The following is a 72,089-nucleotide window of genomic DNA, read 5'->3' on the forward strand; positions in this document are numbered from 1 at the left end:
CAGGTGTGTGTATGTGTCTGTGTGTACAGGTGACAGACTCTAGGTGCCAGTACAACCGGGGTAGCTGTTTTTCGTTCGCCGAGAGCACGCTTACGTGGATGACGTCGAAGAAAGCCTCACGGCGCTCGCTCGCCGCTTCCTTGTTATCGTCGCCTTCTTTAGTTGGTCTCACAAATGCAGAAAAAATAAAATTAAAATATAAACCCATGACGTTGGTTGGAATAAAATAAAACAGGATTAGTAAGTTATGAAAAGGCGGGATTGATTAAGTATTTACTCAAGTAATGAATTATTTACCTACTCTTTATTACTAATTAGCTTATTCACTTATTAATTAATTACTAAATAGTGCCAGTTGCGTAGCAGGATGCGGCACTCAGGCTTTCGCCTTTCACTATTTTAGTCGCTTAAGTCCCTCGTAATTTTGTTTTCATGTTTTTTTACTGCTTATTATGAAAAAAAATCTTTTTTTTTGTCTCCAAAGGCTAGCGTTTTCTGGCGGCCAAAGAGGCGAGCGAAGCCGGTAGGCAATCACTGCGCGCCACACTCCGCGAACAGCTCAGCCAACGAGGTGAAATAAGCATTGCTATTTTGACTAATACAACAAACAAGTGTGTCTTTCCAACTATCATATAACGGTATGAATGATTACACAAGCGAAAAAGTGAACGCGTTCTGGTAGTTAAGCTAAAACCTTTCCTGAAGATTGAGGATATATAACAACCCTGGTCATGTTTTGAGCCACCGCGTGTTATCGGGTAAAATGTCCTGTCGACGCCCGCTATCGTGGCGTCGGCGGCACAAACAATGCCTGATTGGTCGTCGACAGAGTTGCGTGCACCGGATTTACAGGCGGCCCCACTTCGGACGTCACTTCCGGTTGGGGCGCGTGTGTGCGCCTTGGCACTCGTGCAGAGGAGAGATGAGGAGGGTCGGGAACCGAGTCACCTGTGCAGACGACACGCGAGTAGAGACGAGATTCACAAGTGGGCGAGGCAGCAACGAACGAAAGTAGCGGTGATTGGTCGGGCAGGAGGAGACCGGGATGGGCGGGGCGAGTGACGAATAAGCTACGTAGATGAGATACGCCGGTGACGAGCGCCGTCGCGTGGTGATGGTGTCTCTCTCACATCCAAAAGCACACGTCGAAGGAAAAAAAAATCACACGCACAGACACACGTAAGAGTCCGTAGGGCGTCGAACGAGGCTCCAGCGCTGCTCTTGAACGAAGCCCTCGCGCTTCGCGGTGATATGATCGTGGGGCAGCATCGCATGGCTGGGCCGATGACACGCCTTGCCGATTGCGTCACTTCCGCGGTTTTGGCTGCGTCACTTCCACCCCGACGGGATAGAGAGCAGTGCACCAAACTGCCGGAAGAGGGCGCTTGATGGCAGACTCCATCGTTTTGTCGAGCCGCTCTCTCGTATAACAAGCCCGTACGCGATTTGCATTATATAAAGTCTCCACTTGAACAATTCGATGATGCTTGTGAAAGGAGTCTCTTTTGAAAGATACAAAGATTCCGACGACCGATCGTCGGGTGCCGCGCCGACTGTCCACCACTGTCTCGGCGCCGACAAAATGGCGCCACGCTAAGCCTTGTTTTTTTTTTTTTTTTTTTTTTTGTTGAGCCCAGGCGCTTTGTCAACGCGCGCGTCACTGTGGCCTCCCGCTCCTCCACTTGGGGCAGTTGAAAAGCCTACGCGATAGCTATTCTGAATACATTCTCTCGCACACACGGAACAGTTTGTTGTTCTCGATCGACTAAAGCTAAGTGAAGTGCAGTAGTGTCCCGTCGACGACACTATAAATCGCTGTGCTTTGTTGCTGGGCTGTGGATACATTCCACAGACGAATAAATAAAGGGCACCGGCTAGCATTAGCGTAGTTGCACAGAAAACATTTTTCTCAATCAAGTATTGAGGGATGAATTATCTGACCGTATTTCCGAACATTGTATTGCCACAAGCATAACTATCGACATACTATGTTGCGAATACCAAGACGCTCAGACATCATTATTTATATAAAAACAATTGACAAGTTTAACTATGTAATAAACATCGCAAAATAATGTAAATAGAGGGATGTTGACTACGTGACATTATAGTAAGTACTAAAGAGTAGGAAGAATATTTAAATAAAAAATGAAAATAAAAAGCACGTTCATTTATATAACAGTGCCCAGAACTGATATTTGTGCTTCAGCATCAATACTTGCAGAAAACGACACGATTTCCTCTCATTCAGCCGAACGTAAGAAGGGAGCGACACCGCTGCTGAGAACAAGGTGAAAAATGTTTTTGCTAATGGCAGCTTGGCGAGTGTGGGAACGGTGAAGATAGTAGATCGAACCAAGTACCGAAGCGCCATCTATGAACCTATGGGCGCCGTGAAAAACAACTCTGTCTCTCGCCTGACGGAAAGGCATGGACCACAAGGTCCTATTCCGTTCTGGCCGAAATTCGCGGAGCTTCACTAGACTAGGCGCAGATTTCTTCCAGCACAGTCGGTACATATCTACAACCGATCCAAGGAGCTCTCCCATAAGTAGTCAAGCATTTAAAAAGTGGTTACTTGGAATGCAGTCATCTAGAACACATCGTACACATTGTTTTGTGACGGTGACGCAAAGGAGTGCCGAAAAAGTTTCAAAGTCTTGAGTGGCACTGTGCTGTGGCGTCACGCCAGTCAATTTTCATAGCGCTTATGAAAAAAACAGTACGGTACTCATTAGTGCCTACAGTCAGTAGTGGATAGGAATTGTTTGCGGTTAAGGAAGCCAAAGGTGCATCTTTTATGATTTACCATTTTCAACAAAAGCTTCTGTATAGCATCTGATCTCAACTTCCATATTGATCGGATCAAAAACAACCAGAGCTTTAATAAAGAGGTCTCCTTTTGAGCAGAACTCCTGAATGTTCATTGTATTTAATGGCTGCGCCAATTAAAGCTGTGAGATAATTAGTAGCAAGGAGGGCTCTTGAACTAAAGAGCATTTCTTTCGATTTCTTTCCTGATAGTGATGAATGCACGTTAATATCCAGAAGTGACTTCGATCTCTTGATACGTATGTATGTAAATTTGGTCTAAGTAAGCGTCACTACATGGCGGAGTTTGTTGACGCACCATCTGTCAGCGATACAAACTGCGCACAAGTTCCACAAGCTAAAATTTCAAACCTGCAATGGCGGACGAATAGGGATTGTCCAAAGTGGGTCCCGGTTCAGGGCAGTGTCTGACGTCACGGGATACTATGGCGCATTTTCGAACGAATATAATATCATAAGTAATGCGGGTGAGGCCTCCTTTGTAGTTTTGAACCGAAATAAAATAGGTAAAATCCAGAAATTCGAGTTGTTCAAAAAAGCGTAAGTACACCATTGTTAACCTGAGAGGCATGGTCGAAGGAAGCCCAATGTTGGTACCGAAATTAATTTCAAGCCACATCTTCGTGCAATTTTCCCTTGCGTCACCGGTGTTAAGTAAATACTTGACAACGGGGCATTGTTAGTAGTTGCCCAGTTTTAGTTAAGAATAAAGAGGGTCCGTAATCTGTGCTCTAATATGACCTCAAACCAACGTATCATCTGAGCTGGGAGGATTTTTGGCTGCGAGTCCAAGAAAAAGAAATGCCGCTCAAGCTCTCACACAAACTCGGTGCTGCGACGAGGTCTCCGCACAGCCTCTTCTTCGGCGCTCGAAAGTGAGTCTTGACGCGTGAGCGTCCTTATCTGCAAGTGCACAGCAGAGGCTACAGGAGACTGATTGCTGGTCAGTGGTGAGGGAATAGCGCGTCCTCAGACCGGCGTGGTTCTGCGCAGCGTCTCGAAAGAGAACTCCCGCGAGTACTCTCTCGTCAGGTTGTCCGCCGTGGTGGAGACCGTGTTACAGGTGGTGTCCCGCGAGAAGGGCGGGAAGTTGTAGTACGACAGGTCCCTCATCGACTCGGAGGCGGGCAGCCGCGGCCTGCCGCCGTGTTGGTGGTGCTGGTGGTGGTGCAGCCTTGCAGGTGGCGACGGCGGCTCGAACGCCAGCGATCCGGGCTCAGACCCCGTGTGCTGCCTCCGCGAGGAAGAGCTCCGGCCCAGCAGGCCAGGCGGAGAAGAGGAAGACGTGTGGTGGTGGCGCTGGCTGCCCCCCGTGGAGGCGTGTCGCTGCAGCGGCTGCTGGTACCGCCGGCATCCCGGCAGGTGGTCTACGGGCTTGAGGCGGTCCAGCTTCTTCTTGAGTTGCTGCTGGTAGCGCTGGATGCAGAGGAAGATGGAGAAGGTTCCGGCCAGCTCGCAGGACATGAGCCCCGTGACGGCCAGCAGGAAGGAGTAGCCGTAGCTGTAGGTGAACAGAGGCTCTTGGAAGGAAGACTTTGGCCGCAGTTTGGAGCCCACCTCGGCCTTGAACGTCGAGATGTAGATCACCATGCCCACGAGGATCATAAGACCTGCGACAAGGAAAGAAAGATAAGTAAGCTACAGACTGACACCACACTGTGCTTTTGACATTGAGCAGCGGAAATCCAGACGCGCAGAGTATTGTGAAGGATCTTTCCCAAAATTGTTTGCCACTGTGTCTCGGAGGGGAGTGGAGTTGAAGCGTGGAATGTTATAAGTGAGCCGCAAGTCTATTATTTCCCGTCTTATGAACTTTCTGGCTTTCCGTAGAATGAAGAAGTTTGTCAATGCCGCTGATACAGCAAGGTGAATTTGATACTTAATCACAAGTGAACGTGTGACTACTTCATAGTAAAATGATCCGGTACAAGAATCACCCGGAGCCAAAAAATTGGAGGACGCTTACGCTTCGCCTTTAAGAGTTAAATTCGATGGCGTTATCGGGCCTTGTTCACTGTACTTAAACTTCAATGCTCTGAAGTCAATGAATGGATGCATAAGGCTTTGAATCGGGCGGCGGCGCGCGCCATCTGTTGCGGAAGCGCCGTACGATCGAAGGAATTTTCCAGTGAGCGCAAAATCGCAGGTAAGCAAAGCGGAGAGGTTCTTTCCTGCTTGCTTAACTATTACTTTCGTAATTAGTTTCTTTCCAATGACACACTTAAATAACAGGTGACAGTCATAAAGCAATGCGTACATTAGGTCCACCTTTATTCGGAGAGAAGCAATGCGGACCTGTGGCGGAGTGGTTGCGTGCTCACCTCGCACTGCGAAGGAATTGTGTTTGATTCCGCGAGTTTCCGCGGAACATTTATTGATTCTTTACTTTCGTCAGATTTTCGCATTGCAACCACAACGCCGACACCGGCTTTTCTGCAATACAGGACCCTTTTACGCTATTACATAAAATTGGGGCCAACAGAGAGGAGTCCAAATTAATGCTCACCGGAGAGTATAAAGGCGATGCCACCGGCGAAGGTGAGCACACGTCCGCGCCGAAACAGGTGGCCCAGGAAGCAGAGAAGCTCCCCCACCACCAGCACCAGGGCGCTGATCAGGATGAAGGCCGAGGCGCGCTTCACCGCGTCTGCAATGGGGAAAACGGTGACGTTTCCAACTGAGTTGCGTGAAAAGAGCAAGACAGATAAACGAAGAGCCGATGGTGGATATTAACCAGGCACATGCCCGGTGGGCCGCTGTACACGAGGAGAGACAGATGTTGGGAGTGGAACAAATTGTAAAAGAAAAAGATGTCACCCTGTAAATGGAATTGACCGTACGTCTTTTTACAATCTTTTTACAATCTTTTTACAATCTTTTTACAGTCTTTTACATTATTTTACAGTTTTCTTTTACAATTTGTAGCACACCCACGGTATGCCTGTATAGACGGGCGCTGAAACCAGTAGAATTTTGATACATAAACGACATGACGTCGTTCGATGGTCACGAATGCAAGTGCCCTGATCGTATAGCTGTTGACGAGTTGTGGAAATGGCAGTTAGAACTGCCCACTGCTGGTTCTGGGGACACTCGCTCACCGCCGAAGCTGGAGCAGTGGCAGAATAGGTGTCCAGTCACTTCCTCATACCTGCAGCGGATGATTTGTGTTTTAGCCCTATGAAAAAGAAAGGAGTTAGATGCTTGTGCCTGTCACAAATGGGAGAACAAAACGTAGTTCTTTGCAATATGCCGGAAGCCTTCACATAACAGCCCTGAGCAAATAAATGACCTAAGCACCAGTTGCTGTAACACTAGCATGAAAAGAGCGGTGCTAGAGCTAAAAGTGGTTAGTGTTGGGATACGCCTTCCTGTGTACTAAAATGTATTCCGTGTTCGCACCTTTACGCAGCTTCTTGCTGAAACATAAGTGCGAAGTGTTTTACATGGTTGAAGAAAAACCAGAATGATTACACGAAGAAAAAGGTGTAAAGGTATAAAAAGCGGCGATTTCATTTTACGATATACGGGTCTGAAAATCAGATGATTCGAAACATGCACGGACGCGGAGTTCACGGCGGAGTGCAAGAAATGAATTTCAGTGCTTCCAAATCGTTAGCTTCGGCGGCCATTTCCTTAAAGCCAACCACTGATTTTGCTTCGGACTGTAGATTTGTTTGGGATGTCATTCCAGCTCCTAACTTGCCTGAACAAAATTTATTCCCATAGCCTATTTAATTTTTATGGTAATAAAAATAAAACTTCTCTCATCAAAACTGAGGGAAACAGGTGTTGATTGATGCATATGTCTAATTTTGGCATGAACACAAGATTCTCATAGCTCCTTAATATCACAAAAGATGATAATCATACACACAAAAATTAGGTCATATAAAAGGGGTTGGACATCTGTGCTATAAAGGCCGTAGAATACAGCTTCAGCTTATAGACAGGTTAACTGGATGAGTCTAATGTAAAATAGATGCTGGAATAATAAGGTGAATGTTACAAGACTTCTAATAAATATTTTATGTATTTATTCCCATATATCGCACGAACAGGTAACTTCTATAAAGAGAAATTATTCTTGGTAACGAGTATCCATTAGTTCTAAATAACCATGACGGCACAATGCCAGGTACCTTCATTCTACACTCTTCAAAAGAAACCTGGTTGTGGCATGAAGCAGGCTACTTCGTGTGTTCTAGATTTTATCTATTTATTTAAATATGCCACATGTACTTCTCAGACCAATGCAGGAGACGTTAGACAATATTAGTGTACATAAACTACACAGATTTCAGAAAGCAAAATAGATTTTTACCTTTCTAATACATAACCAAAGGGTAAAGATAAAATTACACAACTAAGTTTATGTAATGAATATAAATGAGAAATATCTCTAGTGCCGCGCACAGTACAACATTATCGGGAAATCTATTATAAAAAGAAATGAAAGCTGGAGACTGAGTGCCAATGGACATTTCTGTGTGTCCTAAAGAAGCGTCCTGCGGGCTTTGCAGACAACGTTTGCAAGCACGTGTGCTATAATTAGAAGCTGCGCTCCAGTATCAGTATCCAAAAGTTTGAGCTATTAAGAAAGCATAATAGAAATGACCTTAATCCTGATGCCCTCGGAACCAAACCCGTTGCCTTTGTAAAACGATTTTTTTTTTTTTCACAAGCGCACATTCTACGACAAGACGTTGCTTTCTAGACCTGGTACGCGTGCGTTTCACCAACAATTAAAGCACAATGTAAACCATATCTAAACCATGCGTGCCTCAAAAGCAAACTAAATAAGGTTGCAAACCGTGAATTCTGAAAGCGCACACTCTTGAGAGGCTGCCCACGAAAGTGAACATGAGTGAATTCAGCTTGCCACGAAGGCGCAGTGTTTAGCACCCCGAGCTGCGTCAGTAAAAAAAGAAATATAGAGTCAAGGTTGGCGCTACAGAGCATTAGTCAGCGAAAACTGTGAAACAGTTTGCAGATGTCGTGAGTTCTTGCTCTGATGGTCCTACAAGATCCAGAATGATATCGCGCCCTTAAGGCCCCCCCCCCCCCCCCCCCCCTTTCGTTTTCTGCAAACCTCAATGTATTGCCCAAGGTATTTGTAAAACATTATTTTCTGCAAACTTAGCCATTATAAGAAGAAGCTTCTCTCAGGTATGAGCATGACTTAGCTCTACTCACCATGTCAAGTACCTCAGCAGTGCTAACCGTAAAATTATCTTTCCACCTTTGTAAATCAAGCTTGTTCGCTGGCATAAACTCGTAAAGAGAAGAAATAGCTTTCGTGAAAAGCTATGAATGAGTTCACACGCCATGACGAAATGTGCCAAGTACCTCGTCATCGCTCACCCGTAAATTGTTTTTTGTTAACTTTAAAAAGATTTTAACTGGCAAGTTGCTCATCTGACAAGCTGCTCCCGAGAAGCACGCATGAGTTTGCCTATCATGAAGGCGCGAATTCTGTTACGTCTTGCGCACTCAAAATATTCTCCAAGATATTTTTAAAGCCTAAGTATTACTGAATTTAGCCATTGTAAGAAGAAGCCGCTCTCGGTTATGTGATAAACAGTTCTGTTCACCATGTCAAGTACCTTACGCATGCACACTATACAAATACCTTTTTAATTTTTGTAAAGGGTGCTTTTCTGCAAGCATACTCATTATGAGGAGAAGAGGTCTCGTCAAAAAGATTTACATGTTTTCACATGACACAAGAATGCCAAGTACTAAGTACCTGTATACTGCTAAACTATTCCATGAGTTTTATAAAGGAATTTAATTGGAAATTTTACCATGGGACAGGAACTGCTCTCGCGAAGAAGCCTGTTATGAAGGCGCGAAACCTATTCAGTCCCGGGCACCTCAGCATATTCCCTAAGGTATTTGTAAAGCATGTTGTTTGCAAACTTAGCCATTTTGTGAAGTTACCGCCCTTGATTATGAGAATAGATTAGTTCTATTCACCATACCAGGTGCCTTAAAAAGGCTATCTTTAAATATGCTTTTTTAAGCAACATAAAGCAGGTGCTTTTGCAAACAGGCATAGTGTAAGGAAAAGAGAGCTCATGGACAAGTATACATGACTTGACATTCGCAATTCTAAAATCTTCTGTAAGCTTTATAAAAGAGTCTCACTTGCATGTTCACCATCCGAAAGAAGCTGCTCTCATAAAGGAGAATGTATGAGTTGTACTTATCCTGAATGAGCAACGCCAAATCAAGCCTGCATACATCAAAAAAGAGAAATGTTCTAAAGGCAATTGTAAAAGATTTCTTTCTTACAAACGCTCGTGTTGAGTTGCTTCTTTTCTAGCTCTGGCGTGCTATCGGGCACAGTACTAAAATAAGTAATTATGTTGCGTCTTTATAAGGAGATAGCTTCTCCAGTTATTGATGCTTACAATTGGCTGCATTTTAGATTAGCGCTCTGTCTAAAGGAGCACGAAAAAAAAAACTGGTGTCAATTTAACTTTTATTCTAACGCTGTACTGCTCTTAAAAAACAGGTCGCTTCGCATTCGATAAGCCGCAAATGCTTATATGAAGGAACCCTTCATCTGTCGTGGGCACCGTTCGGCCCGATGCATACATGGTCATAGGCGCGCTGTATTTCTCTGATGTGCACAGCCCGCGTTCTAAACTTGAAGGTATTTAAGGAGAAATTAGCACGAATACTTGGAAAGGGACAGAAGAAAACACACACGACGAATGTCAAGCGCTCCTCAGGGTATCATCAGGGTATCCTCAGGGTATTCGAAGGGCTCTCATGATTAAGGGGAGCTATAGTTTGACTTGCTGGTCTATTTGCATGACTTGGGAAAGCAGCGCAAAAGGTGCGGACGTACGCGAAGGCGGACAAAACAGGCACCTAAATATAACGACAATTTACTTAGAACAACGAATAACTTTTACGTGCAAAGGAGCGAAAAAACTGCAGCGAAAAAACAAATGCCGAACTGAAAAATACTCACACCGAAACACCTGACTCATCTTGTCTGTCTTCGTGTTCTCCTCGTATTTTGACGCTGCCCCCAAAGTCATGTCACGCGAAGTTATTCAAGCACAGGTCATGTTCTTAGTTACCATTAAAGAGAATCCATACTGCAAAAATCTCTTGGAGCAGCGGAGGCTTATAAGTGATGTCCGAACGGCCCGAGCATCGCCGGTAGCACTGAAGTTGCCTAGGATATTGAACTTAAAGAATGATATAGTTCTTTCCTTTGTGTCAACACTAATGTTTTACATTTGTCGCTGGGCTCAACACTGAAATGCTGAAACGAAAAAAAAAAATGATGTTTAGGCTTTGAGTGATTAGGTTCTGTTGTTTTGCAGATGCCGTTCAAAGCATAGAGTTCCTCACACTAACTAGAGGGAAAGCTGAGGGCGCTGCACTTCAGCCACCATGGGCGCGCTAAAAATCATGGGCTGCTGTGCTACTTGATGTGGGACAGTCGGTTTTTCTCGGGTGCGTGGAGTGGCGTTACTATGATGTTTCTTTTTCGTCATCATCATCATCTCAATGTGCGTACATAGACCGCAAAAGCCATAGTAGCGAAGGCGCAAAAGCAGACGTCGCTAATAAAAAGTTTCTGTTTCCCGAAATACCACTAAAAACTTCCTTAATTGATTGCACAACCATACATATTTTCAAAACATTTTTTTCTTTCAAAGTTTGTCTATTAAGTGCAAAATATTGGTATTTGTACTGCTCAAAACTAAGCCAATAGGAGAAAGAGCCGTCGCTTATATTGGATAAATCTCACACTGGCATGCTGTTCCTCTCTCTTATTGCAATTTATAGTCACAATATTCAATATTAGGACATTATTTACGGTAGAACAACGTTTATTTTTGCATTAGTTTTGGTCAAAAGTTGTAGTTCTGCACTCGGTAGCTCTCCGGCCCAGGCCCATGATGTTTTGAGCGCCCATGGTGGCTGAACAGCTCGTCAGGAAACTCCATGTAAACTCCCATAGATGGCAGCACAGCTTTCCCTCTAGGAAAGAGTAAGAAACTCTATGGTTCAAAGCACTAATGTAAGCTTAGGCGAAGCCTACCAAGCTGCAAAGCCATAAGCCAATCTCGTGCTGCCAAATAAGGAGGGAGAATAGGTCATGCAGAAACCACATTGCAGTGCATAGAGCAGAATGTAAAGATTGCGAAGCGCATCTCAATCAGACCAATACATCGTTGCCCAATATAAAGATGTGACGTCGATGTCTATGTACGAGGCATGAAATACACAAAGGCTAGGTGATACCTGCATCAGCAGCTCGTCGATGACTCTCTTCCCAAGGGGACATTGGTATCTTAAAACAGTGTTGCTGCTTGACTCGTGTCGCTTCTTTTATATGCTGCCTCACCTGTTGCAATAAACCATTTGGTTGCTAGTCCGAGTTTGTGTCTGTCCCTCTCTTGTCCCGTATTCTATAGTGCTGTTTTATTCCATTCTTGAACGTGGTACCAACCGGCTCGTATTCGCAGCATCCTGCACGATGTTAAGCTTGCAGACAGATTTGCCAAATCCATAATCGGCAGCTAAAACTGCCTAAAAGCGCAGTTCACGAAAATAGAGTGTTAGGTGTTTCAGGTGATTTGGAGTAAGTAAAATTGGTCTTTTCTTGTTGCTAGACAAAAGGCTAATGCCGAAGCTTCGATGTAAATGAAGGCCACATGGGCAGCCTTATGCTCTTGTGGAAAGGTGTGGCTGCCGTAGGTTCCTCTCCTGCCCTGTTAAACTCTCTCTTTTGCTGACGCTGGTGCGTTATTTTAACGAGTACTGTGCGATTGCCGCCATTTATTGTTTAGTATGCAGCGTTTTTGAGATAGCTAATAAATCCGCATATTATTCGGGCAGCAAATGTGCACGTGATATACATAACTTGCGTAGACAAGAAGCCGAGCAGAAAGTATAATCTATATCGACTTTTGTTCTCCTTGTGTTCTGCTTTTTTACGGTGATGGTGGGGAATTTTTCTAAAGGCATCACAAGCCAAAGAGCGCGAAACACACTACGACTGCTGCACGCACGTATAGGTTGTGGGCATTAAGGTTTTTAAAATGTTTATTCAAACCAATGTAGTTATACACGGTATAAAAGAGAATGTATGACTGGTCGTTTGTTGTAAGGCCGGTATGTTTGATCGAATAATTAAAAATAAAATGAAATATGTTTATTTTGGTCGTTCTGCACATCCTAGAGTATGTGCGAAGAACTGTTCATTTTTCATAGTGCATATGTTTTTTTCATTTTGTGCATACACATGCACCAAAATGGCGGCGGACATATTGCGAAAATAATTTAGATTGTTTTGATTATGTAGGCTGTGGAACAATGCTGGAACTTGGGCTTCATGATGACGAAATTCATAGCAGCGTGCCACTGGCGAGACCAGGACCACTAGCGGTCACATGGCGCTGCCTATTTGCGTGATTTATATGGGTATTCGTCAGGAAAAATGTAAAGGTACAGATTTCCAATCTTCTCTTTTAGTAATATCATAGCAGCGTTTACCAGACGGTCGTTCAGCGCCCCCTGCAGGACCGCGCAGACGAAAAAAAAAAAAACAAGCTGGTGCGCATGCGCACGAAGTGCTTGCCAGTTGCAGCGGCGTCTGCTGGAATTTTCCGCAGACGTGTCTCAACTGCCGCTGCTCGTTTGCTCATGTCGCATGCAACTAGTCTCTCCGCAAGGCACCGCTTGTCCTTTCCTCCTCTGAACCCCCCTCCCCAGTTCCTCCTCGCCTTCTTTCACTTGCATCGACAGCGACTACTGCGGTTGCGTGATAGGCGGGCAAGGAAGCCACAGCAGCTAGCTCTCTAAAATAACATCCGAGCCGTGCAATCAAGCTTTTCTGATGCAACCACACCATTTTGGCCGCCAGTGGGGGCTGCCTCGTTCGTTGCCGCTACTCAGCAGGGAAGTTTTGGCTCAAAACCAAACTATAATCATTAGGAGTATCGAAGGATTCCGCCACTTGGTAATACCATTACGGTGCCGTTTTTGGTACCTCAATACAGCACATCTAAATATTTTGTAAAGTAGGCTTCTTTGCAAGCACACTCTTTATGAGGAGAAACAAACCGCAAAAAAAAAACGCGCAAGTGCGAATAAAGCAAATTGCCTCTAAACACTAATGCATGCTCTCAGATGTTTTTTTTTTTTAAAAGGCATCATCATCATGCTGAATACTTTGTGACAAAACATGTTTCCAAAACGCAGCAGGCTGTGGAAAGCTAGTGGTTAAGTTTTTATATGCAGCCTTGATACCCGTTGAAGGTTATCTTTTCTTTTGGGGCATGGAGCAGCAATTATGACACTTCAGCACTTAATTAATGTTGCCGCGGAGATCTGCGACATAGGGCAGCGCATGTCTCTGTCCGCTGCTGCATTTTCCCAGCAGCACGAAGGAGCCACCACAAAGGAGATGGTCGTACTCGTACTCACAAGGTATTGCCATCGTTGAGTCGTTGGGATCAGGACTGTACTCTTCCTTTGGAAAGTAGTCGATCAACACGCAGTGCATATCCGTTTTACCGGCTGCAACGTCGAGAAAGAAAGGACAGCAAAATGACACAGATTAGAGAAAGATATTAGGCACAAATATACGGCATCTCGTGAGACAATATGTAGCAGCAGTTGTGTTTACCCTCGGGTACTTTTGAAGCTTTTACTGTAAGCAGAGAGGTTCACACAGGTGGTAGATTATTTTGGAGAGAGAAGGTGGGCGGCGATGGGTCTAAGGCGGCAAAGTTTTTCCGAGCGGACCCCTGAATAGGTTGTCAAGGTGTGGCGGTGGCTGGTACTCGGTGCTTCTCGAGGGCCGAGGCTAGTCGCTTTTGCTCGAGGCCCTACCACAGGGACTTGTTTTTGTACAGAAAAAAAAGCGCGTACACAAAAAAGAGGATGAAACACACAAGGAAGGGTTGGTGCCGAATAAAAACTGAGATTACTTACAGAGTTTGTGAAAAAATAACCTTTTTTTTTTTCATGGATCCTAGCCTATTTTTTAATCACTGTTCAATTCGCATTACTAATTTACCTTATTTCTGAGTCACTCCTCATATTTGCAAGATTTTTGTTTTGCCCGAAACGTTTCAACATGTGCATATTTTTGAACAAAGGCCTGGTCGACATCTCTAGATGCAAAAACCGGCTACTCTGTATACACACAAAATTACGCTGCTTACACGGTGTAATCGGACAAAAGGGCCATTTTCTAACTTGCACCAGCTGGACCAGTGTAGCAAAACGCCAATACCTTCAATGTTTTTTTTTTCTATAAGTGTATGTTAAAAATTGGTACTAAAGCTAGTTACATATTGATAGTATTGCTATAGTGCATATATCTTGCGCATACCAAGTAGCCTAGCGATGATTAAGCCCGAATAAGGCTGGATTTGTAATGTAGTACTGCAGCGGACTAGCGTTGCGAAGGAACAGCAAGTCTGCTTTGGGCTTTATTAACATTTCATTGTTATTTTTTATTTGACATTTTGTACTTATTATTCACGCCTCCAGTCCGACCAAGTTGAGGAGTTTCATTTTAGGCTGAATGTGGCTTCCGTTGTTGTGAACTGTAGCAAGAAAGAAAGGAAAATTGAACCAGAAACGACTGCGCCGCACATTTAAATTTAAGGCTTTACACAGGGGCTCGCAAAGCATGCAGATTTCTTATAGCGGATGTGGTGCTCAAGGTAAACAAACACGTTAGTACAGCAAGCTCAAAAATATAGCAGAGAAACCTGTTTTTACGTTGCCATAAAAGAGATGTTTACATAAACACACGGGTATTAAACACTGTAAAATTAAAGAAACAACACAAATGAATTAGTTGCTGTTCCAGTGACCCACCGATGGATGAACCAACGATTCGTTATAGCGGGAGGAGGAGGTCGACAACCCGGTTCCCAAGCAGCAGTCTCAGTGGCCGCATACACTGTGGCTTCGGCCAACTCCCTTTATTGGGCAATTTAGAAGAGTAAGAAAGAGCGAAGAGAAAAGGAGAAGCGTAATAGATTGGGCCGGCCATCTGTTGACGGGGAGGAGAAAGAAAGAGGAGGAGAAGGAGGAGGGAGTGCCCAACTAGCAGCGCGAACGCAGGCGCCGTCGCCTTCCCCGCATCTGGCGCGCAGCGCGACGGCAGTGCGGTGGCGAGCGTGGCGTTTGCTGCTTGCGGCCGGCGGCCACTTTGGCCGTGCCGCGCCCGCTTATTAATGAAACTTCACGATCAGGTGCGGCCCAGGCGGGATGCGGAAAGGGAGGGGAGAGGCTTCCCTATAGCGACAACCCTTCTCTCCCTAGCGCATAGCAAGCGGGCGTTCTGCATGCGCCCCGCCGCCGATCTAGCTCCCCAAATGGGCACGCATGCGCGTGGTGGCCTGGACGCGAGGATGCAAAAAAAGAAGGCAACGCCAGGCGCATTGCCGGCGCTCCGTCAGAACGGTGGCCGCTGCCGCTACCGACGTGTGGCTCCCGCCTAATGAAGAATATACAACGCGATGCTTGCGTACCCTACACAGAGCAACTGTGAGCCCAGATTGAATATAAACAAGCTTTATCAACCTAATATTTCGTGTGGCAGAAAATCAGTCACTCACCGCCCTTCGGAAATGACGTCACGAAGGGAAAAAATTGTGTGTCGGGAGAAACGATAGAGAAAGTCGTCTCTTCCTGTTAGGTTGACGTGTCGTGGAACGAAACGGCCTTTCCAGGTTTTTTTTTTTATCTCAGCGAGCCTCCACTAGGTGTAGTGCCGTTTTTTTAATGAACGCTGTGTGTGTGTGCGTCGCTGTCTCCCGAAAACATTATTTTGGTTTGGTTTGGTTTCTAGGGCTTAATGTCCCAAAAGCAACTCAGGCTATGAGGAGCGCCGCAGTGGAGGACTCCAGGAATTTCGACCGCCCAGGGATTTTTAAAGTGTAGTGACTTCGCACAGCACCCAAGCACCTTGCTATTCGCCTCCATCGAAAAGGGTCGTCTCCGCCTGTTGATCCCGCATCCTTGGGTCTAGCAGTCGGGCGCCCTAACCACTGATCTACCGCGAAAAGGAATTTCTTTTTTTTACAAATTTAGGAGTTTTTCAGTCGTAGTATAATAATAAACGCCATAGAAGTGGCCATGGAGACCAGAGCCCACAGGGGAGTGACGGTGATCTGGCAATTGAGATTGGCGATCCCTACTATGCATAAGTACAACGAATTGTCGACATTATCATGCCCAAACAGTTGCAAAATGTGACTGACTGTAGCTTTACCAAAGAATATTTTGCATATTATAGGAAAACAGACAAGCTCGCAGTCTAGGCATGCTTTCGTTATTGTAGCAGCACAGCCTTGTTCCACTAACGAAGTGCACATTCAAGAGAAATCAGGTCAGCCTAACCAGCTGTCATGCTATGAGTGCTGGTTGAGTTGCGTAAAACTATGCGCACAGTTCCTCCTGACCTAGGATGCTGAACTGAACTCTTTTTAACAATTCAATCTACAATTAGTTAGTATAGTGAAATATATTTATATCAAACAAATAGGATTTGTGTGTAGATCTAGAGGTGATGACCGCAAGGTTTAACATGACAATTTTCGAATAGTCTTTTTTTTTGAAGAACCTTTGTTTTTTATTTTGTCGCCACATTCAATATACCCAGTTTTGATGTGAAATTACGCCGGTCCAATTTAATAACTGCTTAAGGTTCTGTGGTTTGTAAGAAATAAACAATTCGTACTCATCTTTTCTTTTTTTTTTCATTTATTCATTATTTATTGCGTATTTTGCAAAATACAAACAAACATTGATTTTTTATTTGAACATAATGTTGTTGTTCTCGTGGTCTGCAAGTTTTCGGAACAGCGGGCGTTCCTTAAATGCGCAGCTAATGCTAACAATCAGGTTCCAAACAACAAACACTCAGTCCTCAATATTGCACCTCCTCTGCAAATATCAAGCAAAGAAATCCCCATTGAAAAATATAGAACCTGAGAGAGAGAGAGAGAGAGAGAGAGAGAGAGAGAGAGAGAGAGAAGGAGAGGGAGAGAGAGAGGACTTTTGCACTTAAAATCCTGTTCTCTAGTTAAAATTCTCTTGTTAAAATTGTTTAGCCAAACTCGGCCATTATCGCTGCCACTGGCAGAAAACGACAATTCCTCATTTATTATTGGCTGAAGTTATTCACGTGACGTCGTGCAGGTGTAGTGAGTGAGTGAGTTTGTTTTTTGTTTTTTTGTCATGGCGGGAGCACCATACTAGTACGCCGTAAAGCTCAGAATGACTTCCGATGTTACTTTCTCTAAAATCTTTCCTTGCTCCTCTTGAGCGCTCCGGCTCTGAAACAAACCGCGGATGATGTCATCACCCCCATCGGCAGCATTAGCTGAAGGCCAACCGCGTCCCCTCTAGAATAAATGAACCTTCCCCTCTTCTTTGACCTCCAGTTAGGTTCCAGATACGGCCGCTCTGTATCCTGAGGTTTAAGAATCTGCTCAACAAAGCTGACCCTCTGCCGCCAGCCCCTGCTACATTCCACTGCCCCTAAAATCTGTCAACAGACTACTGCCTTCAGTCTTTCCGGGATTCTTCTCTGGTGAAAGAAAAGTCCTTAAAAGTACTTCATCTCAACAGAGGCTGCGGCCCCACCCTGCTCAACTCCAGCAAACTTGTCCTCAACATCGGTAGGGCACCATGTGCTTTCTTCTCGGTCAGCCCGAATAAGAGTGGATCCTAGCCCTGGCAACGCTGCGTACTTTCAAAGTGGTGGAGTGAAGCTAGCCCGACGGCTCGGCATCGCGTCCGCCACAACGGGAGCCGAGCTTTTAATTGCCGCCATCAGTTATGAGCACAGCGGGGACCCTCCTGGCTCCTTTGTCCTCCTTCCCTTTCTTTACTGCATCCGCAGCGCAAGCAGCTACAAGGCAATGAGGATGGCGCGGCCAATGGCAGCGGGCGGTACTCTCGCTTGACTGGAGGTTACTGTTGTGTCACTGAGGGAATGTTATACTGTGAGTGAATGTGTGCGTAGATGGTGACTTCTGGAGTGGACTATGTTATACTGCGAGTGAATGCGTGCATAGATGGTGACTGCTGGGGTGGAATATGTACTGTTATGAGTGACTTTGCGCATAGTGGGGAAATTTCACAGGTATTAGGACTTTTTCTTAACACGTAAGTGACGCTACGGTGAAGAAATTGCTGGCAATATAAGCAAGGCTAATCCCACTTGTAGCATACAACTCAACTCAGCCAACTCAACTCTTACTGTTCGCGCATTGCAAGTGCACTCTACAAACGTTCGGTGTTAGTAATGCGGCATCCAGTAAGGTATGGTGTAGGGCGAGTTGGTTACAACCGTCTTGCGATGAAGAGTAGCCCTGGCAAGCAAGGAAATAGATAAAGTCGCAGTTCTGTTATTTCTATAATTGCTGAGCCGTCTACCAGCGCTGCCTTTTCTTGGCAGTTGTTAGTGTACGTCTATACTGCTTCGCGCTGCCTTCTAACTCACTGCCGTACGAGAAATATTTAAAACAACTGTCCGTAGGAAATAACCTCACAGAAAGATTATCCGAGGCGCAGCTTGTTCGTAATTTTGCATCTGGTTGCTTCAGGCCTTTGATTTCCTTGTATCAGACTTTTTTTTTGTTTGTTTGTTTGTTCCGACATCTGCCTCCTTCTTTGATTCGGTGTTGTCAAACGCTCAGAGGCGTGTACGCCGCGCCAATGCGTGCTTGAAACCGAGAATGTGTACTCCTTGCGCGCGATGTTGCATGCAGCATGGCACGATAGATAGCTGTAACAAACAGATTGCGGAAAAGCAACACTAAAGATGCAGAGTCAAACCAGCAGTGCACAGTACTAAGCGCATGGTACGCTGCCTTACAACGCTACGTATTATAAAATTTACAGCGGAATGACTAGTAATAAATAATTGGCGTTGCAGTGCATTGAAAATTGACACCATTTATAATGAACTTGATTTCTTGTCATTATTATGATTTCTTGTCATTATTATGAATATAGTCACCACTGGCCTGTTACACTAACTACACGAGAAAGGCCCCATCCGCAGGTCTCGGATGCGAGCAGCCCGAATTTCGCCTGTCTGAAAAAGCACACTTGTCACGCTTTACATACAAATTTACGCCCTATATTGTTGTCTGTAAGATTCTTGAGCTAATTATGCGTATTATCGGTGCTATTATTTATTTTAGTCACGCGGATTGCCTACACTGAACTGCGTACGTTAGATTTTTTTTCTCGACATTAAAAAAAATATGGCCTTGGCGGAAAGTTTTCTCGGAATGCTTTCAGAAGAGCTTCGTATACGCTCATAATGTGATTGATTTCAGTAATTTGCAGATGCTTTTTTTTTTGTGTGGTTGCGTATGAGTTAACTGTGATGACGAAATGGACAATGCAGCAATGTTAATCGGCCATGCTCTTGAGCAAGTCTGACAGTTTTATTTCATAACAAAAAGGGGGATATTCTATAAGAAATTTTACAGCTGTCCCGACAACTATCTCTCTCCCTTCTTTTTTGAGACGTACTCATTGGTTTCAGGCCAGCTCAGAGACCGCAGCAAGATCTCGTACTATAACGCAGTGGACGAGAATCCGCGAGAAGGCTTCGTAAGAGTGCGCCCGGCGTTTCCTTTCTCACGCGGGATCCAACAAGTTGCCATGGTGACCCCTCTGCGCGATAAACGCGGCGTACATGGTAAGAGCGGCTGCGCTGTAGCGCCACCAGCTGAAAGAGCAGTGAAGACGCTAGCGCACTTCTGCACGACTCGAGGCTGTGAAGCGACCACGCGCAACCATGCACACGTCGCACGAAAGAAAACCACCAAGTTATCTAAGGAGAGATTTTGTTGCGCCGCTGCTTTTTTCCCCTCTAATTTTATTTTGTTGTTACTCTCACTTGTAGTACAGCATCACAAGCTTTGCAGGGCCGCCTGCACGAAATAGTCGAGACGATGGAGACCCCTGGCGGAGACACAAAAATGAACACCACTCAGGTCGAAATGTCTTACGGGCCCCCATTTGACAGCGCTCTTGTTCTTTTTTCTTTTCGCTGTTCGCTCTTCATTCGTTCTCTCGCGAAGCCACGTATGCATACTTGGCGATAAGCTGCTCGCCTCGTGAAGAGGGACGGAGTGGCTTAATGGCGGAAGAGAAGAAGGGTCTCTAGAAAAGAGCGTCCCCTAGTCCTGGACAGTGGAGTGCTATACTCGACCGAACTTTGAAGAAACGGGTTTACCTTAAGGCCTGGAAGGTGATGCAGCCATACGGTGCCAAGGCAAACGCCATGCAGCAGATCTGCAGCAGTTCACTTTACTGATTTCTTGTTATCGTTATGAATATAGTCACCACTGGCCTGTTACACTAACTACACGAGAGAGGCCCCATCCGCAGGTCTCGGATGCGAGCAGCACGAATTTCGCCTGTCTGAACTGGCCGCTTGGTTGTCTACTGCGTTACGGGCACAGCCGAGGCTTATTCTTAATAGTGAAAGCCTCTACTACGACCCGCACTCAGTGTGGTCGTGCGCCTGAAGGCCCTTTGTTACTGGAGGAATCCGCAAACCGAAACAAGTATAAGCCTAAAGAGAAAAAATGAAAGATAAGGAGGAAGAAGCTGGAGACGGAATCGCGTCTCGCGCAGAATGTTGTTAGCTCATAACGAATCCGAAGCTCGTATTTATCTAGTAATTAGGTTCTCTTGATTTCCACCTTAATATTAATTAAATCTAGTTTTGTTTTATTTTCGAAGTTATTTCTCCATCATCATCCTCCTCTCCTGTGCTTCCCCCAGAGCACATGGCTATGTACTTACAACTGCTATTACAGCAGCGCACAAAAGCAAACCGAGCATGATGTAGCCTTCTAGCATCCTTCAAGTGCTGCGTAACTTTGATTGTCAGCACTGGTATATACCTTTAATACGATGGCCCCCGGGGCGTTTCCATAATGCTCGCTGGGCTGTTGTGTGCGCCTGACGTCATTATTGTGGAAGCGGCAGCGGAACCGGTTTGCAACGGCCCAGAGAGGAGGTGCTTTGACCTTCTCCTCGTCCGATGCAAAGGCCCTGTTTACATCGACCTGACAGCGGAGGGTCGAGTTGGGGAGTTGAGTTGAGTGGACTCGACCCTACAGGATTTACATGAACCCGACCCGACGAGCGCAAAACCGGCTCTGGACGAGCGGCGATGACGGCGGCACCTCGCGTCGAGGCGAAGAACTAGCAGACGGCACCCGATTCCGGTTTTCCGCTGCGTATCTCTAGCGTTTTCCGTACTGTTATCCTCTTCCACTGTGCCCCGACTCAACCCGACAACGTTTACATGCTTTCTGCAGTCCAGTCAACCCACCTCTTGCGCGGGAGTTTACTGGGCTCGACCCGACCCGACGGGGTTTACATGAACCCGGTAATCGGTTTCCGACCCGATAAATCAACTCAACCCGCTCCTGTCGCGTCCATGTAAACGCCGCTTATACGTTCCTGCTTGCTTCTTCTTGTCCAGTCGGGAAGGCGTGATAGCGCTTGGTACAGAATTGTGCGCTTCCTTTCCTGAAGTATCCGCACCTATAGCGCGATTTTCAGGGATATTGGTAAGGTCTTGTGCCAGCCACTAGCAGTTCAACTTTTGTCTCGATGTTCTGTTAGTCTCCGATCTGAAATCATTGCTTTCATGAGGAATAGCCACTTCCTCCCAGCTTCCAATGCCTAACTTTGCGTCGTAAACCATTGCGCCGTTCTAAGACTAATCGATGTCATTTTGTTATCTTCGCTATAGCTTATCGGTGAAAAAGGAAAAACCCCTTCCAACCCCCCCCCCCCCCCCTTCTTTCCCCGCCTCTCCTCACTTTTCAAAAAATCTCTAGCCTCAAGTAATTCAACACAACATTCCGAATTCAGCGTTGTTTAACATTGACCTCATGACTGTTTGAGTGGTTCCATTATACGATACACATTTACAAGCCTGCCCACTGTTCTCTGTACGTACGCTCACAAAACCCCTGACGCTCGCCGCCACGCGCTACGACACTTCTGCTGTTCCTTCAATCTCTCGAAGAAAGGAAACGCCGCTTACGGACATGTAACAAAACAAAACTTGAACGTCAATGAAATCGGCCGATGCGCGTTTTTTATATCTTTACTTTTATTTCCGCATAAAAGTTCACCGCGCGAGAGGAATAAATTTAGGCGCATAAATAACACGTTTTGAGGCGATGAATGAAAACTTCCACGCACTTAGGCACGAATGCTGTGCTCGCGCTATCACTTTCTTTGAGTCGACCGCAATGATGCGTTGCACTGAAATGTGCAAATGACATTCTTTGAACGGGAGCGCATTCATGGGCGCCGCTCAGACATACGAAATGCCGGATGAAGGCTCTTTCTTTGTTTCCCAGAAGGGAATAAACACGGAAGGTGGCAGCTGTACGATGGGACAACGTCACTGAAAGTGTCACTCAATTCATGGTACAGCATTGCCCCTTGAGGAGAAATATTAAGAAATAAAAATGTTTTCTACGTTGTTTTACGAAAATTCTCACTGAAATTGGGACCGGCGTTTTTTTGCGATAACAGTGCTGATATGTTAACAATGTTAACAGCGTATTAATAAATTACTTCAACAGCGATCATCAAAAGCGCCGCGTACAGAAATTAAGCCTTTGGCTTTGGCACGTACTGAAATATTTGTATTTGTAAACTGTATATATCGGGTTTTATAATTGATGTACTGAATGATGCGAGAATTTGAATATATAGGCTGAACTCCACATTTTTTTTTATATAAAATTTCTGCTTTGTTCTCTTTAAGATTCAGAGTCTCAAATGTTTGCGAGGAATATTCTGTGCTAAAAAGCTGACGTTTTCAAAACACGGGTGGTCACAAAAAATAATGCACCTTGTGCACCTATATGGGACGTTCAGAACTGCTGTGTTTGAAAAAAAAAAATAAAATACGCACCACATGACGCTTAGACAGATTTTGTATATATATTTGCGCGGACTGTTAGTTATTGTCTGACAGCGAAGAAAAGTTTCCTAGCTCTTTGTTTTTAGGGAAGTTTAGCTCTCGACTCCATGCAAGTTTCCCGTGAGGCGTTGTTTTAGGGGAATCCCTGAAGTTAAAGTAGAATTGGAAAAAAAATTCGCTGAAGGCACTTGAATACCTCGTTCGATAGGGCAAAAATGCTTATGCGACTGTTTGTACTCATTTGACGTGTATGACCAATTGAACCTAATTAGACGTTCTCCATCTAATTCGAAACAAATCTTGCGTGTTTTGTCAACGTTTTTTGCCGACCTTGCCAACGATCTATATCAAACCGATATTTCTTGGCGGTGATCTCGAAGCTTGGCGTCCGCCCGAGTGTTGTGCTTGGGGCCTAGAATGATAGAGCGAACCATCGTCGGGGTTCTGAACGCAGGACAGCAACTTTCGTATCAAGTACGTTCAGCTGTACAATTTGGCTTGAAAGTTTGCAACTAGCATAGCTAGGCCACTGACTCTACCGGTAGCGACAAAGGGTCCTGTACTTTTCTAACAGTTTAAACTGTTATTTGAAAATGAAGAATTATCTCACAACTGCTTTTCTAAAACCTTGGCAAAGTAAGTCAACCAACAGGGAGTGGTGCGCGAAACTTTTTTTACATTTTCTTTTTCGCTTATCATTCTACCATTTAAAAGCAAAAACAAATCTGGACGAGATTCAGAATATATGTTCAAATTGTATTCGCGCAATGCTTGGGACCGGGCGGAGAAGCTTACTCGGGTCTTGTCTTTTATTTATGATGATGACATAATAACTAATTATAATTTCTCCTTTATGTCGTTTTAGGATCATTGCGTTGATTTTCAATAAACGCCTTTTCGTAATTGCCGTAAGGTATTCGAACTTCAATTTTGGCAATAGATGAGTGTCGTACGCTTGTAGGCATGAAGCTAGGTATCGTCAACAATGTGCTATGTTTGCAGTACCTGAAAAAAAAAAAAAAAAAAGCTTCTTCCCTTTTCCTCACTTCTATCATTGGCGTGCTGTTAGTGAAGTCAAGCAATCTGAGTAGCTGTTAATTTATATAAAAGGCTAATGTGTAACTACATTTTTTACATTATCTCTACTTCAGTTATGCGAAAGTTATATGTTGCTTAAAGCGAAAGATTGCTTCGAGTACGAGCGACCTACTTAAATCAGAATTAGTAGCCTTAATTTGCTCCCCCCGCCCCCTTTTCTATAAAAAAAAAACAAACATTAAAGCGATACTTCATTCGAGGAATATTTTTTTTTTCTTGCATATCTGAGGAAGTAAACTGAGCAAAAAGGAGCAGTTTTTATTAATTTTGAGTGACATTTTTAGAACCCTGTTTTCTCCCGTTTCTTTTTTTCTTCCGAACTGCTGGGCTGTTGAAATCTTATGCGAAAAAGAAAAAATTAAAAATAGGGGTGTTTGGCTGTGATATTGGAAACCTTCGGGTACGGCACGCAACATCAATGTAACTAGGACTTCAACGGTTTTTATGCATCCGCACAGTACACCATGCATGACCCAAAGAATAAATCAAATGAGGCTTACTTTTGGGAAGTAACTAAGTGAGCGATACTCCACTTACGCTATGATTTGCGTTATTAGACGCTGAAAGTTCAGAGGAAAATGAGCTGGCTCGTCTTTTTTGTGCAGTAGTATTGTTTGCCTGCAGCCGCACAGCAGAGAGAGTCAGTCAATCAATCAATCAATCAATCAATCAGTCAATCAATCAATCAATCAATCAATCAATCAATCAATCAATCAATCAATCAATCAATCAATCAATCAATCAATCAATCAATCAATCAAATTAATATTTACCAAATAATAAATGACCGCCCGTTAAACACATGTCGTTGATTGATACACTGCCGTTCACTCGCAATTTACTGAATATCCGTGACTAAAGTGGTGCTCCCGATGTTTGTTATTTCAATTTTCGCCCCTGGATGCGATCTATTGGCAGTTGAGACTTATTTGCTGCGTAAGAGCGGAAGGATATCCTTGAATTTTGGATTGAAGTTTATCCCAGGCCACTTTTATTAACTCCTCGACCATTAAGACGACAAGAAGTTGCCAGGTCTATATAACCGGTGAATTATACGTGGGAAAAGAAAATGCGGTGCATGTGATGGAAACAAACTTTATTTTTTTTTTGAGGTTTACACCCTTTTTTCTTTCCTTAAGTAGCTTGTATATCTATAATCTTTATACAATTTTTACATTTTGCGGAAGTAGACGCCAGCTTCCGCACATGCTAGCGAAAAAAAAAAAATCAGGTAGTTCGCTAAACAAATCCACCTAATTTTTTCTTCTTTTCAAACATGCTTTGAATTTATCAGCTAACCTTGAAAAATGCATGCGATGCATGGGGGTGTATCTAAATACGAGGCCGAGCCATATTTTTCAATATCAGCACCTTTTTAGCACATTAAGCAGGTGGGATATCAGAAATTTCGCTGCATGTGCTGTGGCATTACTGACAAATTGGCCCTTTAGCTTGCACTGCGAAATTGCGCTCAGAAGATGTAGACGAGAGAAGATGTCATATATGTTCTTCGTTCGTGCATCTCTACTTCGCTCAGCTGTGTACTTTTAAGCACTAATAATGGATCACCTTGTAATAATAATAATAATAATAATAATAATAATAATAATAATAATAATAATAATAATAATAATAATAATAATAATAATAATAATAATAATAATAATAATAATAATAATAATAATAATAATAATAATAACATAATTTGTTTGCATTAAATGACTGCAGCTGAGACTTTCTCGAAGGTGTTCCTAAACACAGAGGAAGCATTTTGGAAGGAAGAAATCTAAATGCTGCGTCTGCAGCCTTCCCTGTCTCTGAACTTATATACGTGGGATTTAGGCCAAGAAGGAATGACCACGTGTGAAAAGGTGCTTGTGCGAACGTCTCTGAACCGCCATTTAACAACAAACCGAGCGACCGCCGTGTGTAGAGACCAGATAGTCATGACTGAGCTGGTCCTTACATTGAAGAATAAAATAAAACTTTTCTGTGTCACATTCTGAGTACTTGGTGGTCCAACTTAGCGGTAGTTTTGCGTTATCTGGTACTACATTCCAGTTAAAGCGAACTGTCTTTTTTTCTGTCATTTAAGTGTGACCCCTTTGTGAGCGAACGAATTTCTCATTTAATCCGGACTGGCACGTGAATACACAATGCAGCGCTCTAAAATGGGTCTACCCTCTTTTTCCTGTAAAAATCTAAATTCCGGCCCTGATACTATCTCCAGGCTTGGAGACCTCCATCACAGCCCCGAGTGGGTGCTTCCAGAGAGCCGACTTTCATCTAGGAAAGTCTGTGTACTCAGTGCACGAAGCCGGACGCTCAAGAAATGAGCCGCTTGTCGGCGAAGGACTGAGAGAGTGGAGAAGCTGGGGGTCATTGCAGCCTCTTTGTCTCCACATTTCGCTCGCAATATCTTGCGCATCCTTTCTTGCGCTTATTCAGCATCGCTGTTTGTCGTCCACCTTCCGTTATTTTCTCTCTATCTTTTTTTGCTCGGGCCTCTCCTGACAAAGAACGCTTCTGTTGCGACGGCTGAGTGGTGCTCTTCATCATCCGTTTCTTTTTCTCTTCTGTGAAGCGCGGTAAACAGTGGGGAGCAGCAACAAGGGGAGGGTGAACCTACACGGTAGAGCAGCCTGTTTCACCGACATGCCGTGGCACGCACGACTTTTCCGTCCACCGCGTCAATTCCATCCCAGCCAGCAGCATCGTCTTGAAGAAGACTGGGTCCTGTACGGCCTTGCCATGTGTAGATGTTCTTCGCCCCCTCCCCCCCCCCCTCCTTCTTGCTCCGCCTCTGCCCCCGAATCGCGGCGCGGTTTCCATTTGGGGCTGCGCAGAAACGCCCGGACCACTGCGGGGGGTGTCCGTCCTGAACGTTTCGTTGTCCGTCCATCTCTCCGAGGAGGACGTTAGCCGCGCAGCCGCTGCCCCCGGGCACAGAAACGCAACCGGCCCCGCCGCGCTATCCCCAAGCCAGAGCAGTAACCCAGACGTGAACTCCATTCGGGAGAGGCCTCGGCACACGCTCTCCCTCTCCCGACCCTTCTTCCCCGAATCTTTCCCTGCGACAACCTCCTTCTTCCCCGATCGTAAATACGAAACTCGATGTTGGCGGCTTACTCTCCCTCCTCCACCGTGCTTTTCCTCTCTCTCGTCGTAAATACGAAACTGGCGCGCGCCGCGACGGTCGAAGAAGACGGCCGGAACCGCGCGTGCCTCCCCTTTGGCGGTGCCTGCTGCTGGGCTCCTCCGCCACAATATTTCCTGGGCGCTCGGGGCCGCTTTCCTTGCGCGCGCCGCCAGAAGTCATTAGGGGGAGAGGAGGAGGCGAACTCCCCGAGTCGATATGAAATTGGATGCCCCTGGGTACGCAGGTTATTATTACCCCCCACACTCGCCGACTGCGGCAGCGGTGGGGCCCCTCTCCCGCCCACACCGCAACGGTGACGGCTCTCCCCGAAACTCACTCGGTGTCGCTAATTCCCAGACTCCCCTCGCTCTCTTTCATTTTTCGTGCCTCACTCACCGTTCGCTGGACTGCCGATTAAAATGAACAGCCGCCACTGCGCCGGCGCCATTTACTGCACCGGACTGCGTAGCCTGTCGCTGCCACTTCCGAGCCGACCTCGTGAGTGGCGGTTCCCACGCTTTTTGCTTTGCCTCTACTCGCGCCTTCGACTGTGCATCGACTCCCGCGTATTTAATTACCGAACCTGGTTTTACCCGCTGCGCTCCTGGTGCGTAACTGTCTACCGTGATTCCGAGTTTTCTCTAATCTACCGTAACGCGTTTTAACGAGTCGAAGGAAGGTGGTGAAGAAAGTGCGAAATCGTGTAGGAGAGAGCTCGAAAATTTAACAAGTTTCTTAAGTCAACGTCGTTTATCTTTTTCTCAGACTCGATTCGTGTCACATGGTGTTACGGTTTGGTCTGGTGCCTTTTTCGGGCATCTATCGCTAGTTATGGGCCGTTGAATTAGGTAATATGCTTGTTAGGTTCGTTGCACTCTAAGCAATATGCGAGGTGAGTACGTAAAAGGTGCTTTTACTTATTTTATTTCGTAGCTAAGTTGAGAGCGAAACAATATTCCTGACTACTGCTAGCGCCCTGTGGCCAGCACTGCTTCTATACACATATTAACTGATTCCGAAACATCCGCATGACACAATGAAAATTCACAATTCTTGCTAAATACTACGTTTAAGCTACGTTTTAAAGTTCCTGATAGTGCGCTTTAAACAGCGGCAGTATGTGCTAAGATCGACTTTGGCAAATTCTCTAGCTATGCGCGCCGCGAAAGGAGGCATAAATTGAAGCTAAAGCCTGTTAGCGCTCGCTTTGCGAAGACAAGCTCGTTTATTCTGTCGGCGACAAAACGGTTCGGCTTGTACGGAGGGGGTCTAAAGAATTTGACTGGTCTGCCGCTTTGCTTGGTCACGAGCTTTTTCTACATATGGTCCTCTCCTCGAAGTACGTCCCTGCACCACAACGTCGTTCTTCAACTCCAAAAAAAAAAAAAAAAGAGGATTACGATTCCTTTTCTGACCTCATTAAAATCCCGTGAGTCCTTGGTGTGCCGGAATTATATCACTTATTATTGTTTTTGGCCTCTGTTTTTTGTACTTTGATTCTTTGATTTCTGTTCTGTTTTTCTCCCCATCCCATTTTTTTCTTTTATTTATTTCGTTTCCTTCCTTCATCCATTATTTCCTTATTTTATTATCTCTCTCTCCAACTTTCAATCCTATCACCTACTCCTTGCTCTATTTCTCTCGTTCGTCCTTTCTTGCTTGTCTTTCCTCTCTTGTTTCTTTATCTTCTCCTTTACTCCGTTCTTCATTCTTTTGCTCCTATTTCCTACATTTGTTCCTTCGTTCCTTTTCCCACCTTATCTTGCTCTCCACCTCTCTGTTTTAAGCGTTGTATCATTTCTTTCTTTCTTTCTTTCTTTCTTTCTTTCTTTCTTTCTTTCTTTCTTTCTTTCTTTCTTTCTTTCTTTCTTTCTTTCTTTCTTTCTTTCTTTCTTTCTTTCTTTCTTTCTTTCTTTCTTTCTTTCTTTCTTTCTTTCTTTCTTTCTTTCTTTCTTTCTTTCTTTCTTTGCCTTTGTCGCCATCACTCTTTTCAAGTCGGAGGTTCATTCCGCGTTCACTGACACCGTTGTGGCGGTAAGAGCGGGTACTGCGCCATATTGAGTTCGCTCCAGGTTTTTCTGCAGCCACGCTTTCGATATCGTATTTTAGCAAAGAGCACTGCGTGACCAGCAGTTCCAATCCGCCGCAACCGAGCGACGAATGACAGCGCTCATTTGACATGGGCTCGGAGGGTACGTATGGCGTAAGCTTCTGACGTATCTTCGTAATTGCCCGAACACAGAGAGAGAAGTTTTGCTAGCAAAAGTTTGACCTGCGAGGGAAACTGTCTTGAAGACGGCTTCTTATCTTTATTGCTACGGCTGTAACTATCTATAATTAACTAGTGGTCTAGGGGAAAAATTCTCTGGATGATAACTCACATACTCCATTTATAAGGTAATTTTTGAGCGTAATATGATTGAAGAACCTTAATCATCCTCTCGAGGTAATAAGAGTTTCCCTGTGGCGAATAGCCGCTGCTGATGATCACATAATGAAAGCGGAAGTGCGCACACGTACAAATAAAAAGAAATACAGGCAGCCTCTTCTTGAGCTATAGACCACAATGATACCGATAATATTTATTCGTGTATAACGTATCACATGATTCCTGTGTGCTGCTGCAAGCTGGTTAAGAGCAGTGCATGAAAAAAATTTAGTTATCTGAGCTTAGTGCCTTAACGCATTAATAAGCGAAGCCGGTTCGCGCTAGCGGCGGAGATGTCTCGAGTGACAGGCTCGTTTTGACGCTTCTGTACTAACATGCATACTCGGCCTTGTTTTCGGTTCGATCGTGTTCATGCATCTATGGTCGTTTGTGGGTACGGACGTTAGCGCTGGCGGGAGCATGCCATCGGCAAGAACAGAGCTCCAAAGCTGGAGAATCGAGGCGAATCGTAGGTGAATGAATTTAAACGCTAAATGAACTTTTGCGGGTAGCCGGCTCCGTGGTGCCTATGTGATGCGCTGCAGCTGGAACAGCGCATGCGCCAACAATGGTTTTCGTTCACTCCGTGCCAGTTTCGTTGCGTCAAAATGAAACGGCGCTGAAACTATGTCACTCCCGAGTGGGCACTGAAACGCACTCTCCGCTTTTCGCCTTTCCACGCGTGATATGATATTGAGTACTCCGATTTATGCTTTAGATTCGGCTCTTCAAGTTAGGTTATAACTTTTCTGTTAAGACCGTATGGGCGTAGACTGCTCGAAGTCAATCGCACCTGACTGATGACCCTAGCTGTATATATTATATACATTTTACAGCACCTCAAGATTGAAATATTTGCTGGATTCAGAGGCTAGCAAAAATTTCAGGTCTAACAAAGGCTGAGGTATCGTCCCAGCCTCATTTAAAGAGGTAATGTAGTAAAACAGTTACAGGCTATTGAAAGGTATAACTGACGACGCATCATGCAATTTCTTTACAGCTCATACTTTGAGTTCTTTACGCGTTCATGCTTCTTTTGCTTTCTCCTCGAGATTAGGAGCTCCTTTCTCTTTCTGATGCGCTTTCCGAGGACATTGCTCTCCTGTTGGCCGGGCTCACCTCACGTCTTAGAGGTTTTCACGCCTCTCGGTGAAGTTCCCTCGCAGGAACACGTTCAATGCCTTTAAAAAGTGAAAGGAAGCTCGCACACAGCCACTTGAATGGAAGAGTGGCGCCCGGTGCATCTATCCACTTCCCACATCTGTGTTATTCCCGTAGGAGCCACCTTCCAACCTTTGCCTCACCCCCCCCCCCCCCCCCCCCCCCCCCCCCCCCCCCCCTTCTTCCTGCAGAAGCTGTTTTTCAGCTCTGTTTCCACTTCGTCACCTGGGAACCATCTCAAGTGGTCCTAGGAGGCATCAAAAATTTCATGGGTGCCCTTCAGTCTGCATAGGTGCAGAAATGCGAAAACAATGCGTGTTCTGTCATGCCGCCTGTTGGATTCGCAAGAAACTATGCTATCGGACCTTGGCCGCACTTGGCCAGATGACGTATGTTTACAGCATATTTAGTTAGGTGAAATGAATGAGCCGTGCAGATGAAACTTAAGGAAGACGTTAACTGCACAGCTCGAGAGTGTTTTGCAGTTGGAACTTGATGAAGACGACGATGTTTACTGCATAGCGTGAGAGCGTGTTGCGGTCTTACACGAGGCGTGATCGGCTGCGGCAGTAGTTGAGTGCTCTCGCGTCTACGCCAAGAAACCAAGAAAGGTGTTCTGTTCTGATGGTGGTTTCATTCCCAGTGACATGAATTTTTCTTTTAGTGTCAGTTCATGCGGACATGCTCTGATGACAGGTTGTGAAAACATTCTGTCCATGCCGCCCATGGGCCAAGAAACGCTTCCGTATTAAAATATACAGACGACGGAAAGCTTTTTCTACACAGCGGCGCCCAATGCTCATGCATTAAAATCCACCCTTACCCTTTGCGGTGGCTATATTTCGACAAGACTTTCTACAGCTAATCACCAGGAAGCGCGATCAAGCCCCGGCCCTGGCGACTAAACTTTGATCGAAAGAAAATGCGAACGCGACTTTGTGCTGTCGACGTCACTGCACGTGAAACCATCCTAGGCGGTCGGAGTATATCCCCCGAAACGGCGTCCCGTAAAGACCATAGGCAGCCTTGGGGCGTTAAGCCGTATACTACACCTTATCACACACTGCCATACCACGCTGTTTATTACCTTAATAGTATACCGCACCATATACTCTAGCATATAGCACCGTATAATGGCGTTATAATGACATACGATATATACCGTGTATTATTTTTCGCCATAGCCAAGCATGAAATATACCAATCCACGCCATATCAGATCCAACAGTACTATACCGTACCGTACCATACCGTACCATATCTGAACCGACTAGGCGTACCCTACCATACCATGCCATGCCATACCATACCATACCATATCATACCATACCCCATACCCCATACCCCATACCCCATACCCCATACCCCATACCCCATACCCCGTACCCCATACCCCATACCCCATACCATACCATACCATACCATACCATACCATACCATACCATACCATACCATACCATACCATACCATACCATACCATACCATACCATACCATACCATACCATACCATACCATACAGTGCTACGCCATTCAATTCTATATGAGGCGGGATCGTACACAACAGCAGTGCTGATCTTCCTGGTTAGCTCAGCTGGTAGAGCGACTGTCCCGGACAGGCGCTGGTCCGGTGTTCGGTCCCCGGGACAAGACGAATTTTTCTTTAACTACGAAGTTTCTGAGAAAGCTGTATAGCTTTCCTCTGTAGCCGTATGGCTGCGCTTGGGTGGATGTCAATGAGTAATTAGTCCCTTATTACAACATCAATAATAAAGTAACATATTTAATATGCGCCTGTCGTGGATGCTTATTAAGGTGTTTGGTTAAGTACTCGAAATATTTTTCTCGCGTACGCGGGCAATGGGCTCATATCAGGGAGTGTGTTAGCGGATGTTCTGTGCCGCTCAACCGCCTGCCGCAGTTAAGGGGCAACATTCCTAAAATGCAGTCGCCTATCCCAAGTTCCCGCTCCATGGAAATAAGACAGCGTTGGGTAATCACGAAAGTTTTTGGAGCTAAGTATTGAAGATGCACATAAGCAAACTTTAGTGCTATGAAGTTGCATTAACAGGAGCTGTGTCCACTTCAGGAAGGCATCGATTCTTTTCTCTTCAGTGCCAAATTACAGTTGAGGACTGAATTGTAAGGGTTCTTCAGCGCCCGCGCTACTAATAAACAATTATAAGGGTTCAACACTGCTTAACTGAATATTGAGCGAAAGCAATAGCTGCGGGTGACCGAGCGTTCTTCTTCTTCTTCTTCTGCCCCCTTTTCTGCCTCCTCTCTTCTTCCTCTTCCTCCTCTTCTCCTTGTACTTATTCCACGGACACGGACATGGCGCACAACAACGAGCGGTTAGACTTGACGTAGTATTGCTCTCGCAATAAAAGTAGAACGCTCCAAAGCTGAACAGCTGTATTTGTCTCTGCACGGGCTGCACACAAGTTACCACAAAATATTACCGCGAGTTTCAAAACACAAATGCTTCCCGCCAAAACCGGTCGTTCGTCGCTGTTAACGGGTGAATATTGGCTTTCGCTGAGCGTCGGTGTTGGCGACTGCGCATGTGCGGGAATGACGACAGCAGTATGACGTCGGAGTCAGACGCCGCCGTCCAGACGATCCCTGGTGCCAGCGGAGCGCGGCTTTCGGGTCGATTGAATTCCAGCGTGAGGAAAAAAAAAAAAAGAAGGGGAGGAGACTGAATCCAAAGCTTGACGCGCGTGCTGCGAAACTCGGAGCGACCTGGACGGCCTTCGGCTGTGCGCGAGAGCGGTCACTGCTCGGCGCGCACGGGGGGAGATGGGCGAGGAGGCGAGGTGACGGTGAAGCGATTACTTCGCTCTCCGCGCATGCCATGAAAAATAAATCTCCGTTTTTCTTTTCTTCCACCGAGCCTGTCCTTCCAGGAATTTAAAAGAATGTTTCACTCTATAACTGCCGCAGCGACGGTAGCGTGTACAGAGGCGCGAATGTGGGCTAGATGGCCTTCTATTCGTTCGCAACGCAGTATAGGGGCTGCTTATTAATGCTAGATCCCTTCAGGTACCAACTTACTGTGGGTCGCCTTTCGCGCTTGTGTCGCGGAGAAGAATAGCCCAGCTCACATGGATAACAAGAGCACGTCGTTATATGAGCACTCCCTACCTGCCTACATAGTTATGCATACGCATACGATAGGCACCGAAACGGTGGAAGTGATAGGGGAATACATCTACATAGAGCAAGTAGTGACCTCTGACGCACACAATGAGAGTGAAGTAACTACGAGAATAACAATGGGAGCCGTGAATTTGGTAGGTAACCACATCGTGCGGGTGTGGGCTGATCGGATTTAGTCTCGTAAATCTTGATCTGATCTGAGATTTACTCTCGTTAAGTTTAATAGTAGTGACGTCGTTGAGATCTCATGTCATAATGAAATAGAACAAATGACTTACAGCCTTGAACTGTCGCAAATACCATCGTCCTCGTTGTTCGGAATAAATCACTTGAAAGTAGCGCCCCGTCCTGTTCTTCTTGTCTGTTGTGTCTTCTTTGTTGCACCGATATACGTGCGGGAGGGGATCAGTTCGAAACCCGCCGCCGGACACCCACCGGTAAAAATGGGTACAAGCGCCCCACGGCCCGGTGCCCGGCTCTCACAGGGGTGTGCTCTTGGAAGAGGCATTGCTAATCCTGCTGCAGCCCCTTCGAGGGGCGAAATGTTTCGAACAAACCGTTCGGCATGCAAAGGTCGGGATAACAACGACATGAACCAATTAGCCCCGCAATGCATGTTACTGGAATAACTTCTCCCTTCAGACTTTTGCTAATTTACTTCCACATGCGTTTTCGGTATTTTGAATTTAGGAACTTAAGCAGTTGCGCGACCAATAACAAGGCTGCTAATATGCCGCGGTTATTGGATTTATTTCACTCAATTTTTAATGTAGCCATGTTTGCCGAAACGTGGTACAAAGAATTTCACAGTTACTTCATATACGAATTCTCATTCTCATTTCTTAGTAAACAGGCCTACCGGTGAAGTATATTCTGCATCAATCCAAGCACTTCATTCATTGCCAGTTACGCGAACAGCGAGTTCACTGCTTCAATAGTTTCTCTCCCTTCTCGCAACCTTCACTGGTGGTCGAAATTTCGAGCGCCCTGCTCTTCGGCGTCCCACATGGCCGACGTCGCTTTAAGACCTTAAGGTTTATCACACAAATGGAAAGTCGACAGCAAACTACGAAATGCTGACACTAGAAAGTGTCAAAAATTTGTTTTGCATTTTGTATTCATCCCCTGACTGTAATTTTAGGAATTTTTTTAATGCCTTCGAAGTTCGTTTTTAGAATGTGTGATGGAATTAGAAGATACTGTATTTATGTGGTATGAACGATAACATGCAGTCTGAATTAAAATAAAAAAAAAAGTCACAATGCTACAACACGAATTCGGGTTTGTTAGTGTTATCGTTGTACCAACGCGTGTGACCTATTCAACTTCGTCCACTCTTGACCTGCTGAAGACTAGTTTCTGTAAAAGGCGCATAAATGCTGGTAACATGATGTTCGATGTAATGAATCATTTTCCTATTTTTCGTTTCTTCAAACATGAAAACTTGCACAATACCCAAATGGCTTGATCATATTACCGCCACATTTGCTCTTAAACTTTCAAAAGCTTTCGTAAATCACTTTTGAACATCAAGTTATTCTATTTAGAGACGTGAATACCACAAACGATGCACCGATTGGAAAGTTCAGACTCATTTAAAATGGATGTCTTTCTGAAATATGTGCCTAAAAGCGCAAGAGCAAAAAGACCTCGCATCAAATTCGCAACAGAAAAAAAGAAAGCTGGACAAAATCTATACGCAAAGTTCATAAAAAGAGGCACGTTTATAAACTACTCACTTGTGAACTCTATCCAAGTAGAGGGATTAAATGCGCAAATCATTATTGCTGTATTGCCATCTGAAATATTTTCGGTATCTGAGGCTTTGATATTTGAAATTTCAAAGCCTAGGAACAGCTGGTGAAAACTATATGTGAAATTTTGAAGCACCATCCCACATTGATTGGGCTCTCGTTAGCACATAACGACAAAGTTAGCCCCGTAAAATAGCTCTTAATCGTGTTGAATAAATATTTATAAATATAACCTGTTCTATGTGCACCTCATTCGCTTTATGTGAACAATACGCCTACCGTGCACATGCAAGCAAAAACGCTAGCGATTTCTGCCGTGGCGACTCAAAAACCTGTTTTCACCTGTTGCGGCGGCTCGAGCAGTGAGAGCGACGCAGTTCCATCAGGTTGGGAATTTTTCTCTCTTGTCGCTGCCGCTCGCCGCACAGTTCGCTCAATCGCGTTCATGTGAACCAGCCTTAATGTACCTGAATGCTTATAGAGCGCAGCGCTTTGGCGCCCGTTCCTGCGTTTCGCGTCGCCGTCGCCGTTGCCGTCGCCGTCGGCGTTGTCCCTCGTAACCAGCTCCGCAGCCGGGGCAGCGCGCGTTCCTCCTGCCACCGTTCGCCGCTGCGTGTACTCCCCCCCCCCCCCCTTTTTTTTTTTTCCCCCGGTTTTCTCCGGTTGCCGAAGCGCCGCTCGGCGTCAGCGGGTTAAAGTGCGTGCATCCCAAGCCGAAACGCAGAGCGACGTTTACTTGACTCGCTAGCGGCGTCAGCGGTGTCAGTCAGTCGCTGCTATCTCTTCCCCGCGCAACGTTCCTACGAGCCCATGCGCTGCCTCCCGCAGCCTCTCGATAATTCAATATCTCTCTTCATTTCCTCGACCACAAAGCTTCCTTCATGACTAGTCAAGAACTGTTAGTGGAGTAATTTTTGAAAAAAAAAAAAAAAATATGTGTGAAAAATAAAAAAATGTCTGCAATTGTACATACATGTCTTGTTCGAATTCTTTGCTTCAATCTATCGAAAAACTGGAACAGCTGCGCTCAAATTTCGCATTAGGAAGTAGCGTAATCGTCGGAAATTTTTACGCCCTCCACAGGCGACAGTGAATTCGCACGTGCTCTAACATTCGAACTACAGTTTGAAACAAGGTAAAATTGTTTGTTAATCAAACAATTCATTTACATAATTAATCTCACAATCTAGACACTCAGATACATCTACATTTTTCTCAGTTGCAGCATATTTTCTATACTAATATAGGGCGCTAAAGTCGTCGCCATGCACAAAGCCAGGCCATTGCAGGTATAACGAATTAAAAGCGAATTTACGCTCGCTCTTCCTATACCCTCTGAAAGTCTTGACAGAATTGCTTACACAGGTAAAAATAAGTTCCTGACTAAGCATCCTTTATTATCAGGCTGTCAGTTTGGTTTCAGGAAGAACAAATTACTGAAATGTCCATGGCGACACAAAATTGTATTTAAAGCTCTTCGACAACAATAAATGAAAGGCTTCTTGTTCCTGGGGTATAATGGGCTGATTTCACTGTAGCATTTGATTTATTCGATCGCAATATATATCCTAAAGGGTAATATATTATGGCATTAGAAGTACCAGTGTCTCCTTAACAGAACCTTACATGAGTTACCACGCGTACCTTGTTTTATATAATAATGTTTGTCAGCTACCAATGCGGTCAGTGACAGCATTCTACAGGGAAGTCACCCAGTATATGTGTCTTGATTTCAGTTCACACTTCGGTACATCTCACTGCCTTTGCCGATGATGTAACAACGCTTACCACCGGTAGAAATATTAACGAAGTAATGAAAGGTAGAAAACAATTACTGAAACGCTTGCTAACTAGAACCAAGATAATTAATTAAGAAACTGACACAAGCGTCATAGTTTTTCGAGCTAAAAGTAAGCAAATTGAGCGCGATAAAGAGCTTTTACGTGGTATAAGCAAAACTGAGGTCTCCGCTAAAGTATCTGAATGCTATTTTTTCTGAGACTTAGAACTTGAATGTGCAGACTGGTAATGTTGGAAATAAATTTAACGAGTTAAATTGCATAGCATATCACAATAAGTAATTCATACATTAGATTTTTTTCTATTATTTAAAGTTACACTTCGACAGCAGCAACAGCCATCATTTTCCGGGAGTTCGGCAAATTACTTCACATTACTGGGGTGGCTAGCCAATCTAATGTTGCCTATGATAAACCTTCTAGAGTATAAGTATAGCTCTTAGCGCCTTATAGGGAGCACATCAGGAGCAAGAGAAAAGAAAAAATAGAGTGAACTCAGAATGAAATTTAAAAGAAAAGTACACGGTGAAAAAAAAAAGAAAATTTTCAGAAAACAAACATGCCGCAATACACTCGAAAAACTCGAATGAAGCAGAATCGCAAGAAATACCAACGGGCTATGTTAGCACAAGCCTTTCAAGAGCGTACAAACATACAGTATTTGGAGCTGATAAATTTAAGTACAAAACTCTATAACATTTGAAGAGTTAATATGTTTTTTCCTATCAAGCAGATATTAAACGACTCAGGTAGGAGTAGCGCGAATGCGACGGCTGTCGGTGACGGTGACCAATGTCTCAGGTAAGCCGTTCCCAAGACGTTATGCTTCCCCGCGGAAACGAATGCGCGCATTCCACCGTATTTTGGCATTTTGGTGGGTCTCTTTGAGTCTTTATGAAGGATGCGTGCAGAATAGTAATGCATACGTACGCCGCAGCTGTGATGAGGTACTGTTGATGGGTTGGCTTTTGTTGTGATAGAGGCTATAGCAAAGCCAGATGTAAGAAAGTAAGGGAGCTTTTCAGTAGGTTAACATCTACGCGGCATGAATGGAACTCGGCGACGTAACCCAAGATATTATTTTTCAAAATATGGCCGATTTGTGCCATATTTTTTTTGTGCCTAACAAGCACCAAGACCATCTTACATGCGTGATTGCTAGGCTCGACATCAGTCTTGAATCAAGTGCTATTGACATCAACTAGGGGAGTGGGAGTGATGCGCCAAAATTCTTATTGTGGATAAGTACAGACAGGAGGAAAATAATTGGTTGTATACTTCTCATTCTTTCTTTTTTTTTTTTGCCATTCAAGATACCTCTGTAGTTAAGGCCACGAAATTTTTGAGTTAAACATATTTGGCTGAAAAGCACGTCGTCTTTTCAAGCAAAAATATTTGTGGTCATGTTTTCTGAAAGCACGGCCAGCGACCCTCGCGGCCTGCACCGTGACGAAGGTGATTTGGAATTCCCGCTACCGATAGTGTAATTTAATCAAGTAATGTAGTACACTACATGCTAGCTGCCGGCCTCGGCCGGACGGTGTGGGTCTCGGTCCAGTCTCGTGAATTAGTCGCGTGCGGCTGCCCTTCGTTATTAGCGACGTATTGCTGACTTTTTATCACCGTGCTAAGTTCTCATCGGTTAAGGATGTTCGCTTGTTTTTCTCTGGTTTGGTTTGGTTTGTGGGGTTTAACGTTCCAAAGCGACTCAGGTTATGAGAGACGCCGTAATGGATCCGGAGACGCCGGAAGTTTCGACCACTTGGGATTCTTTAACGTGCACTGACACCGCACAGCACACGGATGCCTTGCTCTTCGCCTCCGTCGAATAGCAGCCGCCGAGGCTGGGAGTCGACCCCGCATCCTTGGGCACAGTAGTCGAGCGCCCTAACCACTGCATCACCACGGCGGGGCGCTTGTTTTTTCCGTAGAAACATCAGTTCCTCTCGTAGGTAGTGGAGGAAGTTGCGGCTTTTAGACGGTGCGGTTCACTGGGACGGAGATCGCACGTTTTAATAGGCGGTCTGAAAGTGCGAACTGCTCCCCCGGCATCACAGTGCGACGATAGAATATTACAGTCACTTTGGTAGGCAGTTGTCACTGGATGCCTAATCAGCCATGAATGCGTTCTGCAATGTCAGTGTGGGAGGTGTTAGAGACGACGTTCGGATGGTCCCTATGTAGTTTGCAGGAAAAGGCATGATATATTATGAATTGGGTTCATCCCCTAGAACCCGCCAAATGAGTGAATGATTATTAGCTGCGTTGACTCTACTGAATGAAATAATGCGTAGGAGTTATTTGCGATCAAAGTGAACCAGCGCCATGTGCACATGGGAGTGCTTTGTTGCCTGAGACATGATCAAGACTTGTGTGCCGCGGTGTATGTGATGTGACGTGTTTGCTTTTTATCGCTTGTAATTTTGCGCAACCCCTTGAGGAGATCTGTAGCTCAATCTCTAGCACATTCAAAGCTGCCATCATTTTTATGCTACTTCAATGTTACTTCGTAACTGAAAACATTTTGTTCCCAGTCCAGTTTGTCTATATCCTGTTTTCATTGTGTCCTTTTATAAAGTTTTATTGTCGTAGAAACAAGGTTAAAGAGTCGTAACCCAGGTGTTCAGAACCTCTGCTTTTTTCTCCATTAAAAAGAGAGCAGCCTTTAAAGAGGTTAATTTCATCAGGAGAAGCTTTCCGGCACACACTCAGATAAAGGGGTGGCTCGAATTTTCTTTTATACACTGAGTTCACTGTTCTTATCTACTTCTTTTTCGCCCATACTTTTCCTCACTTCCTCTTTGAGTGAGAACTTGAATTTATGTTTCTGGTCGGCGTTGCGTTTGACCGCATTAATGGAAATGCCCGTCTTTCATATGTTCTAAACGGCAGCGCTAATTTAATTTTCAATGCGCAGACCTATTTGCAGTGCTCTGAGGTGATTCGTGCACAAGTGGGAACAAGCTCAGCACACTCTGCGCGCGTAGATTTCTAACTAATTATCTTCTGAGCTAGTTCAATAAGCTCTTGCTGCGTCATTCTTATGAGTTTATCGGAGTCTTAAGTAACAAATACGATCAGTAATTTGCTGTATATTTCATTTTCGCGCTAGAAAACATTCAATCATCAGAATTCATGCACAGTCCATTGTTTGCGAACTCGGGAGCTCGAAAACAGGTTCCCTTAAAAGAGCCATTCTAATATAAGTTTATCATCAGAACACAAGGAAAAGTAGCGGTGTTTGTTAGCACGTCAACAGCCTGAAATCAAGCGCGACACGCGAGGCAAGGATGAAAAAAAAATACAGAGCTGAACGTCTAAAAATCTTTTCTTCGTCGTCACCCCACGTGTTACGCTGGAAGTTAATAAAGTCGAGCATGTTTTCTCCCGTCAAACAAAATGTATGCCCTGTCATCAAGTTTAAAAGAACTTGGCCAAACTTTTCAACATTTTCTCGGCCGCGTGATCGGCGCTGTGAAAAAAAAAAAAAAAAAAAAGAAGAGAGAAGCTAAATGCACAGAATTTTCGCAGCCTCCATGCGGTGCTGTCACTTAGCTCCCATGCGCCGTGCTTTTTTTTTTTTTTTTACTAAGAAGTCTGGCAGAGTAGTGCTTGTTCACTTGTTCTTGCGTCAGCTTGTCTCGCGTTTTTATTTTTGTTCAAAGCGGCAAGCCTCATCTTGTCAGTAGCTGTGCTAATTAGGCAGCTAAGGGCTCATTTGCCTGAATAGTTTGCACTGACTGCGCTGACTTCCGCGATGACTCTATGGTGATTCCTTAAGGAATTTGCCGACACCCTCAGTTCTTTTACTGCGCGCTTTTCTCTAGATTACCAGCATGATCTCTCTAGAAGAAACATGACTCCGGTTGTTAGTGAGCCTTTGTTGTCTTAAGCTTCGTATGGACACCATCATAAGGGGTGTCTTGATGCTAGGGATTTAAAACGTGCAAGCGAGTGTGCATTAAATCTAGTGCAAATATGTTCTTCATTAAACTGCACACGTGGATGTTGTCTGTCAAGGCATGGCTTCAGCGTAAGAATATATAAGTGCCATGGACGTTGAACTGCCGTTTGCGAAATCCGCCGAACACCATTGATAATTTTTTCTTTATTCTGTGCCGTGAGGCTGCTCTGTTATGGGATATATTACGACGAATTACAACGAACATTTAAGGAGGACCTTGAATTCACATCGTGCAGTATCATATTTTCGCCTGTTGCCCGTTGAGGGAAGTTATTTTATGCCTTGGGACCTGTTGTTGGTGCTGAAACTAAATGGTCTGTGGAAAAAACCGTATGATCGACAAACTTACTCAATCACCATGATCTTCAAAATCAATGTGCCTCCATATATGCGGGCCTCCCGCAGTTTTGTATATTTGTGACGGTGGTGTAGTGTTGGGATATGATGGGCTTGTATTGCGCTCCCCTGTGCGGTGATGTGATCGTAATTTCTGAGTTTTTTTCTGGCTCTATTCCCAAGCACACATACAAAAAAGTGTCTGGATAGCCTAGGGTAGCATTTTTGAATAATGGCCTAATTATGAAAGTTTAGATTCTCGTCTAAGTGAACATGTTTTTTTTTTTTTTTTTCTCAGCGCGGTTAAGGTTACTTCATATTGTCACATGTCTAGCACCACGCGGCCTCCACGATGCGCAGAAACGACAACTAAGTGGTTGTTGTAGCGTGAAGAGCGTTCGGTCTGGACCTGGTTTGAACATTGGAAGAACGCTTCCTGGGTCGGCCTGCACGTCCCTGTACATCTGTACAACGTCTACTCGCATGTCTTAATTCGGCTCCTTTTATTGTGACAATATTTTTACATGGAGTAAGGACGTTTGAGGTATGTACATGCAAAAGGTAGCGAACAACCACTCATACCTACTTTGTGTTGATCAATGCTAAATACACAATTTAATCATGGAGATAAACGATTGGAAAGGATCCGTTTGGCTTAGGTTGTTAGTGAGTCTTCGTTCTCTTTATATCGGTGGCCTTATAAGAGGAGGGAAGTGTGTGTGTGTGGGGGGGGGGGGGGGGGAGGGGGGTTATAAAAGATCCACTATGCTATCCTTGGTGTCAATGGCAGTTCGTTACCTTTGTATGTACTACCTCAAAGTGAACGCCAAGAGATCAGGGTTCAATTTCCGGTGGAGACAAGGTTTATTTATTATTCCGGCCAACCTCTCTGCTTTTCCTTTCAATAAATCCATCTATCTATATTTGTATAATGACGTCAGCGGCATGTTGCGGCCGTATTTATAAACACAACTTATCTGATGTACAATCAGTGTAAATTGCTTGTGACGTTACAACCCTTTCGACCAATCCTGTTTTTTCTCGTCACGCCGTCAACTTTATTTTGCTGTCAACTTGTCTGCTCAACGGCACGTTTCAGACCGTGGAATTAGAACAGAATACGATTTTTTTAAACTCTTATCGAACCAACTAACTAGAGGGTGCGATGAACAAAACAGCCAGATTTGCAGCCAGGAACTATTTACGTCGTTCCAGCATAAAAGCCACAAAAGCACTGCTAAGCTATCATGACTTGAAAGGCGGAGGTTACTAACACTGTCACTTTATTTTCGCGGACGTACCACGGCCAATCCCAATTAATTACATGGTGCACGAGACCAATACAGCACATCTTTCCTATCAGATGATTTCTTTAAAACTAAACTGATAATTGCAAGCCTCGTTAATCATTAACTCATATTTCTCGTCATCTTCCTGAAACAGTTACGAGAAATCATCGTTTCTTCAATAAACCATGACGTATTTTCGTATAAGAATAGAACCGATTGTCAAACATAAATTGGTAGTAATGAGACTCAATTCCTGAGTAAGGTCAGTTCTACTGTTGCTGTTATTAACTATACTGCGGGCATACATGGTATTGGCAAAAGGCGGTCATTTAAAGATGTGGCACGAATTAGAGACAGCAGAAGGATACTTACAAGAAAAACAAAGATCAATAAGAAAAAAGCTCAAAAATGGAGATACGCTGAAAGCCAGTATTGGGGTCACAAGACATAATCCTTACTTAGACGTTATGGGTACATTGCTCTGGAATACATAGCTTGTGCATGATTGGGGTAATTCTTAGTGCTCATTATAGCGTGCGTGTCGTTTGAGACAGACTTGCCATACCACATGAAATGTCGTTATTCTATCAAATAGATCTACTGTAACGCTCGCTGAGCGGTACTTTATAAATGTCAGGAAATGTGAGAACTGTCATTTCCTTAAACAGAGAACCAGTGTGGATTTCGTGTGCAGTGCTATAACTGCACGAATAGTCTTAATTTGTATTATGTAATTTTTAGTAATATTTGACAAAGTAGTGCCAAACACAAGGCAATAATAGCTCATAGATGAAGTAAACAAAATATTATCGATGAGACGTTAGATGCTTACGAGAACGGAATGTCGCCGTTCGAACGGGGAACTTAAAGAGGCGAATGTTTAGCTGCAACTGGGTATATGTGAGCATTTCAGTACATATACATCTCGAGCGCAATGCAGAAACACTTATCTTGTACTATTTGAATATTAGCAGAGTTGAGATGAAATGTGGGTGTTCTGTCTATGTTGCCATATCTTTGATCTAAACAAGGCACATTTTGTTTTACTTTATTACTTCACCTACTGCATCATCCTCGTAACTGTTTCCTCTTCTTAATCGGGAAGGCATCAAAGATACAATGCCAGTATTTTTAAAGATGACACTACTAACATTAGCCCGGTAAACAAAGCTTTTTCGCCCCGCAGAAATAATAGACAGTCCGGTGGATAACTCTGCAAAGCTGGTGGGTGCAAGGCCAGAAAATAGTAAGGAAAAAAAAAAGTGCTTTTTTTTTCTTTTTTTTTTCAGTCTGGGGCGCGCTGAAGAAGAGCCGAAGATACGCATGGAGACTTGCATAAAGCAAAATGACCAGAAATGAATGATAGCACCTTATTACGTCTATGTGGAGCTGTAGTTACAAAAATGGCGGTACAAATACCAGAAAATGGTGAAAAAAAAAAGCTTTTTTTTTTTTTTTTTTTTTTTTGCAATCTGGAGCGCGCTGAAGAAGTAGTCAAAAATACGGAGACCTGCATTAAGGAAAATGACCAGAGATGAGCAGCGGTGACAGTGCCTTAGTACATGTATGCGGGGCTTGTATTTGTTGAAACAATCGCCATGGCATTATTTACAATGCATGCAGCACGAATACGGATGCATGGTGGGGCACAGTACGGGCGTGCAGCGAAGCCAGCTTGTTGCATTCACGGCCTCTCAAGAACAACGCGATTGCATTTGCGTTTTGCAGGCGTATAGCAGCTGATACACAAAATCGACGCCCCCAAGCTCTAACCATCTTCTCCAAAGCTCACCGCACGCCAACGTGCCATTTTCACGCGTACCCCGACGCAGCCCGAAATTCTCGAAGCGTCCGAATCTGCCGGTGGTGCAAAAGACGGCGCGCGCAGGTAAAACAGCACCGCACACGACACCCCTTGTCGTCAACCAATGCCACAGGACAGGCGCTGTTCTAGAATCGCAGCAGCGGGTCCGGAGAAAGCCGAGTGTCTTGGTGAGCACTGTGTTCGACGCCTTGTTTGTTTCTACTCCTTCTTCTACCTTGCTTTTTTTTTCTTTCTTCTTCCTCCACCGGGGCGAAGACTAAAGCGTCCCAAGCCTTCGGGGAGATCAATAGGACCAGAGCTGCTGGGTCCCACGCGGCTCCCAATGCATTTCTTTCTTTCCTTCTTCGTCCACTTTCCTCCGGCTGCTGCGTTCTTTATTTGTTCCCAGATATTCTCGCGACGGCGGTGCTAATAGCATTAGGCGGAGGCGCGCCCAGTGAGTTTTGTACATCTCTTTGCTCTACACTTCTAGCAGCAGCAGCGGGACTCTCCGTCTCCTCTCTCTTTCTCTTTTTTCTTCCTTCCACCTCGTCCTCCGCCCATCGCGCCACCAGAAGGGGACGAAGCGTTGTCCGCCTCAATGATTCGGTGCAGCGGCCTCCATTTACTAAGCGTGGGAGAAAGCTGGCGCTGAGTTTCTGATGGGGCTTTTCCCGAGTTTGAGTGGACTGGCTTCGAAATTACATTGTGATCCTGTCAATCTAGTGCTTTCGTTTCTCCACTTGAAATACATGTTCTTCCCCTCGGATATGGCGGGCCGATGTCCTCTCGACGGCAAAAATAAACGCGGGTACCAATCGTGAGAAACTGGCCGTGAAGGACATGGACCAGTTATGGACCAGTAATAAATTCATGTTTCTCTCACCCTAAGCAGGTTGCACTTGCTAAGCGTGAATTTGACTGGAAACAAGATCCAAAACACGAGACTATTTCTTCGAACGCTGCTAGTGACACGACTGAGCAACAAAGAGTGACGCTGAATTAGGAAAAGTGGACTGTTACATTATACGCCAGCATGAAGTGTTTTCCTGGCTTATCGAAGCGCGTTATGCTTTAAGAGCCTACACACATCACCTCCACTAAATAGAGCAAAGTTCACTTTCATTGTTCTTTACCGGTATCACATCAAACAAGAGTATTTGAACCTCAATCTTTGAAGTTCATGATGAGATAAGTTGAGATTAGTTGAGCAGCCCCACTTAAAAATAAATCAATCCGTCATTATTTTAATAATCTCCTAGCTGATAGAGTAAAAATGAATGTAAGCAGGAGGCCACGACAAATAGCCAAAATGCTTTAGAGACAGTGATAATTGAGTGGCTGCATCACCCCCTTTTTTTTTTCATTGCAATAAAGCACACTCTATATCAGATCGAATCCGTGAGCTCGACTCTGGCCACGTCGGCCATATTCGATATGAGCGATATGGACAAAAACTCAGTGTCTGAAATAAGAAGTCTTCTTCTGTGACTTGCCTCATAGTACAGATGTGCCCTGGCATGTTGAATTTTGTATCCAATGCAAGATTGCTGCTGATTTTGAAAAGAGGACAGTAAGGACTGAGAATACATTTATCCACCTGTTCTTCATGTATTTGCAGTACCCTTTTTCTTTTTGCTTAAGAGGAGTCACGTCTCCATTGAAGACGTTCGGGGTAAAAGAAGAAAGGATCAAAACTTCCCGAAATAAGATAGCACAATCTGAACTTTGTTGGCCAATATAGCGGTATGTAACACCTGCGCTTGACGGCACAGTGTGAGTGCATTGTCATTCAGTGCACGGGACCAGCAGCTACGTTAAGTTCACTGTACGCATAGAAAAAGCCGCTTTATTGGCAAACCTTCACGAAGCTGACTTCATTTGTCCCTTGGCTGTAGTGCTGAGGCCTAGCCGCACGCTTTGTTGCACCTGCGTGCTGGCTAGAACGTTAGAAAATAGGCTTCTGCGAAAACAGCAGCATAATTCTATACTTATTTCATAGAGACGAACACCGCATCCAAAATGAGCTCCTCATGCCACGTCCCATGAATCTCTCTGGCACCCCTTGCTCCCGCTTACCGAAATAAGTAAACGAGCTGATATATTTTCGGCACAAAAAATAAAGACACTACAATAAACAACCTTACGAAAAAGTAGTACTTTTGTCACTGCGTCTCCTGTGCATATGAAGTTTTTTGTTCCCAGAAGTGAGCCATGCCTAGCTGCGCATACATTCACGGATGAATGCATATATATCGGGCATGTATACAAAGAAGTAATGAAGTTCTAGAGATAGAGATTTTTGGCTATAGCTGCCATAAACATTTCACAGTGCGTTGCAGGACGCAAAGTTATGGACATAAGATAACTCCGCCGTCAATGCAGGCAAAGTCGTCTCTGAGCGCTCTTCGCTTCAGAAAACGGAAGGAAAACGCTCTGCACCCGCTTTAACGAGTTGGTTGGCTCGGTTTGGTTTAGGTTTTGGGGTTTAAAGTCGCAAAGCGACACAGGCTATGAGAGACGCGGTAGTGGAGGGCTCCGGATGGTTAGACCACCTGGGGCTTTTTAACGTGTTCTGAGATCGCCCAGAACACGGGCACTTGCTTTTCGCCTCCACCGAAAAGCGAGCGCAGGGGCCGGGATTCGATCCCGCATCCTTGGGAACAGTAGTCGAGCGCCCTAACCACTGCGCCGCCCCAACTGGTAAGCGCCTCGCTTTAGCGAGCCATTTGCCGGGATGCCATTGTTTCGAAACAATGCTATCTATGTCAAGCGTTAGCCTTGTGCGCGAAGGGACAAGCAGTATGGAAGAGGACAAAGCGACGCAGCGAAAGGGTGAAAAACGTTGCATCGATCTTCAAGAATAGCTCGTTTCTCAAGAGTGTGTTGCCGCAGCGGTAACAAAAGTTTGATGAAGACCGCACAATATCTATTCGAGAGACGCCACAACTGGAAGGGCTGAAATGAATGATGCTAAGCTAGAGAAATCGAAAATTGTTAATCAAAACAGCACGAAATCATTACACGAAAAATTCGTGCTGTGCAGGGTGGCTACATTTAAGATGCTTTGGTATACTACTCGGTGAACGTTGAGTTCCTTGTTGTAGGGGCAAAACTAAATAGGCAGGAAGGGTTTATTCCCACCACGGCAGTGCAATATGGTTACGGCGCTCGACTACTGTGACCGAGGATACAGGATCGCATCCCGGCTGCGGCGGCCGATTTTCGATGGTGGCTAAAAGCCATGCACCCGTGTGTTGTGCTATGTCAGTGCACTTTAGGAATCCTCAAGTGGTCGAAACTTCCGGAGCCCTCCATTACGGAGCCTCTCGTAGCCTGAGTCTCTTTGGGAGGTTAAACCTCATAAACCAAACTAAACCAGGAAGTGTTTATTCCATCTGTAATTACTAAGACTAGACGGAAGTCTTGGAATAAAAGCATTTGATCAAGTATGTCTGGTCAGGATGCAAACTAGACAACTTAGTGTGAAAATAAGAGCAACCAATGAAAAGTCCTACAAAGAGTAATCCAACGACCTCTGAGTTGACTGACACGGTGATGATACCCTTTGCTGGAAAGGTGGCAGTAGATCTGGAGGAAGTCTAAAAACCGCTTCCCTTGTCCCCATTCCCCAAGGAAACTAGGAGCCCCAGAAAGTTGGGCCATTTTCGATCGGGTTGTACGCTGTTTTCTTTCTAAATTTAAATGTACTTCCTCTTACGTCGAACCGGCAAAGGGTATAGTGCTTTCGTGTTGGCGTCGATGACCCGTATTTGACACCCGTGCCGATGTGCGCGAATGTATCTGTGAAGAGCGCAGGAGAAATACACAGCTGATGTAACCTCGAGCTCGAGCGTGAGAAAATTTTGTGATCCTACCTTATTAAAGGCAGTGACAGTGTTTTCTTTAAGGGCGAAAAGCTCGTAGATCTCTTGCAGCAGCTTTAGATGAAGGATTCAGAATCCATATAAAATAATGTTATTCGATTAAAGTCTTTATATAAGGCGGAAGTCAACGGAGTACAGAAGTTGAAATAATCGAAGCAAATCCGATGGTATCTAATGGAAGAACAGAAATGGTCGAAACTCGGAATATAGACCTGAAGGACATTAAATACCAAATGTTCTATGAAAACTTTCTCTAAAGCCTGATAAGAGTAAATCACATCACAAGGAACACTGTTATCTGCAACGGAATTCATTGCAATGTAAATAAATCCTTGTGTGACATATGCCGTTACCCATCAAAGGAAACGGCCACACTCGGCGTGTTCTTCCAACTACTTCGGACAGCAGTAGCCACGGGACATGCTGCCTTCTCTACAGCGCTGCAGCCAACTGCGGCCGTGGGCAAGGCGAGCTTATATCTCGTCTTCTCGGGCGCTGCAGCCGGCTTCGCTCCGGAGCCCCCGGCCTCCTTTTTCTCGCGCTCCGCAGACGAAACACGTCGCGCGCGCGTTCGGCTTCTTCGCCTCTCGTGTCACTGCTCATTACTTCCAGGTGGCGCTTCGCCTAATCTCCCGCCCTGCTGCTCTCCGGACTTTGCTGCTGCCCACCTTCTTTTTCTTCTTCTTCTGTCTCTCCTTATCCGCGGAGGGGCGTAGCAGCAGTAACTCGGCTCCCGCTGCGTTTTTCCCACCCCGATGATCACCTAGCTCGCAGCCGACCTGCACGTATCGGCCCGGCGAAGGAGACTTGCGCCCAAGGCGTCCTCTCGTGTCATTTTCTTATAAGCAGTTTTCTTGCTGGCTACGAAGACTACTCCGTGCGATACATCATATCACGATGATATAAGGAAAGTGACGGCGCCGTTTAGGAAAAATAATGGTTAGCGAAGGTTTAAGCCTCTCACTTTGTTAGCTATAGGGCATAAACACGTGACCGCACTGAGAAAAACGCGTTTCCACGAGTGCCGTCGTGTAACTATTAGCAAGTCTCCATCATGAAACGAGGTACCGAGACGGATATTGATAAAAAAATTACCTTAAGACACTGTTTTAACGGCTGGCACTATGTACTCGCGTCATCGGAGATTACAGAAAAGAATGCCTTTGTAGAGTAGTGGATTAACAAGACTGAAGGTAAAGATGGTTGTGATACCTACAGGGGAAATTTCATGATTCCTTGTAGCGTATTGCGCATTTGACCTACAGAACTGGGATCTGTGAAACAGCGACAAACAAGGTGGTACCCTATTAAACGCTCTTTAAAAGTGATATAAAAGGAGGCTGATTCAACTTCGAACGACCGTCTGACGTTACGGAGCGAACCAACTTGACTGATTGATTTGACTGACTGGCTCGACTTGACCTGGCTTGGAATAACTTGATCTGGCTTTGCCTGAATGATCTCATTTTACCTGGCCCAGAAAGCGAGCGAGCGAGCGACCGACTGACTGATTGATTGCTCCCTTGCAGCTCTCGCCGAAAGTTCATTTAGCAAACACCACCACCAAAATGGTACGCAATGGCAGTTGCTCTTGAACACGCGATGTGCGTGTTTGCGCAGTTAAGAACTACTTTTATTAGGATTAGAATCTCGCCTCTGTTCTCCAAAATTGGTCCTTTCTGGCTTCTAAAATGTTTCCTAATTCCTACTGGAAAACGGTGAATTGTGATCAAATACATTAATAACTGGTAGGGAACGGCCTTGAAACATAAACGCTTGTTTACTAGCACTACCGACCTTTAGTTCATAAAAGTGCACATTATAGGTCAGGTGTTACTGCCTCATATATGCACACGTCATAAACACACATGACATGTAACTTAGTCTGGAATCATCTTCAAGGACGTGCGATTGCAGCCTGGGTGAAGCTTTCATACATCGATGCTTTGCTGACTTTAATCCCTTCTTCAACTTCAACCCTGTGGCGGTAGTCAGTGACCGCTGTTGTAACTTTTAAAGCGTATATACTTCTTGAACAGTACTGGGGCTCGTGACGGGAAGTACAGTTAAGGTGGGCCCGACAAGGCACATATGTTAACATGAAATAATTACAGTAAGATTTATTTTATCCCTTGTTTATATTCGTCGTTATAGACCGCATTCTTTACACTGTAGCTCTCAAACGTGAGTAGTCCAGTGGGTGCCGTCCTGGGTGGGAAATTTTTTTTACTAGCTATTTCGATCCAATAAGTGTTCCATACGAACCATATGTTCAGACGATACACAAAATGTTTTGAGTTGGCGTACATTACGCCAATTGTTTTATTGTCAAATGAAAAACAAAAACAAAACACGTGTCATCTTCACCCATTATCATTCACCGATGCTGGATCATAAACTTATATTTTGATTGCATTCCACTGTTGTTACACTTTCATTGTTTTTACCCACTGGCCAAAACAAACTGTGCATTTTTCTTTCGAGAATAATGCATTTCGTTGTGAGTACAGAGTACCAGTAGAACAGAAAAAGACTTTCTCGTTGTTTCAACTGTGGACAACAATAAAGGGAAAGTAAATAATGTACACTTTAAACTAATAAGAATAACAGATAACCTGAGCGGGCTTTTTCTGTTTGGACTCTTTCTGTGCATTGATACTGAAAACTACATACTGTGACCAGCAACTATATTGCCAAAGAAATGGAGAGTACGGCATTGGCATATGCGGCACGCTACGCACTTTCAATATTTCGCCCGCTCAGGCGCACCAAGCGAAACATCAAAGCTGATAGCTTAAAACGATTTTACAAGCATAGCACGAAGAACGTTCAGAGCATTGGTCGCTCTTTAAAAGTGATCGTCAGTAAAATGCTATGTAGCAAACGATCTGGTAATTTCATCCCTACGGAAAGCTGCGATTTCGTTATTAGAGTTCTTATAGGCCTCATAGTTCAGTCCAGACTTTAATATTTCAACTTGCGTCCTGTGCTCCCTCAACGTAATGGCCTTTGGGCATCTGGTAAATTAATTTTTTGTTCTTCTATTATCTCCATTCCCATTTGTTCCTCTTACCACGTGTAAGGCAGCATACTGACTGGCGCTTACTTAACCTCCCTGCATTTTCGTTCTGCTGTTTTTCTTTTTCATTTCTCCTGACGCCGAAAGGAGAAAATAAAATTTTGTTTTGAGAACATGAGAGAAGGAATAAATGTCTCACACCCACCGCCCAGTGAGAGAAGGCAAGGAACGCCGGAGGTAAAGAAGAAAGAGACATCGGAATGACTTCGGCCACCTGCGGACCTTCATCCTGCATTGACAGAGCTTCGGCGTACACAGCGACTGAAGGGAGACTATCGCCCTGGGATGAAGAGATAGAGGCACGCGACGGCATTACGAGAAAACGCGATACTTGGAAAAGGAAGGAGTGGTCGGGCCGAGTAAGCGTCTCAATTCGTGCACTTATGAGCGTGGCTGATCTACAAACGCCACACGGCGCGAGTTCCCGGCGCTCGAAGCTACAAAGAGGGGGTTTCGTTACGGTACAAAGACGAGGAGTTCACGTGCGCCGCTTTCGCGCGTGCATTTATGGGTGGTTCCGCCTCGTCACTTCCGCGTGGGAACCCGAAGCCGCTAGTCCGGCTGGCGACTCTCAGAAGGAGACGCGCACGCGAGCTAGGAGCGCCTCATTTGCATTTAGACGGAAAGAAACCAAGTTTGCTTAATTGCGTTCGCACTCACGGAGCTGCACTTAGTCTGCTCCGCTGCCTCCTCGCGAAGCGTCATTCTTCTTCGACTGGGCTCAAAACTGCGCCAGAGACGGCACGGACAATTGGCACTGCATCAATTTAGCCCTCGCCAAGGCGAAAAGAATTCTCTCCGGGCTACTTGGCACAATCTGACCTGAACAAAGTAGCCGTCTGATTTACATAAGTCTTTGTTCTTCTCCTGTTTACTTCTACGAGGGGATTCAATTAGCACCGTGCAGCATTTTGTAGCGGAGCGTTTTTACGAGAACTTATTTATCGTTTAGACTTAACTTGGCGTTTTAAGTGATGAGCGTAACAGTGTTTCAGCAGTAGGAGAGACGATGGATGGACAGCAGGTGACTTTGAGGAGTGATTCCCTGCAAATACGATCTATTTCGTCTATCTAAAATGGGAAGCGTGATTCGAATTCTCCTTGAGCAGAGACTGTTCTTCCTTCGTGTTTGGCAGTTGTGAAGGAAGTACAGCGATATATATCTGCTTGAATGACCTCAAGGGGCATAGGAAAATGAAAAGTTTAGTTTTTATTTAGGATATCTTCCTCGTTCGGCAACTATGTTTCAGGAGCTGTTTGCAGCACACGGATTGATAAGGGCAGCCTGAGCCAATAATAGTGACGCTTGCAACGTGACTGTGTTTCTACAACAAACTTACACGGTATTCAATAGGTGTGTCATCCTGATTGATCAACGTAGCCCTTACATTCTGTAGTGCTGCGAACTGCCACAGCTACTGCGTGAATGCCGCAATCAGAACCTACGTTTGTTAAAATTAAAGGATCGAGGCAGACATAAATGGGCTAATTTGATGATTTCATATTTATGTACCAGTATGTGCATTCACCCATTAGTGCAGATACTATTGGCTGTTTTATATCCGCGAGCCAGAGAACCAACTTCTAAGATTGCTTTGCTTACTCATTGTTGTAAACGCATGAATGTCGCACTAAACAATCATGAAGACGTAAAGACAGGTTTTTAAAAGTAAAAAAGAAAAAAAAAATGACTGGTTGAAAAGTACATTGAAGCTTTTATCTTATATTTTTTAACATGGCAGCCCTAAAAGGTACATTGTGAAAAGTTTATATTTTTGTTTAATTATAAAAGAACATGAATATATAAGGCAATCACTTTCAGTTGGCACCTTTGTCCTATTATGCTTTCTATTAGAATATTTCAAAGTTCTCTTGAATCCTGTGTCGAGTAGATTTGCACCCTAATATCAGAAAGCATCTCTTTATTACCTCTAAAAGGGTTATTTTTAGGTTCTCAATATCCTTTTCTCGACAGATAATATGCATTAATCCGCACAGCAAGACCTCGGGGACCTAATTCTACATGTCAATTCTGCAAAGGAACAAGCCACGACTGTTATTCAAGGGAAGAATATACACAAAATGCACTGCCACGACAAATTGGAATGAGCGTTTATTGGTTGAGACATAATAAAAAAGGCAATCTTAAAACTAAAACAATAACAGATTACAAGTTTCTATTACATCCAAACGTGAAACTCTTCGCGCCATCACTGCAGTAATGTCTTATCACTGATAACACCCATGAGCACTAGCAAAGACGCCTCCTTATTCGTCTTGTGTTCCACATTGTTTGAAGTTTACCTGGACAACATGAATAACTTGTGCCATACCTCCATTGTGGTCATATATACAGTGCACGCTACACTTGCCCACGAAACGGCGTGCACCTCTAAACACACTGGCAGTGTTTTCTAGCTACACAAGTAATCCTAAGCCTCCAGGGTTCTGAAGTTAAATTTTCAGTGCGGTCACGAGAAAACAAAATCTGGGTAAGAAATGTGGCGTGCGACGACCGCGCGAACAGCAATGATTGATCACGCATGCGTCATCATAACAAGTGGGCACCTATGACTCATTTGCGATTTCACAAGAACAATTTTCAGGGTGAAGTCGAAGAGTAGAACTTATAACGAAACCTAAATGCGGGAAAGTCGGCCTAACAAAAAGAGCTATGCAATTGGAAGCATATATTATGCCGTATGATGATGTAGATAAGGGAGGTTTTGGGGGCAGGCAAAAGCGAGGTGTCCGAGATGTATCTCAAGAGGTACACAATACTGTCTTCACGACAGAAGGTGCGCGAGGCTTAAACCAAAAAAATACGTGACGTTACATTGGCTTTCGAAAGGTAGTGTGTCACTCCAGCATCATTTCCTTCGTTAAGTGCACCACACAGAACAAAGAAATATAACGCGAGGTATCTCGCAGCCATAAAACTGAACAGAATAGGCAGCAGAGCGGAAAATTTTAGTGTCACTAGGCGATTGCCACTGAACTCGCTCAGAGGTTTTGGATAGACATGGGTTCATCTCTCGGCGCTATGAAGTTGCATTTAGGCAAGGTTGCAGGAAACAGGGAGCATGCCTTCGTTACGCTTCATGAACCCACTAAACGTAAAACCACCCGTGCAACAGTGGCTCCCATCAAGGCAAGTAAAAATAGAAGCGGGTTATTGGTAAGTGACTCACTACAAAAGCCTGCCGGCATTTCTCTCAGTATGCGTGCGCACTGAAAAGCGAGAACTCTTGCACATCACTTGCCGCCAAACGCAGTGGATCTGATTAAGCTGACTTTGGGCGCGGGTGTTGCAGGCGATTATAGTGTGTAACCTCCCGTGGCAACCACTTTTAGGTGCGGGGAAAAACGAGTAGGCAGGTGAAGAGAGGTTTCGGCCGGTAGCTTATAGAGGGCGTAACATGCACAGGCCGGGCTCCTCACCGGCGGGGAAAGTTGGAGAAGCTACGGTCGCATGGCACCTAGCAGAGCTTGACCCGGTTTTCGGGATGCAAAAAAAAAAAGGGAGGAGCGTCGAGAGAAGTGCAAGTCGTGGGAAACGGGGGAGAGAGAGAGAGGAAGCGGCGGCGCTGCTCACGTTCGTTGAAGCACATCTTCCAGAGGCCGGACACGGTGTTCTTGGCGAGCTGCTCGCGGTCCCCAGATCCGTTGTAGCTGGGGTTTGGCATGAGCTCTGTGCTGTGCAGCCAGCTGTTGGAGCACAGGGCGATAGCGTTGGCCACGAGTGAGGCCAGGGCCGAGGCGGGCGTCAGCACCCGCAGAGCGCGCACGCTGAGCCGAGACATGGCGGCCGAGGGGGGCGCCGCGCCTCCTCCCGCGCCATGCAGGGGCAGCGGCCAGCCGCCGGCGAGCGGCTCGGCAAGCACGCTACCCGTTGAGCTACCTCGGCGCCAGCGGCCCCGGGCGGGCGGAGCGACGGCCGCCGCCGCCGCGAGGCTACAGCGCCGAACATCCACCGCCGCAGCAGCGCAGTCCGTCCCCGCGCCGCCACCGCCGCGTCCTGCGACGCCCCGAGCTGCTGCTGCTGCTGCTGCTGCTGCCGCCGCTCCCGCCGGCCGCGCTGCCACCGCCGCGGAGGAGGGGCGCTCTCTGGCGACGACAGCGCCACCATCCCTAAGTACGCCGCGCAGCGGAAGCTGAGGAAGTAGTGCGTCCCAAAGGACTTGTCACTCCGCCGAGAATCGTAACGCCAGGCTTCAAGGGAAGGAACCATGGTGTGGAATAGAACAAGAAGCGAAATACAGACACATGTGGCTTGATGGCCGCTCTTGGAGTGAGAGACTGCCGCTTCGCTTAACTCATATGTTCTTCCATCGGTTTTCCAAGTTCGGTACCATATTCAGTTTTATCAATGAATTGGTGGTGCACTTTTCGATGTTCGCGAACGTGGATAGAGCGATCAGGCACACTAGCTTCGACATCGTTGCGCGCCGAGCATGACACCGAGTGCACCTCCGGCCCTCACCGCTGCTGGCGGAACCACGTGATCAGCTTTTCCCGACACGGGAGCGCTCCTGCTACTTCCGCTGCTTTTCGTCTATCAACGCCGCGCACAGCTCAATACCTCGACGGGAAAGTGGGCAACACGCTTGCCCTCGCCAGTCGATGTGCGTGCAGAGTAGTGTCACACTCGTGCCGCAGACCTTGAAATTAAAAACGAGTCGTTAATGAAGGTATAAGCTCCGGCTAACAAGCAGACGCATTTCTGTTAGCAAGCAAACAGGTTAGCAACCGGTGCATGCGCACCGGTTGCAAGGAATGTTATATTCGGATACAGTTAAGCAAACAAACAAATTCATAAGCTGAATTTTTATTCCTTGTAATGAAGCAGTTGCAGTGCCGACGAAATGTAATTTTTATAATTGTCATATTATTGAAAGTTAGGTGAAATCACCCACTACGAGCCCGGTGACGCGGTCACCAGGCAAGCTCTCCTCCTGGCAAGCGTGCTTCACTGCTACAGTACTCATGCTGCGGGAAAGCTAAACAAAAATTAACGGGCTTGACTCGTTAATTTTGTGCGCGTTGTAGGAGAGTACAGCTCACAAGGAATGTGAAACTTGCTTCAGAGAAGCAGGAAATGCATCTGCTGTACGTTTTTTTTTTATTCAGAATAAAAACGACATTGTGGAAGCTACAAAATTCAAGTGCTTCACCAGTGATAGATACGGCAGCTCACGTATGTACACGCATAAGTACAGTCGTGGCCAAAAGTAGTATTCAACACTCCGTCGGTGGCGAAGCTTGAGAAAATTGCATTGCAAACGAAATGTTATCTATCTGGAACCGAAACAATAGTGAAAGTTCCCGTTTTTATCTAAATGCATGGGCCGCGGTCGCTATCCCTATCGCTATCACTAGATGACATCTCGATTCAGTTTTTCCCAGCTCCGTCATCGGCTGAGCGTTCTATACCACTTTTGCTCACGACTGTAAAAGCCCAACGGCTAGCCGTTTAGGAGTATACATGGTACGTAAAATGAAGAGGATAGAGCAGAGACCTGTGGGTGGGCTCTAACCGGGTCAACAAATCGTCATGAGAAGGTGCCATTTAAACTTAGATGACAGCAACAACAGCAGCAACAAAGAAAAAGCGCCGGCGAAAAAAAATCAATGGCATCGAAGAAAGACGATCATTGTAGAAGCGTAGACTTAGTTGTCTTGTCAGTGACTGCATATGCATTTTAAGGCGACAGCAATAACGTAAAGACTTCGCTCTCTAGAAAATCCATCGTCGCCCTCCAAAAATCACGAGCGTTACTCTGCCAGGTGGTAGTTGCTAGGTGACACAGCTGGAGACTGATTGGTCGGTGGATTGTCACGCGTGACATCATGAAGGTTGACGTCATGGCCTAGTTAGCAGGAACTGCCATGTCGGGCGCCTTTTTTACATGGAAGGATGAGATATAAATGGAGCCCTCCATGATCTTGGGCCCCGAAACAGACATGGTATGTCCTTGGGTCATGTAGACACGTTCGTACGGCTTAGCGAAAACGCGTTTAAGCCAACTTTTGCCACATTTTCTTATCTTGTTTTTTGATGACCTTGTGATCTGTACGCAGTACTCTTTACGTCTTGCGTAGGACTGGACATGAGTAGCCTGTTTTAATCCGAGTACTTGGCCAGAAGTGCCTCCATAGCATCACGCTGTTTACAGGTCAATAAACTACTAATACTCTGAAGCAAATAGTATTTAGCGGCTGAAGCAAGATCAAATTTGCGTTGCATGTTTGCGTGCCCGCAGCCGGAGCCACAAAACCATGCTCGTTTGGACTACACGTGGCAACCTTCATGTCGGCAGCTAAACACCTCAATTTGCGGTGAACCATCCACGGCCCGCCATCATGAGCTGAACTACCAGCACCAGGCAATGTGTAACAGACGTTAGTTTCTTAACTCAGCTAGCATAGAGAGGCGCCACATTAGCATAGACGTATTGGGAGCAGCGTTGGAGCACGAAACTTGGACGCACATCATACAGAGCGGAGGCAAATTAATATCCTCGGCTAAGGTAAATACATCATCATGAGCTGGCGACTCTTCTAAAAGTTCCGACAGAAGGGAGCCGTCAACTCGATTTCCCCACAGTGACAGTCGAAAGTAGCGTCAAACATTCGCAAAAAGTCAACAATTACGTTTGCATACATCGCTGGCTTACTGAAAAATCCGTTGCGATCACGACTCCGGCAATATGCTCACCAGCACTTCACACTCTTCAGAGGCACAAAAACTCACCACCCGCGCAATGAAAGTTCACATTGCTCACCCATGGAAACATCACTCGGCGTTCTAACGAGTTCTTAAATGCTAAACTCATAGTAGAAATAGTTCAGCTTAAATCCGATCCAACTCGCCCAGTTTTCTATACTCGTGAACTAGAAATAGTTGCTGCTGTATCTGCTAAATCCATTCTAAGCACGCTAGGGCGGCTGCGTTGTTTGTTGATCTGCGAATAGTTGTACGAAATAAAAAGTCACCGCCAAGAAGAGTCATAAGAACAATTTCTTGGCGGATCAGGGTTTTCTGGCCGTTTATTGCGGTTCGGTCAAAGGCTGTGGTCGTAGTGAACGTTTCATCTTTCGATGCGGCAGCGGTGGTACATGAGAGTGGTGTAACGAGAATCCTGGACCCTTGAATGTTCCAACGAGGAAAGCTCACTGAGTATCCAAACTCTTCTTTAGGCCATCTGGAAGGGCGCCTGAAGGAGCGGGCAGATGGTCATGAGCGATACTCAGTGCCCTGATTGTAGTGCTGCTGAGAGTTAGCCGGGTGTGAACCATAGCGAGCCGAATGTCCGTGGTCATCAAATCCTGGGTGGTAGTTTATCTGAGTTTGCGCTAAACCCGGGCATTGAAGAAAGTATGGGGGAGCCCCGCGAGATACGGCAATTTCGGGGGCACTGATTATGGACATAGTGCATGAAACTCGTACCAACGAAATTCCGCGCAAAAAATTGACCGGATCATAGATAACAGATCTGCGAAGCTTTTTTTGACGAGGGCCACAGTGGGGACGCTGACCAGCCGCCAAAAGTGTGCCGTAATGCGGCGCGTGTTAAATGTTGTAAATGTGTGACGTGCCGAATGACATCTGAGACGACTCCCCGGTCATCTTTAGTAAACTGAAGGTTACATAAATCGTACGCAACGTCTTCTAGAAAAAATCATATCTTATCTTCCCCAGACATCTGAGTGTTTGTTCTTCCACACAACTTCACTGATTGATCGATTGATTGATTGATTGATTGATTGATTGAGTGAGTGAGTGAGTGAGTGAGTGAGTGAGTGAGTGAGTGAGTGAGTGAGTGAGTGAGTGAGTGAGTGAGTGAGTGAGTGAGTGAGTGAGTGAGTGAGTGAGTGAGTGAAAGCTTTATTGCCATTGGTATAGGAGCTTCTCCTACTCTACTAAGGTACGCAGACCCGAATAGGGGGCTGGGACTGCGCAACCTGAAGCGCGAAAGAATACACTGATTCTTTGCGGCCTCAGCGGCCAGGTGGACTACTTACTTTTGTTCTCAAAGTTTTGGCTTGTAGAAGGGACTTCCAAGCTTCCGTGTCTTGAAGGGGATATTGCTAGATTATGCGGCCTAGTGTACCTCTCTGTCCGCAGTGTTTACAATTATGGTGCTGTCTGTCCTGTATTTTTAAGTGGTGCAGCCATACTGGGTTGGGGTAACTTCCTGCCTGTAGTCTGCAAAGCCTTTTGGCTTATTCGTTGTTTAGCTGTTTATGCGGAGCGGAGAATGTTTTTCTGTTGATTTTGTAGTATTAACAGATCTCGTGGTAGGTGTTTAACTTGTCCTCGGGTTCTGGGTTGTCGACCTGGTCGACATTCGTCAGGTGAATGATATCCCGGGCGAGCGCGTGAGTGGCTTCGTTTCCAGACACCGATTCATGGCCTCAGGTCCATTTCATTGAGGTCCTCCGTGATATATCCCTGGATTCGAGAATTTTCTTAAACGCGGCTGATCCAAATGACTGTTTTGCTGTCACTTGTAATCACTTTAGCTTTTGTGCCAACGCAGGCTAGCGCTATTGCTAGCTCTTCAGCGATGACCTCCTTCCTTTTTTTTTATCGATACCGTGATTAGAGGGGTTCCGGTTCCGGTTCCGCCAACCACTGCCGCGACTGCAGCTCTCGATTTCCCGGTGGCTGAGTCAGTGTACGCCACGGAGTTCGGGTCAAGCTTGCTCATCTCCTTTTTGATGGCTTTGGCTCTATCTTCTCTTCTCACTTTGTTGTGAATGGGGCTAATGTTTCTTGGTATGGGTGGGATGTACAAGTTGGTTCTACAGTTCTGGCTCAGGTTGATCTTGGGGTCCGTCCCTTTGATGTGCTGGAGCCCAACCCATTCTAGATTTTGCCTTCCCATCTCGGATTGATTGAGTCTATCCATTCGTGCTATTCTTATGGTTTCCATTATTTCCTTCCATGTGTTTTGTACCCGCATTCCCAGCAGTCTGGATGTATAGGTACCGCTGGGAAGGCTGAGCGCGCTTTTGATGCTCTTCCTTATTACGACGTATAATTGTTCTCTTTCCCTTACTGTTAGGTTAGATAGGGTGTTGAATAGCCTACCATACTGATTATATAAGCCTGTACTAATCTTAGCAGGCTCTTTTTTTTTAGTTCTTTGTTTTTGAGAGATACCCTTCTGATGAGACCCGTTATATGTGCAGCGTATAGTTCTGTAGTTTGGCTATTAGGGACCCGTTTCAGCTATCTGCCTGTATGATGATTCCAAGGATCCTAATCTGATTAACCTGTGACACTCTTTGACAGTCCACTGTGATTTCGAAGTTTGGCTTCTCCTTTTTGTTCGTGTAGAATAAAATCTGTGATTTTTGCGGTGAACACTTGGGGCCTATATTTTCCGCGTACTCCGTGACCGTTCTAGCCGCACGCTGGAGCTTCTCCTGTATTTCTGCGTCCGAGCCTGTGTTTAGCCAGATGTTGTACCTCCTCTGTATAAGTTGTACACAGTTTTCCCGGCAGTTGATCCCGCGATGCTCAAACTTGTGTTCGGTTGACCTTTTTCGTGTGAGGCAGTCGCCCAAACGCTGCCGATAATCGCTCACAAATGCTTCCATGTTGTGATAGAGTCATCGTAGTCCGCAAACTGGGTCAATGTGGTACGAGCCAGAAAATAGACAACTTTGGCAAGATTAGTGGCTTAGTCCCACTAGTTGTAACGGTTCGCCCGTAGGTACTGGGTCAACCATTCTTCGCCCCCTTGCTGACTAAGCCTTCGAACTCCCAGGCTCCCGATAGGGCTGTCAGTAGCCGTTCACTGCCCCTGTAGGCTGGTCTGCAGTCGCTTGAATCATAATGGTACGCCACATTGCGAATGGTTCACCGGGCCGGTTTGCATGATACCAGTTAGAGATTCTAGACAGGCAAGATGAGGACTTTTCCGAGAAAACAGATAACTGGCATGCGCAATCATGGACATCACGCCTCAAAATGCTAAGATTCTTTGAATGTAAAAAAGGAAGAAAACAGAAAATAGTCGATGTAATACATGAAATTATGCGCTAGGTAAATATTGAAATTAAAGTTGATGGAAGAGAAAAAGGAGGTTTTGGATACTGAAGGCAAACTAGTTTAGAGTTCTGTTGTTTAGTTTATTTCGGCCGTTGGAAACGACGAAGCGATGCGAGCAAAAATTAAAATAAATGTTCATATCATTTGTGTCTTCTTTCTAAGTCACATCCTTCACTTAGCGAGTTTTCGTTTCTGCGTCTCTGTGCAGAAATCATAGGGTGCGAAGACAGGGGGCGATAACTAAATCCACTTCTGATTTTGTTGTCTTATTTCACGAGCATCTAGGTTGATCATCTCACATGGATAATATCTGTGTCGATTACCTTGTATATATTAAAGGCCTATTTCTTACCTGACCAAAGAAACAGCAATGTTACACATTGACGCATTTGCTTTTTCACTATTAACTTCTTATTTAGGGAACAACGCATTAAGCAAACAGTGAAAACATTCATTTACAACAAAATGAAGTTCTCTGAATAATAGAAAAGTGTCTTAGCTTAGCTGTACTACCTCAGTCTATAATTGTTTGCTGTAGAGAATACTATAAGCGAAACGATGGCCTTCGCCACTTACCTTATTTATTCAGATCCCATCGCATTTTGCCATACCCATCTTGTGAAAATACACACCTGCAACAAATTGCGAAATTCCGAGAGCTGTAATATAAAACAAAAACACAAGGCCAAACTACGGCCTCGAAAGTTAGCGTACAGAATTTCGAGGTTTTGAAACGATCACCATCCTGCTGCGATAATCATTTAAGGAAGCAAAGCCATTCAAGGCGTTTAAAAAACGTCTCTGCACTTGTCGCTTCAGGTGTAATCACTCTTCATTTTATTGCCTTGTTTTTAATGTATTTGGTTAAGGACATATAATTGTTCACTATGAAATACTACACCACAATGTAAACCAGCCCTTTATATTTTCATCTAGTGTTTTTCGCGCTGAATGTCTTGTGCTCTCCTGAATTGAAAAAAAAAAAAAGGGCCAACATTTTTGCCAGGCATCTCTTTGCCTTGTGCTCTAACCTCTAGGCAACCCTAGCTCTGCTGCAGGAATAATTTTTTCCTTTAACTATGGGTAAGCTGTGAGTTTCTAGACTACCGCGAGACATATCGATTCCAATGTCGATTAACGGACAAGTGACACTAGTCAGAATTGTGCATACGGGCGTGACGTATATACAGGAAGGTCACATGTGTATTAACTTATATTCTTTTATAACAGAGTCAGGGAGCAGGGTGCGAAAACAGGTGTGTCGCAAATGGGCGGTACTTTAACGTTATTTACTGTGACAGTCACGGTGTTAATGCCCGCGAATTGGGTTTTGCTCCGGCCGAAAACGCGAGTCACACAAGGAAGCGGCGTATCGGGCGACGAAACTGGTCGCCTTGCCCGAAGAAATGCCAGCTTCGAATAAGCGAAAAAACACGAAGCGATAAAAGAAATGTCGACGAAGGAGCGGAAGGGGTCTCTGTTTTGGGGACGTCCTTATCAAGGCCCCGTAGCGAGCTCTGCCCCGTGCCCTGCTGGTGTTTCGAACGACGAACACGGTGCTCTAAGCGAAATCATTAAGGGTGGCATCGATTCTGGGGATGGCCGGCACAGCGGACGTCTTCGCGTGCGCTGATAAGTGGAAACGCCCGGTCGGCGCTCGATGTACACGGCGGGTTTCCTTGGCGCAGCCACAACTTTCCGGCCCGCGCCAAGTTTTCTCCGCTTTATCGCCACTGTCAGCTGCCGTTCAGTATTGCGCGAGAAATTTCGCGAAGCTTTTCAGTTCACTTTACGTTTACATTACTTCACACCACGTGAACCGAGGTTACCTGGTTTCTCGTGAAACTATTATTTCGTTCATATATTTAGACTGCCTTTAAATGCTAAGCATTGACACGGTGAATGTTCAGCACGTTTCGAATGTATGGCGATGCTCGGTAAGGAAACAAAGTATAGGTGCAAAAATCTCCCCGTCTATGTTTTGTGCTTTGTCAATGCATGGCAAATAAGCCCAGGTGTTCTAATTTCCTGAGATCTCCATTGCGGCGACCCTCATAACCTGAGTCGCTTTGGGACGTTGACCCAAATTTACTAAACTAAACTAAACTAAACTAAACTACACTACACTACACTAAACTATTTTTTGCCTATTCATTTCTATTCCAGGTGTAATATAGGCAGCTTAAGTTTCATCCCTTTGAATAGTTCGTAATTAAGTCAAGAGAAATATGGTATCTTAACAATAGTTACAGCCTTACTAGAGCCTATTTTGTAACGTGAAATCTAAACTAGCTCACTCATGAATATTTTATTAAAACGTTTCAGTTATAACGCTGACCACTGTTTCAGCATTTTGCAAAGCAAGATCACATACATGACGTAATATTTTAGAGATTCACCTCGATTCAAATAATCTACAATTAAGGTCCTAGAATTTATTCAAATACCTCTGTTCGTGCAGCATTTTCGTTGCATGCAATTTATTTCACGAAATAACTATGCTCGATCCTTAGCATGCACCTTAACTCTTTCGAAACCATGCATGGAACAAGCTACTCTCAAGAGACTTTAAAGTTTTATTTACAAAGTGAAATACATACGCGATCATGCTATAAAAATAATATTACTTGACTATTTAACGTCGTATTGCCGTAGTAATTACTCTTAGCAATTACAATGTGAAAACAAATCGAGTTTACTGTGTAGAACGGAGGTAGCAAGAAAGCTGTCAAGAGGATATTAGATATATCAAAATTCTTGAGGCACTTAAGACCCCTTAAGAGCGGTAAGCAAAAGCAGACAGCCTTGGGTCTGCGTTTCCTGTAGTGCTTATTTGCCAGAACCCCGCCGATCACACAGTGCTTCTTCCTTGCCGGATTCGAGGTGAGCAGCTCCATTTGGCGGCGATGGCGCTTGCTCGTCGTGGCGCTTAGTCTTCACAGCTGACGTCAGATGGCGTGCGCCACACGCCCTCCTGGATACCGGGTTGAACGCGTCATCGCTTTGCTCTCCTACGTTGCCATGGAGACCGCAGAAATACTGGAAAAGGAGAACTAAGATATGTTCCTCGCGTGCCCGGCATGGCGTGGCTGGTTAAGGTGCTTGCGTCTGATGATCCGAGGGATAGGTGTTTGATTCCCGGTAGAGGACAATTTTTTTTCTCAAAGGTTAAACAGAACTCCTTCAATATCTCGCGGACACATCTCGCGAACTCACAGATCCTGATAACACTGATAAGCCTATAAAGGTTTTCGCCTTAAAAATGAGATATTTCCTCTGACAGTTAAGGCAGGTAATGCTATTACCATTATGGATGTGACGATTAATGAAGATGATGGGTTTTTAGCGAGGTCTATAATAAGGACGAGGAGTAAGTGAATGTAGAGCAATTAGATATTCTGCCAATAACGAAGGAGAAAGTAAAGAATGCATTATAAGCTACGAAGCTAAGGGAAACAGTTGGGGAGGATCAAATAGCAGCATATCTGTTGAAATACGACGAGGAGTTCATATTAGAAAAGCTGGCTACCTTGTACACGCAAAAATCATGACAAGATGCTGCCAGATACTTGGCGAAAAAAATTCTGACAACGGTTACATTCCGTATTGCGAAATTTTAACGCAAATTTTCGGCTGTTATCTCAATGCGAACGATAACGCAAGGGGAGAATGCGGAAGCGGGGAGCCAGAGAAAGCGATAGGGAGCACCTATGATGTTTGCTGATGTAGGATTCGGGGAGGCCCACACTGTGCCCGACGGGCCGTCTCGAGTGCCCGATGAGCGAACGGCGCAGAGCTCATGACTCTTCTTTCAGTTCTGAGAAATTCTCTTTGGCTCGTGACTCTTTTTCACTCCGTGGTGCAGCTCAACTGAAGAATGAGCGCATGCGTGCTGCGGTCTAAAACGCTGACGTCATCTTAAGCGAGAAGAAAGGAGATGTCAAAGACTTTAAAAAACAACTAGCTACTGATCAGCTCACTGTCCGTTAGCAACAACGTGTTTACTAAGCTAGTAGGTAAAAAAATCAGATCAACTCTCGATTTTAATCAGCCAAATGACAAGGCAGGCTATCGAAGAATTTACTCTGCTATAGATTACATCTACGTTATATATAAAGAGAATAGAGAAATGCGAAAGTATTGTCACGTACGGGAGGTCTTTATCCCGCGTTTTATGTTTTACTTCGACGTACATTGCCAGCATGCCCGCTATGGTTTCGTTTAGTCGTTTCGTGAGCCCATATGACGCGGGTGGTAGGCAGTAGTTTTGCGATGGCGCTGGTATTCACGGTAACGCCTGACATAGAGGTGTATGGTGGCTCAAAGTTTGGGCGAATAATAGAATTGACTCACTCTTGTTAGAGTGCGCGCGAACCGCAAGTGGCCAGATGTTGGCTCATCATGACGGGCAACAAGGATGTCGTCCTGGAGGTCTGACAGCGTGACTAGAAGGTGGACTCGCTAGCCGCTGCTCGAGCTTTTTGATGCCATTGCGCATACAAAACGATGAAAGGTTCGGGGAGAACTGTCGGGGTATGTTGGAAGCCCGGTCCTCCAAATGGTCAATCACAGGTCGCAGGTCCAGGCCAGCTCGCTTGCCTTGCTTTAAGGTCACCATCGCTAACTACATCGAGGAAGCGACTACCGCCCTCCGGGCTCTCGTCCGCTAAGCCGACCAAAGTGACGCGTCAGCATCTTCATGCTTACGGTGAGATCTACAATCCTGTAGTACAGTTCCTGTAAGCGGAGGCTCAACCGTGCTGCGGCATGACGGTTCCCGGAGATTGGCCAGCCAGCACAAGGAATGATGATCGGTAACCACATTGAAATGGCAGCCGTAGATGTAAGAGCGAAATTTCATCGTAGCCCACATGACCTTGAGGCACTCCATTTTCGATGTCGAGTACTAAATTTTAGAACATGATAGAGTGCGACTTGAATAAGCGATCAAGCGTTCGAAACCGTCTTGGTGTTGGAAAAACTATGTTCAGCTGAAGCTAGTCTTCGGACTCTAATACAGATTTAATCAAATATATCCACAGTGGAAGCTGCGGAATCACTTGAATGACATGACTCACAATTATTTGTGTGAGTGAGAGCTCAACGCTGTTTTTAATGAAATTGATGCCACCGCGCAGAAAATAACTCTCACTGCTAAACAGTCATGCACAGAAAAAAAATTGGAGGACGTCTGAGCTTCTCCTTCAAGAGTTCAAAGCGACAGCGTTATCGAACCCCGTTCGCTGCCTTTAAATCCCAATTTTTTGAAGACGATGAATGGATGTATGCATAAGGCACTGAATCGGGCGGCGGCTCGCGCCATCTGTTGCGGCAGAGCCGTACGATCGAAGGAATTTTCCAATGAGCGCCGCATCACAGGTAAATAACGCGGAAATGTTCTTTGCTATTCACTTAACTGTTACTTTCGTAATTAGTTTATTTCTAGTGACGCACCTTAACATTAGCTGACATAAGTCATAAGGCAATTCATATCTTAGCTCCACATTCTTTCGGAGAGAAGCAATGCGGCTTGAGAGGCCGGTCAGTACGGTCTAATCTACATGTGGCGCGTACGGTTTTGCGATATTGCAGTGACGCTCACGAGCAGTTGGCACTGCTGCAAATTGGCCTGGCAAATGTGTTTGATCATGTGTCTCATTCCCCATTCCCCATTCCTTTTTTCTCTCTTACATCTTGCCAATCTTAGCTCAATTACTTCTAGTGGGATGCGCCTTTGTTACAAATAATGTTCCGCATCTAGTGGGATGCGCCTTTGTTACAAATAATGTTCTGCATGATTGATTGTAAGTGGCTGTCTATCACAACATGTCCCCATCGAGTCCTCTGTTAAACAAGGATACCCACTGTCCCCGCTCAAGTTCTCTGTATAGTTGGAACCGCTTTGTATAAGTGTCATAAATAGCAAGGCAGTTAGTGGTTTTCATATTATGGGTCACGAACTGAAGGGTTTAGCTTGTGCAGATGAAATCGCATTTTCCTGCGCTGACAAACCAAGCATTGATAATGTTATTCTTTTAACGGTGGACTTCGGTTCAGTGTCAGGTGCTCGAATCAACCGATCTGAGAGTTCCGGTCTTTGGTTTGAAATGTGGGGATCATCATCATCATCATCATCATCATCAGCCTGACTATACCCGCTGCAGGGCGAATGCCTCTCCTTTATTTCTCCAATTAACCCGGTTCTGTGCTAGCTGCATCCACTTGACCCCTGCGAACTTCTTAACCTCATCCACCCACCTAACTTCTTGCCGCCCTGCGCTACGCTTTCCTTCCCTTAAATGTAGCGATAGCCGAGCTATCGCTACATGTATCCTGGCCTAGCTGAGCTAAGACACTGCTAATGTTTTTGACAGCGCATGCAAAGCCGTCAATCTTATGTGATCGCGGTCACCTATAGACCGGCCTCGAAAACGTTAATTACAAAATAGCGAATTTCAAGTGCCAAACTTTCTAGCTCAGGCCAACTGAGGGAAAACCATACCGCAAAACACGACGAACACACTGTTCCGTCTGCGTGTCTGAACGCTGCCAAACATTATGAATCAGCCCCCTAACAATCTAACACTGGCAATACGTCAAATATGTGATGCCGCCACCGCATCGCAAGTCGCTAGACGCGGTAAAGAGAAGAAAGGAAACGTGTAGAGTTATGCTCAGAACTGTTTTGCGCACACAGGCCAGCCTGCGAGGACCATCCATGTGATTCAGTTACGCCAGGCAGGAGCTGTAGGGCACCAATGAGAACAATCAGCACGACCTCAGTTCCACCTGACGTCGTGCTACATTGCGAGGTTACCTGCAAACGGAACTGTGTACCTTCACAAGACGCAGACCGTGCTGGCGAGCTTCAAACCAACGCTTAGAGCCCCGAGAAAAGTGGAAGCGTGCCTCACTATTATGCAGTTAGATAAAGGGACAGAACACTGACCAAATTATGTATTCGAATTACGGTGGAAATCAAAAGATTTTGCCTCGTTTGGTACAGATAGATTGCAATAATATCCGAGAAATGAGTGTTCATAAGTTGAATTTGGCACTGAAAGTCGCATAAAAACGACTGATGTCGCCTCCAGAGGCAAACGCTATAATTATCAATGAGTAACCCACTTGATCACATCTTGGAGAAATGTCACTAGTTCCCGCAAGTCCACAGTGCTCTCTACCTTTGAAGTGTGCTTGCGTTGTTTTATTATAATTAGCACTCTCTCCGCTGGTTCCACCAGCAAAAACCAGCCTCCTTTCTCATCACATATGATGTGCTTTCAGCGTCTGTCACTAGATGGCGCCACCATGTTTTGAATATTTTGAATGAAGCGGTGACTATGGCCCACTAAAACTTCCGTCGATGATGCATACGTTCCTCTGCCGTAACAAATTAAACTTGATGCTACTGTGTAATAAAAAAGTCTAATTACTGTCTGGCGGCGAAATTATTGCAGTTTTCGGTATACCAGTTTTGCCGACGCGCAATCGTCATCGCGGTCGCTACTCATGGTTTTCAGCATCGGGCTACATAAAAACGGACGCATGCACTGATCGAAAAACTCTCGGTAATTTTCTTCTACAGCGTTTGTGGCCAAATCGTTACGGAAGCTTTAAAGTTCGCTCCCCCAAAAATGCACGCTTAAAGTGCAGTGTTATGTACCCGCAGTAGCGGTTTAACCTCAGAGCTGGTAAGGAGAGCGCACATTCTCATCACTTCTAATCCCCAGAGAACGTGCAAGTAGAAATACAGAAAGCGTAGACCATGTTCTGAAAAGAGTACTTCACTGCATAGATGGTACTTCAGTGAGAAAGCCGACTTTCCTACCAAAAATTATAGGGGGAGGGGGGGGGGGGGGGAGAGTCCTACGGTGTGCTCACTGAGCACACCGTAGGACTCTCCTTAAATGAAAACAAGGCAGAACACGCGCCTTCAGGATACAAGTTAGCGAACACGAAGGCGACTTGTAGAGGATTTCACCAAACTGTAGTTTTCTCATATGCAATCTTTTTTGTGTCAATAGTTTTTGCTATGAAATTTATGTTATTGAGTGGGTGGTCTGTTGATTTAAATATCTAATGAATACTGCACGTACTGATACTTTTTATATATCGTATGTAAGTGTTGCATAATGTTTCTTTTATATATATTTTATATACACTATAGGTGTGTGCTGTTGTCTGCTGTTGTCTGTTTCGGGAGCCAAGGCCAAGTCAGGCTATTCGCCTTTTGCCTAGGCTTCCCCTTTCTTGTGAAAAGAAAGAAATAAATTCCAACTCCAACTAGCTGCAAGACCGCCCGATTGTGGGAAATCGCAGTTAGTCTAACCGTCTGTAAAAAATCCTCCATCACGTAGTTTTCGCTAAACACGTAATCGAAGAGGGACTTCCGTCGAACTGTCATAAGATGACGGAAGTGCGCGCTCCAAGATTCCTTCATCCTACCAGCTACGATGCTCCAAGCAACAATCCGGCCATGACCAGTGGAGATTTTTCAAAACTACAGGGGTCATTTCAAGAACAATTCCTCCTATTATTTGTACAACAAATGCAGAAAGCACAACTTCACATATAGAGGGAAATTTTAGCTGCATACAGTAATTTTCAAATGACAGCGTTAAGCGACCCATTCTCCAGAAAACCCGACATCAGCGTTGTCGGTGTCGACGTTGTGAGCGTAAAATCACAGGAATGGTTCTGGCAAGTGATAATCGACAAGTGACATGTCTGTGCATTGGATAATCGTCGAATGGTATGGAGGCACGAGACCATATGGTATGGATTGGTAGGTGCTGTCAGCTGATGTTTGCGTTTGAAATGCGAAGGTGAGACCAGAACCTAGCCTTCCATGACCCTTGGAGCACGAGTCGGGCATGCTGCCTGAAGGCCACGCAAACACGTTCGTGCGGGTTGGTTGGAGTGTTGGGCATGCTGCCCCAAGGCCACGCAAACGCCTTCGTACGGCTTGGTTGTAGTGTTGATTTACATCTGATCTTTCAGATAATAAAATATCTTGCGACTGTATGCTAAAGAGCATGCGTGGAATAAGAAAGACATATACAAAAGACTTCTGAATAAGTTAGTAGTAAAGTGAATAGACGCAAACCAGGATCCATAAGGAGAGCTGACAAACAAGAGCCATTAACGCGACGTGTCATACACTAAATGGCGAAGCTCAACTCGCCCACTCCCTCCCCACCTCTATTTTTTTTTTCACAAAGTTCTCACCATTTTCTGTTTTGAAAATAATAAGCAACATCACATGCACCGTGTTAGTAGATCATGTCCGTAGATCAATCAACCAAAGTCATGTTATTTTTTAGCTGCGATAGGAGTCAGGAAAATGTAGCCCCATAGTTTAGCTTTCATATGCCGAAACGCAAGGAAGCCCGAGTTCCCTCTACCCAGACTGAAGGATGCGGAAGGCAAGTAATTGTTTTTCCTTGTCGCTTCATATCTGAGCTTGAGTTTTAGTAAGCGTTAATAAGTAATGCTGCTAAAATGATTTTTTTTTTGCTACTAAGATGTTCACAAACACACAGAGGAGAGTGCAACTACATCATTCTGCCCTCCCCCAACGAAGCACAGCTAAAAACTGAATGCTCCGCTTTGCCACCAATAATGGTACCGTCCAACCAGTAGAACCGGCTATGAACAGCGAAACCTAAATAAAAATGGGAGGCAGAACATACTCACCTTTATCTATTTGTGAATGATAAGTAATGAGTAACTGCTTACTCATCACAAACTCTATTCCGACTTGAGGCATTTTCTGTATTAAATCTGGTATATTTTATAGGGCACATGCTCAAGACTGCTGAAGACAACACACGAGAAAAAAAAAGGACAGTGCAGCTTCATAAAAACTTGAGTGCATCGATCGCAGCTCGAAATCAATGCTAATTGGCCACTTCAACTCCCATATCTCTGACTGCCGAGCCTCGCTCGTGCACAGATGTCTTCTCGAACTCTGCTCTCGATGACTAATGCATAACAGCTTTGATGAACCAGGGTGTTGTATGGCAGTGGTTATATGTGCAGCACCGATTATGTTCGGCTTTCTGTTCAACTACAGAGACTGTTCCTGAAAGGAGGAAACGGGTAGCGATCAGAAGCACGTTAGTGGCAGCTATATCCACTTTCTTCAAATACTTGTCCTCCTTGACAAGTCATTCACACTTACTTTTTTGACGTGGTATAACGAACTCAGCGTCGCGTTCTAAGCCATCGTTTTAAGTACAGCCTATGTCAAAAGTATACAGTCCAAGTGGTTTGCTTTTAACTATTATGAGAGTACCTGTGCAACA

The 72,089-nt window shown here is 45.1% G+C and overlaps 1 protein-coding gene across 1 annotated transcript; it reads right to left on the reverse strand.

Annotated features, from left to right (window-relative positions):
* Positions 1 to 2,188: 2,188 nt before the first annotated feature.
* stg1 (stargazin-like protein) lies at positions 2,189 to 55,638 on the reverse strand. Its single transcript, XM_084603297.1, has 4 exons — positions 55,312 to 55,638; positions 13,294 to 13,386; positions 5,339 to 5,479; positions 2,189 to 4,442 (listed from the first exon to the last, which is right to left on the reverse strand). The coding sequence occupies exons 1-4, from the start codon at positions 55,517 to 55,519 to the stop codon at positions 3,802 to 3,804; spliced, it is 1,083 nt and encodes a 360-aa protein (XP_084459423.1). The 5' UTR covers positions 55,520 to 55,638; the 3' UTR covers positions 2,189 to 3,801.
* Between the last annotated feature and the right edge of the window lie 16,451 nt (positions 55,639 to 72,089).

The sequence above is a fragment of the Amblyomma maculatum genome, chromosome 5, assembly GCF_055883805.1.
Source record: "Amblyomma maculatum isolate TAMU_Amacu chromosome 5, ASM5588380v1, whole genome shotgun sequence".
Lineage (NCBI taxonomy): Eukaryota > Metazoa > Arthropoda > Arachnida > Ixodida > Ixodidae > Amblyomma > Amblyomma maculatum.

Bases quoted from the DNA above. Each gene is read 5' to 3' on its own strand.
- stg1 (XM_084603297.1), bottom strand. From the start codon at position 55,519: ATGTCTCGGCTCAGCGTGCGCGCTCTGCGGGTGCTGACGCCCGCCTCG. The intron at 13,387-55,311 runs GTGAGCAGCGCC...TCGACGTTGCAG, and splicing joins GAAGATGTGCTTCAACGAAC to CCGGTAAAACGGATATGCAC. The intron at 4,443-5,338 runs GTGAGCATTAAT...TCCTTGTCGCAG, and splicing joins CATCGCCTTTATACTCTCCG to GTCTTATGATCCTCGTGGGC.